The following is a 68333-nucleotide window of genomic DNA, read 5'->3' as shown; positions in this document are numbered from 1 at the left end:
CCAGGTCTGCGTGTGTTGGCCCGTTGATGTCTGACGACATTTATCTCGGTACGGTTGTAGGTGAAGGTGGGAGCAGAGCGGCACATCCTTGCGAAATGATTAATCTTCCCGCAGCGTTGGCATCGTTGTCCGGTGGCTCTGCAAGTGGGCGTACGTGTGGGGTGCAAGGCTGACCCACAGTTGGCACAAGGCGTGCGTGCATCGGCCCCTTGACGTCTGGCCAAATTTATCTCGGCACCGTCGAGGTGGAGTCGTAGGTGAAGGTGGCGTCTGGGAGCGGAGGGTTTGGAGCAACAATCTGTGCCAACGCGGGAGAGTGTGAAGGTGTGGGTGGGTTCACGAACCGAGCCGTTAATTGTGCTGTGTTCTCCAATTGAAACACCATTTCCACAGCCTTCGATAGTGGGAGGTCGTCAGGGGACAATAACAGTTTCTCTCGTAGTTTGGGATCAATCGTGTGCTCGGCGAGTTGATCCCTAATCATTCCCTCCTCCAAGCGGCCGAATTTACAGAGGCCCGCTAAACACCGCAAGTCGGCAACGTAGTGGTGTACCGACTCGCCTGTTCGTTGACGGAAGGCAATCCGCCGGACAATCACGCCCTGAGGTGGGGCGAAATGTCGGGCCAATAAAGTGACACAATCCCCGTATGTCTGTGCGGGTCCAAGAGAGCGAAAAATGCGCTGCCCCTCACTTCCCAAGCTGTGCACTAGCATAGCCGTTAGCCGTGCGTCGCTTGCCTCGTTTAGTCCGATCGCCGTCAGATATGTCGTGAACGAGTCATACCAGCGGGACCACGGGACTGGTGGCTCACCGGGGAGCGCGAGAAACGAGGGGAGGAGGAGCTGTGTAGAAGTCCATCTTCATCGCCAATGTTGTGTCCGGAGGAATGAGAGAGGAGAGTTGTTTTGTCAACGTGTTTATTGTGCCACCATCTTAGTCTACCTGCGGTCGTGACGTCACCGCTGCTTTTCGACCTGTCGCAACATTCTGTAGCAGTGTGACATATGCTACAATGCTCTCCCAATAAAATCCACAAGGAAAAAAATGTGTGTAAACATTGAGGCCATCAGACTGCATAATATACAATCTTCTATGGTTTCTATTTGCAAAGCAAATGTAGAAAAGTGGCAAGATTTTGCCCTTAGCTTCTCCCTGCAGTTACATGCAGGCTGCTGTCACAAATGCAGAATAGTCAGCGTTAAATGAACCGCATTTGCGGATGGCCAGACTGAAGTGAAGTTAATTTGATGTTGGTCAATATTAAAATAACTTGTGTGGAAATGAATCAAAGATAAATAAGCTGATCTAGTTGATGTATGATTTTTAAAAAACTGCACTTTTTTCCATCTCATTTATTTATATGCTTATTGAATAATAATAATAATAAGAAGAAGAAGAAGAAACCCGGAAGTAACATATCGATATGTATCGATACAGAGATATTTCTCTGTGGATCTTCCCTTCCCAAGAGCGACCTTTCTATCCCTCAAGCAATGGATCGATAAGGATTTATACGCTGTATCTAGCACTATACATAGATATCTTTAAAGGATCCATATAGCTCCGTCAAGGCTGAATGCAACGACAGATCGATATCAGATAGCTAGCTTATATATCAGCTATCTACTGTATATATTAACAGGCTAGCTGACATATCAACTAGATAGCCAATATATAGCTAGCTGATAGATGGGTATCAACTAGCTAGCCGATACGTATATCAGCTATCTACTGTATATATCAAGTAGCTAGCTAGCTAGCTAACTAATCATCAAGCTAAATTGCAAATTGCAATTGGTTGCAAATTTCCCCATTGCGGGACGAATAAAGGTATTCTGATTCTGATTCTGATTCTGATAGCCAATATATAGCGAGCTGATAGATGGATAGATATCAGCTAGCAAGCTGATGTATCAGCTATCTCACATCACTGTATATATCACACTGTCTATCAACTTGCTAGCTAGCCAATATATCGCTAGCTGATAGATGGATATCTGGCTAGCAAGATCGCTGATGCATCAGCCATCTACTGTATATATCAACTAGGTCTCAAGCTGACATATCAACTAGCTAGCCAGCCGATGTAAAGCCAGCTGATAGATGGATATCTGGCTAGCTAGCTTATACTAGCTAGCTATATACCATATGAGACACATATGGCAAAACAGAAAATCAGGCAATGGAGAACAGCAAAACAGACCTGCGTGCGGCTGGGTGACGGGGAACTTCGGAGAATACACCGGCAATGACCGAACGGTATGGGTGGCTTTTATAGCCAGAAGGCACAATTAACGGAATGAGGAACAGGTGAGTGAGTCCGTAGAGTAGGGAGGGAAGGGGCCCGCTCCAGGCACAGAGGAGGATGAGACAGGAGGGGAGGGGCACGCTCCTGGAGCAGAGGAGTATCCTCGTGGATGCGAGATAGGGCGTCAGGCTTGGTGTTCTGCAACCCTAGGCAGTAGGTGAGAGTGAAGTTAAATCGCGTGAGGAACAGTGCCCATCGGGCATGACGTGAGTTGAGTCTCTTGGCGGACCGAATGGCGCCACGTTCTTGTGAAGTGAAGGGGTGTTTGGCCCCCTCCAGACAGTGTCTCCATTCCTGCAGCGCCAGGATGACCGCCAGCAGTTCCCGGTTCCCAACGTCGTAGTTGGCTTCTGTGGGGCTGAGCCGGCGGGAGAAGAAAACGCATGGGTGGAGCTTCTGATCAACCGGGGAGCGCTGGGATAGGATCCCCCGGACTCCGATGCGTCGACCTCGAACGCGAGGTCTGGGTCGCGGTGACGTAATACCGGAGGATTTGAGAAGGCATGACGGAGGCGGTTAAACACCCCCTCTGCGTCGGGTGTCCACCTGAAGCGACCCTTGGTGGATGTGAGATTAGTAAGGGGGAGTGCCTTCTGACTATAACCGCGGATAAAGCGGCGGTAGAAGTTGGCAAACCCCAAAAATCGCTGAAGTTGTTTGCGCGTCTTCGGGGTTGGCCACTCCACCACCGCTTTGGTTTTGGCGGGATCGGCCCAGTGTTGCCCCTGCTCCACAACGAACCCCAGAAAAGACAGAGAGCGGACGTGGAACTCACACTTCTCTGCCTTCACGTAGAGCCGGTTTTGCAGGAGCTGCGCCAGGACCCGCCGAACATGCTGCCGGTGTTCTTCTGTGGATTTACAAAAAATGAGGATGTCGTCTATATACACAAATACAAACACATTAAGAAAGTCCCTGAGCACATCGTTGATTGGGTTTTGGAATACGGCGGGAGCGTTGGTGAGTCCGAACGGCATCACCAGGTATTCGAAATGCCCCAAGGGCGTTTTGAATGCGGTCTTCCACTCATCCCCCTCTCTGATGCGAACCAGGTGGTATGCGCTACGCAAGTCCAATTTAGTGAAGATGGTAGCCGATTGGAGAGGCGCGAAGGCCGAATCCATGAGAGGGACAGGGTATTTGTTGCGGATGGTGATGTCGTTCAGACCCCTATAGTCGACACACGGTCGCAGGTGATAGAGTGTTTATGCACATTAGTAAACATATTACGTTATTTCATGTTTATATTAGTAAACATATGTTTTTTCATGTCTAGCTTAGTATATATTATGAATTGTGCACGTTTAATTTCAGTCTAATTTAGTTAAATAAAACTATCAGTCTTATTAGTACAATAGCCGTGGAAGGAAAAAGCAGCGGCTCCAACTTCAATCTAAGACCCGCCCAACACTGAGTTGCTCGTAACCGATTGGACGGGAAAGGTCGACTTGTTCGCAACTGATTGGACAACAGATCGCCACTCTGTACGTTTAAAAACTTGTCAGAGCGGGAGCTCTTGCTCTTGCTCTTGCTTTTCTCTTTGTTCTTTGTGCTCTTGTGCTCATGTCTTCGTCCCACCGAGACGAGAAGTGCTTTCTCTGCCTCATTAGAATAAAGTAGATGTTTGTCCACCATCTATTGTACTTGCTGATATTTTTATCAAGTGAACTCCAGACAATGCGCGAACCAGGAAAGACAAACGAAGTTTTAATCGGACATTAATTGGTGCCAAGAAACCCGTGCTAAGTCAAACCAGTCTTTGCTCGAGGACCACAACCTGGGTGACCAGTCAAAGCGAGACGGGAGCTAAAGAAGCTCTTGGCGATTGACCCGTTTTATGATTTTTCGACGGGAGACCCGCATTGAGATGCGCGTCAAATCTGCGCTTTGATTGGGGCGACCTACGGAAGAAACGAAGTTTTTTTTCGTTCTTCACTAAAGCCTGTTCGCGAAAATCCTCCACGCGAGAGACAGAAGGAATCACAACTTTCTGGTGGCAGTTGTGCTCCTCGCGTTCTGGCTGAAGGACTACACGGCAGCATTCAAAAGTTCACTAAGTAAGTAGCGCGCTAGCTAGCAGCCATTGTTTGAATGCATTGTGAGACCTCCTGGCCAGAGAGTCTCTTTTCCACTTGACTCACGTACGGACCGGTGTGAAGCGATTTTCGTTAGGCAAGGTGGCCAAATGAGAATACGTGTGCCGGTGGAGGAGTGCATATTAAGGTGCACGCAATATCCACACGCCGAAATGTGAATCGGAAGTTTTCCAGCGAAAGAATATTGTTCACAAGGTGGTGATAGCTGGGATTCAGTTTGTGTGGTGGACCGCTTTTAGTCTGAAGAGCGGAAGTGTTTTAGGGCAGCTGCTATTGTACTGAGTCGAGAGGAAAGAAATAAGATCAAAAATACATTCTTAACTTGGTTTGTCTATGCTAGCATCGTGGCACAGAGAAAGTTCTTTGTCTCGGAGAGAAAAAAGGGTGGGGGCGAAGTCATTTGAGCCGTTGGTGTGTGTGTGTGTGTGCGTGTGTGCGTAAGAGCATTCCTTGTGTGTGTGCGTGAACGCGCATCCTGGCTGAGGATTGGCGCGAATCACGCCCTTTGTTCTTGGGTTTGAATCAACATCGCGAGGTGTGCTTCCTTTCTTGTGATAGCTGAAGAAGGAATTTGTTGTTGCAATCGTGAAAATGGGTGCTATTTTTTCTAAAAAGACCCCAATTCATAGGGACGTAGAGTTTATGTCCAAAAAGTTCCCAGGTAGCGAACTTTATTGCAAGAAGTGGATGGACTGTAGTACGTTCTCTGGTTCTTTGCAACTACAGCCTCTGAAGGAAGTTTTGTTTCGATTGAAACTTCAGGAAGCATCCGCGATGAAAAAATCTCTTGGAAAGATACGTGCCGAGATAATTGCCTGCGAAGCTTGGATTGCGCAAGCAAAAATCAGAGAGAGAGAAATGGAAGCCAAACGGATGAAAAAAGAGGAGAAAGCGATAGTTGCAATGTCTTCCAAAGTGAGCTCTGACGATGAAACTGTGGCTTCGTCTGTTGCACATCCCAATGAAAAGTTGGTGGACAATGGAAAGCAGCCATTGTTTCAATCCCCAGGGCTCCCCCACGGGAGGCGAGGGGGAGAGGCGGGGGGCTGCGCTGAGAAGGCGCCACAACCCCCCTCCTCCTTCTACCCATCCTCCGCGGAGCTGAAGAAGGGGGAGGACGCCATTTGTTCAACCCCTGTGGGGCGGGTGGGCCCCCCTGCGTGGGCCCCCCAGGTGATGACTCCAAATGTCTGTTGGGCAGACCAGCAGAATGGAGCGTTTATGACCCCTACTGGAGGAATACGAGGATTACAACCTGAGATGGCAAATCAGATTGCCGCTGATTGTGTCTCTTCGCGTACGAGGAGCAAAGCAAATTGTTCTGGACAATTGTATCCGTTTGAAGAGTTGAATGGAATTGAAATGAATAATGGAAGCGACTGTGACGTTTTGCCACTCATTCAGGTAGCAAATCCTAATTCTTCAAGCATACATGATCAAACTATCTTGGTTTATCAGCCATGGGGCGACAGTGATGTCGCAGAGGCGTGTAAAGGACTAGGTAATGTTGTTGAAAATGCAGAAAGTTGGACTGAGAATTTTGAGGAATTATGTGCTTCTTATCAGTTGAATGGACAAGAAACACTTAAGGTTTTCAGGAGATGCTTGGGACACCATTGGAATCGGGTGAAAGGTGACTTCACTGGGAAAACATCGATGGGAACAAATATGACGTACGAGGAAGCGTCAACCCAACGAAGATTGGTTTGTGAAAACATCCGAACATTATGGAAGAAAACACCAAACTTTGGCTTGATTCAGAATTGTAGACAGTTACGTGGGGAAGATATTAACATTTTTCGGGGACGCTTGGAAAATGTTTTTCGAAACCACTGCTGTATTCCTGAATCTGCTGATGAGAATTCCATATATGTCAACCAATTCAAGCAAACATTTTTGCAGAATTTGACGCCGGAAATTGGAGATTTCATTCGCAAACATTATGTCCAACACCGGACTGGAAGGTTGGTTGATCTCATGGAATGGGCAATACACGCCCAAGAAGTGGTGAGAAAAAAGTGGGGAAATGGTGCAGATTCGCCGATGGAACATGTGATGGCATCTACCATGGGTAACATAATGGAGAACGTGTTATACCAGGATCGGATGAAGAGACGGATGCCGCACAATGATCGATGCTACAGTTGTGGCAGTGTAGGGCATATGGCTCGCCACTGCAAAAAGAAACCTATACCGAAAAGGAAACATGGGAAATCTTACAGACCTCCACCATATAATACGCGATATGGTGAAGGACATAAAACAAAACATTCAGATTGACGTGAGGAACCCCATTTCAACACTGATGACAACAGTCACAACAGTGAGGAATGGGAATCAATAAAACCAGTTGAAATCTTGGATTTGACTAATGTGTTTGCCTTAACTTTACCGGAAAACGAAAAACCTTATTATTGGCTAAAAATCGGGAAAAAGGATGTCAAATTTCTTTGCGATAGTGGTGCATGCAGATCAGTGTTAAGAGACACCATTCCAGGTGTCACTCCGAGTCGACAACAAATTTCTGTGGTATCTGCAGATGGGAAAGTGACATTGTTACCGATTTCTAAACCAATAAAAAATTTAGATGAGGGACTAAGTCCATACAAGGTCACTATGGTCTTGAGTGGAGAGTGTCCTATAAATTTGTTGGGGAGAGACCTGTTACAAAAATTGCAAATAGCTTTAGTACCAACAGAAGAAGGGTATAAACCCAAAAAAGTGAATTTTCTGGAGTCCTTCGTAGTTGACGCTATGGGGGACCCAGTAAAGGTCGATTCACTAGAATTATGACTGATGGCCACTTTAGGGGCGGAGGACTTTCCAGACGTCCCTGCCACCCTTTGGTCATCGGGAAAAACTGATGTGGGCTTACTTAAAACAGCGAAACCAGTTGAAGTATTGCCTAAAACGACTTATCGACCAAGACTTAAACAATATCCATTAAAACAGGACGCTATTATTGGCATCACCCCTGTAATACGGGATATGGTGAAAGCTGGTATTTTGATTGAAGACCCAACTTGTGAATGTAATACACCGATATTTCCTGTTAAAAAAGTGGAATCTGGAGTTTGGAGAATGGTGCATGATTTACGACAGGTAAATAAATCCATACAATCACGTGCTCCGTGTGTGCCAGACCCGCACACATTATTGAACAGTTTAAAACCTGACAAAAAATGGTTTACAGTGATTGATTTGAGCAATGCCTTTTTCTCCATTCCATTACACAAAAATTCACGTCATTGGTTCGGATTTACATTTAATGGGAAAAAATATACATATACAAGATTACCACAAGGGTTTACAGATAGTCCTACAATTTTTTCACAGGAAATGTCTTCGTGTATTGCTGATTTTAAACATCCTGAATCTTCTCAGATTCTTTTGTATGTTGACGACATCTTAATTGCTTCACCGACTGAAGATGAGAACAAGACTGTATCAATAGCTTTGTTCCAATATTTAGCGAATACAGGTAACAAAGCTTCTTTGGATAAATTGCAGTTCTGTCAACAAGAAGTAGTTTTCTTAGGACATCTTTTGTCAAGAAAGGGAAGAGAGTTGACAACTAAGAGAAAACAGACAATTTTGCAGGTTCCTCGACCTAAGACGAAAAAACAGATGATGACGTTTTTGGGACTGTGCAATTATTGCAGAACTTGGATTCCGCATTATGCACAAGTTACCCAACCATTATTGACACTTATATACCAAGACAAAATGGCACTGAAAGACTCTATTCAGTGGACCGAAGAGGGCAGTAAAGCATTTACAGAATTAAAAAAATTGATAGCAAACATTAGCGTCTTAGCTTTACCTGACTATGACAAACCTTTTGTTCAAACAGTTGACTGCAAAGACAAATACATGACTTCAGTCCTGTTACAAAAGCATGGACAAAAGCTGAGACCAGTTGCATTTTATTCTAAAAGAATGAATCAGATCCAGGTGCTTTGTTGGCAAAATGGTTGTGTGAAATGTTGTACAACAACAAAGAGGTCCACAGCACATGTACTGCCGCAGTCCTGTGTTCCCTTTGCAGGAACAGAGAGGCTGCTGGGCTCCCCGAAGGCGCTGATCAAGGTCTGCGCCAAAGTGGGAGGGGCCATTCACCGTGCTGATAACAACGCCAACTGCCATCAAAATCGCCGAGAGGTCCACCTGGGTGCATCAAAGCCACTGCAAAATCGTTCACCAACCAGATCCGGAGCAGGTGGAAGAGAGACGGAGCCAAACCACTCAATAGCCATGGGTTTGGTCCACATCATCTTGCTGTATGAATTAGTGGAGGCAATCCAGATGACGCACGTAAAGCCTCCCATTCCATCAGCCTGCCAAACTCCACCATTGCAACCAACGATGACAGAAAAGTGCCCTAGCATGGCACATCCTGTAGCCTGCTTGCCACTACAAGATGCAGGAATCATCTCATTTCCTCTTAACATCCTCAGGAACGAAGCACGACAAACGGGAAGTGATTACCCTCATGGTTCTTGGTACGCTCGTATCAAGTCAGGGAAGACTTGGACCACTGGTTGGGACTCAGTTGTGGTCCATTCTGAGCCCAAAACAAAATGGGTTCAAAATAGCTGTGCCCAAGAAGCAAAACGAATTGTCAGAAAGATAACTCAAGGGAACTGGTTAGGAACTGGAACTGGCACAATGACAGATATCCAACTCGTTATCGTAACCCACAAGGTTGCGGGATGCATGGACTTGAGACTCTGTCCTGATTTTCGTGAACATCACACTGGTTTTCCTGTAACTATATGCATGTTGTCATCTTTGACAACACCAGTCGTGACATCGCCTTTCCAGCGCAAACCGCACATCAAACCGACAGCCTGGATGGAAACACCTGACAAAAAAGCCCAAAATTCAGATGTCATGGACGCATTATATCAACCATTTGCAGGAGAAAAACATGACTGGAATCCGTTGTTATCAAACACGTGGTATCGTTATGCTACATTAATTGCTAAACAAAATAGGAAAAGTAATTGCTTTGTTTGTTCTTTTATGCCACATTCTGTAACGCAACAAAGAGTGCATTCAAAGGTATTTGGAGATAAAATGGCTCGAGCTGCGTATATGTTAATATCTTCGCATAAACCTGATCAACATTTTCCAGTTCTTCGCAATGCTTCGAGAGGAGAGATTGTTCCAAGTTTGGATACCATTTTGGAAACTGAAAATCAGGTTATGACCGAGAGCGGATTGCGATTACCAGTATGCGTTGCAATGTACGGTACAGGTCAAAATCTAGGTTTTATAGATGAGAATAGATGTTTATACGTGCTACCGTTAAACACCAATGTCACCATTTTACCTGTATCTTCACATCTTTGGTGGTTATGTGGTTGGAAAGTATATTCTTTTATTCCCCCGAAAGCCTACGGTATGTGCGCACCTGTTACTGTGACTGACAATACTTTCATCATTACCAGTCGTCCAGCACACCATCATGTGAAAAGAAGAGTGTCGTTTAAGCCCCACGATTCGATCTGGGGAACTGATGTTCCAGAACAATTCAAACACCATAGCACGGGAAGTAAGGTAATGTTAGCTCTTTTTCCACAAATTGGAGTAGCTAAAAACATGCTACGAATTGAAACAATTGACTACAGGTTTCAAGTGTTTGTAAACGCCAGTTTGGAAGTAGATGAAATGCAAAACACTGAAATTGCAGCAATTAGACAAATGGTGCTGCAAAATAGAATGGTTTTGGACCTTTTGACCGCGCCACAAGGGGGCGTCTGTGCTATGGTGGGTGATACTTGTTGTACGTACATACCCGAAGAAGCGAATTCCATAAACATGACTGATGCTCTGTCTGTTGTCAGGGATCTCAGAGATGCCATGGCCAAAGATCACCGGCCTGATCAACCGTGGATCTTTGACGGGCTCTTTGGGGGCTCTTGGTATAAGACTTTGCTCAGACTGTTTATCCCATTCGCAATTGTGATTGTACTTATTTTCTTAGTCATTGGTTGTATTATTCCATGCTTAAGAACAATGCTAATGAATATGATAACTAATTCTCAGGTGAATTACGCAAAGGTTTTGTATCAACAAATGCGTGAAGGGGACCCAGTGTTGTAGCTAGGGATAGTACACCATGGCCAGAGAGTGGTTGCTCCAAAGAACAAAAGCAAAAAAAGAAAACGGAGAGCCGAGAAGGAGTTTTCCTCATTAAAAACCCCCAAAAAATGGAGAGGTTATATATCACAGCAGCAAAATTGTGATAGAGGTTTTTCGCCTTCTCCATGGTAAGTTAAATAATATTAGACGTTGGATAGATGAGATTAGAATGGTTCCCTGTGCAATTAGTATGACATGCATGCATGAAATCTTTTGGAAATGTATGAACTGATGTTTAAATGTACAACAGGAGGGAATGATAGAGTGTTTATGCACATTAGTAAACATATTACGTTATTTCATGTTTATATTAGTAAACATATGTTTTTTCATGTTTAGCTTAGTATATATTATGAATTGTGCACGGTTAATTTCAGTCTAATTTAGTTAAATAAAACTATCAGTCTTATTAGTACAATAGCCGTGGAAGGAAAAAAGCAGCGGCTCCAACTTCAATCTAAGACCCGCCCAACACTGAGTTGCTCGTAACCGATTGGACGGGAAAGGTCGACTTGTTCGCAACTGATTGGACAACAGATCGCCACTCTGTACGTTTAAAAACTTGTCAGAGCGGGAGCTCTTGCTCTTGCTCTTGCTTTCTCTTGCTTCTTTGTGCTCTTGTGCTCATGTCTTCGTCCCACTCAGACGAGAAGTGCTTTCTCTGCCTCATTAGAATAAAGTAGATGTTTGTCCACCATCTATTGTACTTGCTGATATTTTTATCAAGTGAACTCCAGACAATGCGCGAACCAGGAGAGACAAACGAAGTTTTAATCGGACAGCAGGGATCTATCTTTCTTTTCTATAAAGAAGAACCCTGCGCTGAGCGGGGAAAGCGAGGGTCGGATAAGTCCTGCCGCGAAGGAAGAGTCAATGTATGTGCTCAGGACTTCTTGTTCCGGGTGTGAAATGTGATAGAGTCTGGAATCCGGTAGTGGAGACCCTGGCTACAGTTCGATGGCACAGTCATATGGTCGGTGGGGTGGCAGGGATTGCGCGTTGTCCTTACTGAACGCCTCCCACAGATCATGGTAACAACGCGGCACGCCCTCGAGACAGATCTCTTTGGGAGCGCCGCTGCGGGAGGGGTCTCGCCCTATTGTACCGTAGGCAATTGGCATAGAACTCGAGGGACGACGGGAAGTAGTAAGGGTTGGATCCGAAATACACGGTGTAGACAGTCATTCAATCAGAGGCAAAACAGAAAATCAGGCAAAACTGAAAATTAGGCAATGGAGGAGGACAGCGAAACAGACCTGCGTGCGGCTGGGTGACGGGGAACTTCGGAGAATACACCGGCACTGACCGAACGGTATGGGTGGCTTTTATAGCCAGAAGGCACAATTAACGGAATGAGGAACAGGTGAGTGAGTCCGGAGAGTAGGGAGGGGCCCGCTCCAGGCACAGAGGAGGATGAGACAGGAGGGGAGGGGCACGCTCGTGGAGCAGAGGAAGATGTGACACAGATAAAACATTCCAATGTTCTCAAAATCTTTTCACGTTTCAAATGTCTGTATTTACAGTTCTTTAACTTTTAACTTTCTCAACATAAATAAAATATTGAACATGAACTGTCCTGAACATGGCTTCTCTTGCCTACTTCTTGCTGCTAGAGACCTGGCAGCGCTTCTTTTCACAAAGCCGAGCCACATTTGGCTTGAGGGAGGAGGCAGTTGACACTGTGAGTAGGGCTTGAATATGCTCATCAGTAAGTCTGGACCTGTACTTGGACTTGTTGAAGTTCAAGGTGGAGAAGAGCTTCTCACATAAGTATGTGCTCCCAAGAAGACACATGGTCCGCTTGAACATTCGGGAATGTTCAGGGAAGCTGGCGGTTAACTCTCTCAAACATTGCCCAAGCTTGCCTGCTTCTCCATTCACATCCCTGAACTTGGCTTTGAGTGCAGAGTGGCACTGTAGGTCACATAGCTCCATTTAGAACACAGGAGGGGCATCTTGCACATCAAAAGAGAATGGGTCGGCAAATATTGGAAATGTGGCTTTGTGTGTCTTGAAGTCTGCAAATCTGTGATTAAATTCCCTCTGTACCTCCAAAATGGTGGTTTATTCCATGGTTTGTTCAGCGGTTTGTTCAGCTCCACGCACAAGTTTCATTCTTATCAATCATGCGGGCCGCACTAACATTAATCTTTCATGTCAAGGCGGGCCGCAAAATATTCTTTTCGGGGGCCGCAGCTGGCCCACGGGCCGCGAGTTTGAGACTTCTGATCTAAAGGTATTCACCCTGTTTTTCCTTGGGAATAAATAAACGTCTTAAATTAGGGATATTGTCTCGCTCCACTTTTGTTATTAATGAGAAGAATAATGAAAGCAAGCAAAAATTGTGTAAACAGAGCAGACTCGTGTCAAGTTAAAGCTAATCAGAACCCGTCCATGCGCTGACAAGCCTGTGTGTCGCCAGCATTTACGGAGGCTTAGTGGGTGGTGGGGAAAACACACAATATGTCAAACTGCAATCATTAAATGGAGGTTCCTCTTGGTTACATTTGTCAGAATTACATGATGCATTTATATGCAAATGAGAGTGATTTTCTAAACATTATTTCTCATCATAGTCCAACGGTTTCATTTCGATATCATGGTCCAAGAATTGACAGCATTAATTTCTTTGTCGAAAACTGATCATCCTCAAGAAGTTCCACAGACTGCAGTAATTTTTATTTTATTATTACGTATTTATTTTTTTTAAAGCCAACAGATGATTTCACTTTTACCCATGTCTCGAATGCTATTGCGTCACATCGGCTTTAAACCACCAACATTAATGAGAGGTTTGATTTTTATGCCAAATGCTTTTTGAGAGATGTAAATATACAGTCTTGTAAACGAACAGGGCATTCCGTCCCTTGGACAGCAGTCTGCTGTTGATTTGCTAAGAAAATTATATCCCAGACTGAGTTCAAGAGTCAAGGCATTGCCCGACTACATATTTATTTGAACCTCATTTTTTATCATGGTAAAATAGTTAATTTAAAGGAGTATTTTTAACATTCACACAAATTTTGAGCAGAAAAAAAACAAAACCAAGATCATCACAACGATTCATCGCAACGTTCCAGAGGTGCGTGAAAAAGTTCACCTTGTTCAGCGGGCCCCAACATTTTTTTGTGACACAGACCAGTTGAGACAAGTCCATGCTGTTCGCGGACCAGTAACAGTTATTTCTTCATTTCTCCCAAATGGGCACTTTTAAAGCACTGGTGTTGAGAACAAGACGATTATAGAGTAATTTTACATTTTATCATCATCGATTTTTTCCCTTTCACTACAAACAATGCTGTTTTGTAAAGTTAGAGAAAGGAAAGGAAAGGAAAACATATTGACAAAAAGTTGTATTTTAGTTTATCCCTGGGAGAGGCCACACCATGTATCTATGGCCGGCCAAAAATACATAAAGAAGGGTTTCCCATCAGACCCATTTTTTTGTAGCATTGACTCCTCTACATGCAAGATAGCCAAATATTTAAAAACTATCTTAGCTCCGATGATTGGTAACACAGAATATCACGTAGAGAACACCACAGGGTTTGTAGAGAGTATCAAAGACCTCATATTGGAACCTGAGGAAACATTGGCATCTTACGGTGTGACTTCTCTCAGCAGCAGTCTCAGTGCTGGCGGACGCTTCTCTGTATGAAAGAACCAAAACTTAAACCGGACCACATCTGCCAATTATTGGAAATCTGCCTTAAAGGACAACCGACGTCACTTTTTTGTTTCCTAACTGACATCAGAAAAACGTTTTATAGCATCTAAAATACCCAAAACACGCAGTATGATATTTTTATTCAAATGCAAAACACCAATAAAAATGACATAAAGTGTCCAAAATCTGCAAAAAATTGAGTTGCGAATTGGGCATTTTCAGAAAGTCCCGCCCCCAGTTTGTGACGTCATGCCAAGATGTCTTGCATTGCTGGAGAATCAAAACAATGGCTTCAGATTTGGAGAATATGCTTTCTTGTTACGCATCCAGTTATGAATATGATTCAAATAGTTCTGAAAAGGAAAGCATACATGTTTGCAATCGATTAAAGAATTTATTCCGGGCCATTTTGATGCAACATTGGGGGGAAATGTCTCACCCAAAAAGAGGCAGAAAATGGCCACCGAGCTCCTGTGAGGAATGAATCAGCCCGTTTCCACAGGCTGATAAATTCCTTACATGGAGCTTGGACGCCCTCTTCTGGCTCTTTCTGGTGCAACACGAGTTTTCCAGACCAAACAAGCATTGACGTGATGGAAGGACTGCTACAATGTGTCCTTTTTTTTCGGGAACGCACATTCCACCATGATGTCCCTGATCCACTGGTGGAAAGACGCTTTGATCCTCTCCTCTTTCATCTAGAACTGCTTCATGTCATCACAAAGAGGGTACAGCAAGTCCTGAAGAATGAATGTCTCTCTGTGTCATATTGTCTCTATGCTGTCATATTATTTGTTATTTAGTTTTTTTTTGTTCTTTTGACTCCAAGACGGCACCGCGAGAGTGGCTGCCTTTCCGGCAGCTCATGTATTTTGTTTTTCTACTTTCATTCCTTTCATCACTTTTCTGCTGTGAAATGTAAATTTCTCCACTGTGAGACTAATAAAGGCATATCCAATCCAATCCAATCCAATCCAATCTAGGCCTTCAGTAGTCCTCCGTCTGAATTAATCCAATCAATCCAATTTCCGCTGTAAGGCAAAACTAACGTGAGCTTTTGTGTCAGTTGTTAATTGAGATTACTCCTCGATCAATTCTTATCGACTGAAAGCCTCCATTATTGGCTTGTAAGACACTACTGTTGTACCATTATTCTTGAATCAAACTGCAGCAGAGCAGCGTGAACATAACCCCAGCTGGTACACCATAAGATTCGATGTAGTACTAATCATCCACTGTAATACGTGAGCTTAGGCGCCATCTTGTGCATTTTCGGGGAGCTACATTGGAGTCCAGACGCCTCAAAATGATACGGAAGGACTTCTTTAATCGATTGCAAACATTTATGCTTTCCTCTTCAGAACTATTTGAATCATATTCATAACTGGATGAGTAACAAGAAAGCATCTTCTCCGAATCTGAAGCCATTGTTGTTCTGAGGTCATTTTGAAGTAGTTTTTGGGACACTTTGAAGTCATTTTTATTGGTGTTTTTCATTTGACGAAAAATATCAGCCTGTGTGTTTTGGGTATTTTAGATGCTATAAAACGTTTTTCTGATGTCAACAAAAAAATGGTGTCGGTTGTCCTTTAATGGTCACATTCAATGGACAATGGAACATGGAAATTGTTAATGGACAATTTGGAGCAATGGTGTCACGCTTGTTCTCATAAAGGGTGGAGGTCTACTATTAAAATTTGGTCCGGAATTTTGTTGGACAGCGGTCGACATACAACGATTGGAGTGTTGGGGGCTTACCGGCCATGATTCCTAAAAATGGTGCAGCCAACACAGTTTTCAATACAGTTATATAGTTGTTCAGGGTTAAAAAACATCCCAACATTCATTTGGCTTCTAAAAGAGAGAGGTGTGTTAAAGTTAGTGGTGGCCTGCAAAGCCTTCTCTGCTGGCCTAAAAATATCAAAATCACAAACTGATGTGAATTAAATTTTGTTAATTCTTATGAAATAATTCCAAATCATCTTTAAGCTTCCTTTCATTACTTTTCTCAGTTGCACTGCTTCTAGATGTATTTTTGTATTTAACCATTTAACCAATCACATTTCAGCATTCATTTGTTAGCAGGGTCAAAATTCTACCTGGCCGCCTTCACAATCAGTTCTGCGGACCCGGTTGCATCAGATTTGTCAATCAAGCTGTAGCTCCAACCAATCAGATTTTGAGTTGGTCAACGTCAGAGTTTTCGCAAACTATGATTGGCTAGTCACATGATTGGCAAGCCACTAGCCAATCATAGTATCACAAGCCGCTAGTGACATGGTCATACTGGCCATAGCTAGCACACCGTATCGGCAGAGAGCTGCATAAACAAATATACTTGTTATGATACTCGAGGCAAGGACGCCGGGCTCGAGTGGCGAGGGAAGGAGGGAAAGCTTGGATCCGAAATGCAACGGCGAGACAGAGATCAGGGTAAAGTCTTTTACTGAAACACGCATGCAAAACAACAAACTCATAAAGTGGGGAATGTGCGTAAAGGCAATGGAAGAAATAGCGAACCTGACAGCAAGGTAGTAGTGAGGGTGACTTCCGAAATATTCCGACGGAGACTGGATAGCGCAATCGGTAGATATAGTCAGAAGGCACAATCACGGGAATGACAAACAGCTGTGGGAACCCAGGTGCGTGATGATGGGAGGGGCCGTCTCCAGGGAGCAGCGGAGGAGATGACAGGAGGGGCGGGGCGCGCCCAGGACGGCGACGAGATGTGACAGTGCCCCCCCCTCAACGGACGCCTCTTGGCGGCCCACCAGGTTTGGAAGGGTGAGCCGCATGGAACGCCCGGATGAGAGATGGGTCGAGGATCCAGGCACGTGGGACCCACTGTCGTTCCTCCGGTCCGTAGCCCTCCCAGTCGACCAGGTACTGCACTCCTCTGCCCATGCGCCTGGAGTCCAGTATCTCCCGCACGGTGTAGACCGGTCCGTCGGCCAACATCCGGGGGGGAGGAGGGGGGGTGGGCGTGGGGGCTAAGGAGCTGGTTTCCACTGGCTTGAGGAGGGAAACGTGAAAGACGGGGTGGATCCTCATGGTGGGTGGCAGCCGGAGCCTCACCGAGACCGGGCTGAGGATGGCCTCGATGGGGAAGGGACCCGTAAAGCGTGGGCCCAGCTTGGCTGAAGACCCTGCCAGCCGAAGGTCCCTCGTGGACAGCCACACCTCCTGCCCGACCTGGTAGTTGGGTGCCTGTCTCCGATGACGGTCCGCCAACCGCTGGTTCCGGGATGCGGTGCGTGTCAGGGCGTCCCTGGTCTCCTTCCAGACTCGGTGGGTCCGTCTGAGGTGATGTTCAATAGACGGGACCTCCACCTGGGCCTCCTGTGTGGGGAACAAGGGCGGCTGATAGCCACAGGCGGACATGAATGGGGACCGACCTGTGGCTGCGGAGACCAGGGAGTTGTGGGCGTACTCCACCCAGGGTAGGTGCAGGGCCCACGACGCCGGGTTGTGGAGGCACACGCACCGGAGGGCCGCCTCCAGGTCCTGGTTCTTCCTCTCCGTCTGTCCGTTGGTCTGGGGATGGTATCCAGATGACAGGCTCGCCGACGCCCCGAGGGACCGACAGAAACGCTTCCATACCTTGGACACGAACTGCGGTCCCCGGTCCGACACGATGTCCGTCGGAATCCCGTGGAGACGGACGACGTGGTTAACCAGGAGTTGAGCCGTCTCGATGGCGGACGGCAACCTGGTTAACGGGACGAAGTGGGCCGACTTGGAGAATCGGTCCACAACGGTGAGGACGACCGTCTTGCCACGGGAGGGGGGGAGGCCTGTCACGAAGTCGACGGAGATGTGAGACCAGGGTCTGGACGGCACCGGTAGCGGTTGGAGGAGTCCTGCCGGGGGCTGGTGGGAAGCTTTCCCACAAGCACAGGTCGGGCAGGCTTTCACGAAGCTGGTGATGTCCCTTCGGAACCCCGGCCACCAGAACCGTTGGGCGATGAGTTGGATCGTCCTGTTGACCCCCGGGTGACAGGCAATCTTGGAGGTGTGCCCCCAGACGAGCACCTCCGTGCGAAGAGGGGCGGGGACGAACAGGCGATCCTTAGGACAGCCCCTGGGGATGGGGGTCGTCCCCAGGGCTTGCTGAACTTTTCTCTCAACCTCCCACCTCAGGGCACCCAGGATGCGTTGGGCCGGCAGGATGTTGGTGGTGGTCTCCTCCCTTTCTGCCGGCTCATGGATGCGGGATAGGGCATCGGGCTTGGTGTTCTGTGACCCTGGGCAGTAGGTGAGAGAAAAGTTAAACCGGGTGAGGAAGAGTGACCATCGGGCCTGTCGCGAGTTAAGTCTCTTGGCAGACCGGATGGCCGCCAGGTTCTTGTGATCCGTGTAGACGGTGAAGGGGTGTTTAGCTCCCTCAAGCCAGTGTCTCCATTCCTGCAGGGCCAGGACGACCGCCAGCAGTTCCCGATTGCCGACGTCATAATTGGCCTCGGCGGGGCTGAGCCGGCGGGAGAAGAAGGCGCATGGGCGTAGCTTCTGGTCGGTGGGAGAGCGCTGGGAAAGGACGGCCCCTACTCCGGACTCGGATGCGTCAACCTCGACCGTGAACGGAAGCTCGGGGTCGGGATGACGCAGGACAGGGGGGTTGGTGAAGGCACGACGGAGGCGGTTGAATGCCCCCTCAGCATCGGGAGTCCACCTGAAAGGGAGCTTGGTGGACGTGAGGTTAGTGAGGGGAAGTGCCTTCTGACTATACCCGCGAATGAAGCGGCGGTAGAAGTTGGCAAACCCCAAAAACCGCTGAAGCTGCTTGCGCGTCTTAGGGGTCGGCCATTCCACCACCGCTTTGGTTTTGGCGGGGTCGGCCCTGAGCTGCCCCTGCTCCACGACAAACCCCAGGAACGACAGAGAGCGGACATGGAAGTCGCACTTCTCTGCCTTCACGTAGAGCCGGTTTTGCAGGAGCCGCGCCAGGACCCGTCGGACGTGTTGCCGATGTTCTTCTGCAGAGCGGGAAAAAATAAGAATGTCATCGAGGTAAACAAAAACGAAAACATTGAGGAAGTCCCTGAGCACATCATTTATCAGATTTTGAAAAACGGCGGGCGCGTTCGTGAGCCCGAACGGCATCACCAGGTATTCGAAGTGCCCTAAAGGTGTCTTGAATGCTGTTTTCCATTCATCCCCCTCACGGATACGGACCAAATGGTAGGCGCTGCGAAGGTCTAATTTAGAAAACATGGTGGCGGACTGAAGGGGCGCGAAGGCCGAATCCATGAGGGGGAGAGGGTATCTGTTACGGATGGTGATGTCGTTCAGGCCCCGGTAGTCAACGCATGGGCGCAGGGATCCGTCCTTCTTCTCGATAAAGAAAAACCCTGCGCCCAGCGGGGAACGCGACGGGCGAATGAGTCCCGCCGCTAGAGAGGAGTCTATGTAAGTGCTCAGGGCTTCCCGTTCCGGTTGTGAAATGTGGTAAAGTCTGGAGTCCGGTAATGGAGCCCCTGGCTGCAAGTCAATGGCACAGTCATACGGTCGGTGGGGTGGCAGGGATTGGGCTCTGTCCTTGCTGAACACCTCCCGCAGGTCATGGTAACATTGTGGCACACCCTTGAGGCAGATGGCCTCGGGCGGGCCAACGCGGGAGGGATCTTGCCCTGCCGTAGCCGACCGTAGGCAGTTGGCGTAGCAGTAGGGGCTCCAGCCCTGAATGGTGGGACCCTCCCAGGAGATGGATGGGTCGTGGGTATTGAGCCAGGGAAGACCCAATACCAATGGCGCATTCCGGGAGGGCATGACTAAAAATTGGCGGTGCTCCACATGGTTCCCCGCTACCCGAAGTTTGAGCGGGGCCGTGATGTGCGTGACTCGCGCTAATAGTCCTCCGTCCAGGTCCACGAACTCCTTGGGGGGCAGGAGGTCGATAAGTTGGCACCCCAATGAGTCTGCCAACTCGGGATCGATAATGCACCCGTCGGCCCCCGAGTCCACTAATGCCCGCACTGTTTGGGAGCTGGAAGGCCCAGTCAATTCACTTTCCAGCTCCAATCGCGTTACGGGGGTAGGGGGTTTTGCCTCCCGCGGTCGCCTATGTCGTTTCTTCGACAGGGACTTACATGTGCCGGAGGTCTTTGGTTGGGGGCCTTGGGTGCGGCGAGCCCCGGGTTCGATGCGGTCGTTCCCCCCACCAATCAGCATGGGTTTGGGGGAAATCTCCCGACGTCGCACGCGCTCGCTGCCGGCGTTGGTTCTCAACGACCGGGTTCGTGGCTCGTCGGGCCGCCGACCGCTCAGCTCCCTCCGTCGCTCCTGAAGGCGGTGATCAAGGCCGATGACTATGTCGACCAAGTCGTCGAAGGTGGTGCCAGCGTCGCGTGTAGCCAGTTCGTCCTTGAGATCGGAGTTAAGCCCGCGACGAAACACCCCCCTCAACGCTCGGTCGTCGTAGCCGCTGCCAGCGGCCTGAATCCGGAAGGCGACGGAGTACTCTGCAGCCGAGCGGGACCCCTGGACGCAGTCGAGGAGTCTTCCTTCTACCTCAACTTCCGTGACCGGATGGTGGAATACCCGGCGAATCTCTGCCACGAAGTCCGGGTAGGAGGTGCACAGCTCCGGTCGAGACTCCCGGATGGCCAGCACCCACGTCTCGGCGTCTCCCCTGAGCAGGCTGGTGATAAAAGCTACCTTAGTCTCATCGCTAGCGTAGGCTTGCGGCAGTTGTTCAAACACGAGCGCGCATTGCATGAGAAATTGCGTGCAACGCCCGGTTTCGCCTGCGTAGCGAGAGGGGTTGGGTAGCGGGAGCGGGTGCCCACCCGCGGACGGGGAGGACCGAATTGTGAGGGCTGCCAGACGTTCCTCGACCGTCTCGAATCGTTGAGCCAGCGAGGTGGTGATCTGGCGGAGTTCCGTGATGGCTTGCGCCATCTGGCTCGAACGCTCCGCTTGCATGGAGAGGGCGGTGAGGAATCTGTCTTCGCCGGCGGGATCCATGGGTGGTCGGAATATTATGTTACGATACTCGAGGCAAGGACGCCGGGCTCGAGTGGCGAGGGAAGGAGGGAAGGCTTGGATCCGAAATGCAACGGCGAGACAGAGATCAGGGTAAAGTCTTTTACTGAAACACGCATGCAAAACAACAAACTCATAAAGTGGGGAATGTGCGTAAAGGCAATGGAAGAAATAGCGAACCTGACAGCAAGGTAGTAGTGAGGGTGACTTCCGAAATATTCCGACGGAGACTGGATAGCGCAATCGGTAGATATAGTCAGAAGGCACAATCACGGGAATGACAAACAGCTGTGGGAACCCAGGTGCGTGATGATGGGAGGGGCCGTCTCCAGGGAGCAGCGGAGGAGATGACAGGAGGGGCGGGGCGCGCCCAGGACGGCGACGAGATGTGACAATACTGTGTTGATTTAATAGCAGTTTTTTTCAACTCGCAATGGCTGAAGGAAGAGAAGGATTTGGTTGCAGATATACTGTGCAACCCATTTTCACGACGGACTTTTCAAGAAAAAAAATGGACATCATTAAGCTAATGGGCTAATGGTGTCCTTTGGAGGACTTGTAGTAAATCACACCACACTTTTTTCAGTCTGGATTGTTTCAGACCTAACACTACTGAAGGCCACCACTACTGTTAATTTTGTCGCGTCTTCACTGAGCAAAACAAGACAAAATATTATGTAGAGCAGGTGTCCTTGATTTAAAATGCAAATGGTCCACTTCAGCAAAATGAAAACATTAAATTAACAGTAACTACTACAGAAACGATTATGATCTTGATTGAACAGGTCTACCCCATCAGGTGAAAGATCAAGGCTGACAGCTACAAATTTTCAGTGACCTACCACACGGCATGAATGCTCACTCTGGCGTCTCTGTGAGAATGATATATTTTTTTGATTTTGAAACAAGCACTCTCCTCTTGTCTCAGGTCACTTGTCCTTCATCCCGTTCTGATTGTCAGTACTTCCATGATTAATTCCACCTGTTGCCCCTTACCTTGTCATGAATTGGTCCTTGTCTCCTTGGTCCTGTTGTAGTGTTTTTCGTCCTTGCCTTGTTTCCGCAGCCTAACCTCCTTTGAGTGTTCAACCGTTGATTTTTTTTGGTAGATTCTCATAGATTAATTTCAAAGCTTGTCTGTTTTCTTGACCAGCCCTCAAATAAATGCGTCAGGACCTGAGGTGCAGTCATTTACAGGGGGACATTTCAAACTCAACAGAAAAAAAGGCTATCAATGGATACAATGTTAATAAGTGCAAATATCTGAACTAGCTTGTCTTTCTATCCATCTATTAAAGGTGACAGAGGCCCACGAAGAGTTGGTGGATTGACATCCCTCTGCTGTTTTACTCAATGACCACCAATGCTCCCATCATTCAGTCTAGTGGTTGGGATGTCAAACATTCCATATTCAATGAGTTTTTCGGTGGAGATAATCAGCAAAAGATCTTGTGCTCCCATATAGAGTGATACATCAGCTTACGAACTTAATTGGTACCCACAAAGTGTGTGTAAGGCGAAACGTGTGTCTTCAAACATCGATTTCCCATAGGAAACCATTAAAATTTTGAATAATCAGTTTCTAGGTCCACATAAAACATAATTTTCTACTAAATAAGCCTTGACACTACACAAAATATACCTTATTTTATGTATGTATAATAAATGTGCTATTGTAATTTGCTGAAATAAACTGTACTGTATAATAAAGTCGTTTTATTTACCTTTGTGATGGTCGTTGATGTAGTTGTCTCTTGATGATATCCGAGTGAAGTTGCCATGCTTTCTCGGCACCCCTGCTAGCTGCTTTTCGTTAATCCAAATCAACAGAAGTTTTTCAACCTCTTCTATTGCCTGAGACCGTTACTTAGACAACACAGAAACACCCTTAGCCACACGTAGCAATGGTCGACCTAGCATACAGGTACTGGGACGCTAAGTCACACAAACGGACACCTAATTCGTGTTTTTCGATGATCTCCTTCTTCTGCTCAACCATAATTTTCTTTTGTGTCCTCTTCATTTTAACACTAGCCTGTGGTGGGCTCTTTTTCGGTCCCATAATAGCAAAAGTACTCCACTTAATAGCAAACCACGTCTGCATTCAAAGGGGGTGTGGAAAACTAGTCCGCCAGCGACCATGGCACTGTGTGGTTTGGTTCGTCCGCCGAAATTCGGGAATGGCAGTAAATAAATTCATGGATAACGAGTTTTGAAATTTGAAGTTAAAAATAATTACTGTTATTGTGGTTTAGATGGGACAATTTGAAATTTTGGTTCAAACTTTAGCAAGCATCATGGCACTTGACATGAATGATTTGCTTTCGCAGGCCGAATAAAATGATGTGCCGGGCAAGATTTGGCCCCTGGGCCTTCAGTTTGACATCAGTGTTTTAGCAGGACAAAGAAGCAGCTAAGCGTTGGCTCCAAGCGGGCCTGTCGTGCTTAAAGGTGGTCAGATTTCAATCTCCATATCTGAAAGCAAGCCTTCTATCTATCACAATGCATTCATCCTCCTTGCGGATAAAACACAAATTCATATTAAGTCATACTGCAGTTGACTCATCCATCCGCAGTGAAGGACTTGTTGTGGTCTTTATGGGGAATTTCAATTTGCATTGCTTCTTTCTTATCACACTCACGCAACTTCTTTCTATATCAGGTATGGGCAAACTACGGCCCGCGGGCCACATACGGCCCGTTAGGCTTTTTAATCCGGCCCGCCGAACTTGCCCAAATTATAGTACAGTGTCTAAAACTCATGACAAAAAGTTAGCAAACAACAGGGCAGATAACTGAAAAGTTGCCTGACCCATTTTTCACAACTTAAAGCACAATGAGAAAACTAATCACATTAAAAAACATTGTAACAAAGTATAAAGTTTTTTCTAAAATCAAGAATGCACCTACTACAAATGCTACCTTGCTTAATTTACGGTAAATGTGCATGGCTGTAAATTTTGCTACAGTAGTCGATTGTCATTGTGGTGCACAATGCAACGTTTGCATTGATTCCTACGAGCCACTAAGCCCCTTTCATAAGTCTCACGTACACTTTACAGTCACGGTTTAATGTAAATTTACGTTTTGTAGCGTCACATATGTTGTTAGCTTCTTTTGAATCTTTCTTCTAGTTTGAGGTTCTGTGCATCTATTTTGGAAAATGACATGCAATTGCACGACTTTGTAACGCTTGCGAAAGTCCGGAAGAAAGAAGCAGGCTTCTGATTGGCTGCCGTGCCGAGTATGCAAATTTCAACTGCAGGTAGTCTATGTTTGTGTGCTCGGCGACGGTACACGTGTATTGTTTGCGCGTGTAGGCGAGGGCGTCAGTGAGGAGTTTGTTGAGCGCGCGGTCAGGACAAACCCTCTATGATTTGGCGGAATTTAACACAGGTAGGTATTATTGAGCTTGAATATTTCGTTGTGTAATAATATGTTTTGAATGTTGAAAGTGATTTCATTTTTCAATAAATGTTGATTTCTTTAACTTTGCCCCTTCGATGGAAACTTATTAAAAACAGATGCAATCTTGATAAATCACAGTGCATATGTTATTTTAATCTATTTCCATTTCCTCCTCCAAGTATCTGCAAAATAGTATGTAAACGCCATATTCCTTGAGACAAATTTATTTACTGATCAGGGATATTTTTCACATTTGAAAGACAGTTAATAAATTGGGTTGTAGTGTTCTTACTGTGCTATGAGGTTTGTACATACTACATTTAAAGGACAACCGGCACCATTTTTTTTGTTTCCCACTGACATCAGAAAAAAGTTTTATAGCATCTAAAATACCCAAATCAAGCAGGCTGATATTTTTAGTTAAATGAAAAACACCAATAAAAATGACTTCAAATGAATCCGGAAATGGTCAGTTTCAGAAGGACCCACCCCCCTGTTCGTGACGTCACGCTAAGACGTCTTGCCTTTGATCGAGAATCAAAACAATGGCTTCAGATTCGGAGAAGATGTTTTCTTGTTACTCATCCAGTTATGAATATGATTCAAATAGTTCTAAAGAGGAAAGCATAAATGTTTGCAATTGATTCAAGGAGTCCTCCCATATCAATTCGAGCCGTCAATGACAGCAATGTAGCACCCAGAAAATGCACAAGATTGCGCCCAAGCTCCGTTGGAAATGGGCTGATTTTTCTGCTGGGAATTTGTGTCAGCGAATATCAAATAGTTGTCTTGGTGCAACACACAACGATTCAGCATGGCGTTATTTATGTTTTCATTCTAATTTCACCATCAACAGGGATCAACACGAAGTTTTCAGACCAAACGAAGTACCCAAAATGCATTGTATGTCGCTTTCTCGGTCAGGGGCGGTCCAAACGTGACGTCACATGGGGATCGTCATCACCTCGAAAACAAGACTTCATGAATATTCAGCGCAAGTCTTAAAACGTGAACTATAGCTATATGCTGTGGAATCTTTGTAAAATACACTCAGTCGAAGTCATTTGAAGTGATTTTATAAATTATGGACATAACTTGTTGAGAGTATTTCCGGTCCAAACACTCCCTCCAAATGCTCCTAGCCCGGCCCCTCTGTCAAATTTTAGAACCCATTGCGGCCCGCGAGTCAAAAAGTTTGCCCACCCCTGTTCTATATGGTTATGAAGTGTGTGTGTGTGTGTGTGTGTGTGTGTGTGTGTGTGTGTTTGTGCGTGCGTGTGCATGTGTGTGCGTGTGTGTGTGTGTGTGTGCGTGTGTTTGTGTGTGTGTGTGTGTGTGTGTATGTGTGTCTATTAAAAGGGAAAATCCATTCTGAAACTATATTGATGAACTAAGGAAGGTTAATCATTTGTTCATGTACATGGACTGGATGAAAATGAAAGATGACATTTCATAATCCCTTCACACAGCATTATTTCATATACCCAGAAAAGAGCTTCAGTTCAGAGGAGGAGGTGAACTGAAAATGTTCAAATCGTCTTTTGTGAGACAAGGTGACATATTTGAACGTACAGTACATATTGAGGGGCTGTTTTTCATTCTATGTCTGTATGCAGGTGTGAGGCAGCCATGAGGAATTTAAAGTCATTCCCAAACAGCTGACTCATAAATACATCACCCACCCCTCCACCAATCCTTGAACATCATTACGTTTTGGCAAAAAAATATCGCCATCCGACCCCATGTGAAGGATTATTCATGAGTAACATTTTTGTCCCACATGTCTATGTATGTGTATATGTATGCACACTCTACAGTCAATATATGTTGTATCTTGGGACAAAAAAAATCTGACAACTCTCGATTCTTTTTCAATTTTTGGCCATGATAGTAATTAGGCACTAATCATCTGTTGATGTTCTCCATCCGTCTCCAAATGAGAAAATAATTCACCACTATCACTCCATCCATCCATCCATTTTCCGTACCGCTTATTCCTCATTAGGGTCGCGGGGGGTGCATTAGCCAATCCCAGCTGTCTTCGGGCACAAGGTGGGGGACACCCTGAATTGGTTGCCAGCCAATCGCAGGGCACACAAAGACATACAACAATCACTCTCACACTCACACCTAGGGACAATTTGGAGTGGTCAATCTGCCTGCCATGCATGTTTTTGAAATGTGGGAGGAAACCGGAGGACCCGGAGAAAACCCACACGGGCCCGGGGAGAACATGCCAACTCCACACAGGGTGGCCGGACCGGGACGCGAATCGGCGACCTCTGCACAGTGAAGCCGGTCTCTAAATGAGAAAATAATTCACCACTATCACTCCATCCATCCATCCATCCATCCATCCATCCATTTTCCGTACCGCTTATTCCTCATTAGGGTCGCGGGTGGTGCTGGAGCCAATCCCAGCTGTCTTCGGGCACGAGGCAGGGGACACCCTGAATTGGTTTCCAGCCAATCGCAGGGCACACAAAGAAAAACAACAGTCACTCTCACACTCACACCTCAGGCCAATTTGGAGTCTTCAATCTGCCTGCCATGCATGTTTTTGAAATGTGGGAGGAAACCGGAGGACCCGGAGAAAACCCACGCAGGCCCGTGGAGAACATGCCAACTCCACACAGGGTGGCCGTACCGGGACGCGAATTGGTGACCTCTGCACTGTGAAGCCGGTGTGCTAACCACTTGACTACCGGGCCGCCCACCACTATCACTCACCAATGATTATTTTGTGAATAATGTATTAAGGCTGCGAGGAAAATAAATATTTCACCGAGCTTCAATTTCAAAATGAAAAATGAAATCTGCTGTGATCGAAGAGTGTTGTTTTTTGAATACAAACAGGGGTTTAACTTCTTATCCAAGAGGCTTCCTCAGTGAACTAAAATTTGCTGGTAGCTCTGGCCCTTGTAGTTTTTCAGAAAAAGGTTTTTTTTCTGAAAAAGGGTCCTTTGGCAACACAAAATTCCGATGTATTTCAGACCGATAAACACTTTAAGACGAAGATTTGTGCATCCAAAAGATAGGCTGCCACATGAAAAACAAAGTAATGTAAAAATGAACATTGTAAAGACCAATACATTGGGGAGACTAAACACATTGGGCAGACTAAACACATTCTCAAAAAAAGACTTAATCAACATTACAGGGATAATACTAGTGGCCCTCGATGTGCAGTACATATGCACCTAAAAGCTAGCAACCACTCATTTGATGACAATGAAGTTAAAATCTTAGCGAAAGAAAATTGTTGGTTAGAAAGGGGAGTAAACTAAGCTATTTCATAAAACAGCAAAACCCTTAACTAAATCACCATGATGGTGTGAGGTTTAATTTCGATGTCTGTTGAAAGACCCGAAACACCCAGTGATTCTAGGAATCAACACTGATGATGTGTCCAAGTTTGTGCATCAGCAGACGTATTGTTAACTGAAACTTCTGGGAGTACCAGTGACAACCAGGAATAGGCTGGTTGACGACCACGAAAGGGTGGTGACATCTGGAGAGACAGAGGACAGCCGGAGAGACGGCAACCCGGGGAGGGGAGGGTTGGCAGCCCAAACCTTATCTTCCGTGAGGAGGAACCCGAAACAAGCTACAGACATGAATAAAGAAAAACATCCCCAGGGGCAACCGAGAGGGTGGCAGTATGAGCACCCCAACAGGACGGATCTAAGAATGACGAATCCGGACAACGGATTAACGACGACGACAGTACAGTGCATCTGCGGTAAAACCTGCAAGAACCAGAAGGGTTTGAAAATCCATCAAGGCAGGATGAAATGTTTGTCCGCGGCAGTGACGACACAACGCACAGAAGTTACTTCTGGTCAGACGGAGGAGGAGCCAGGCCCGGAGGCAACCCACAGTGCCCGAAGCCTCCAAGTGTCATCAACACCCGCTGCCAACAGTTCGCATGCCACCCCAAGCCCCCAAGAGACTGCATCACCTCCCAACAACCTACAAAGCCTTCAAAGCCAGCAAGCTTCAACAGTACCAACTGGCGGAGCGCCTTCGGCCCAACCAAGGATCCAGTGGCCTCAATCCTCGAAGAGAACTGATTGGAAGCAGTTTGATGAGGATGTGGACAAGGTTCTGGAAGCGACATCCAAGGGGGATGTGGACCAGCGGCTGAGAACTATGACCACCCTCATAGTGAACATCGCGGCTGAGCGATTTGGAACTGAGGCACCAAAGCCCAGGCCAACGGCCTATGCTCCATGCCGCAGAGCAAGGAAAATCCAGAGCCTGAGGGAAGAGTTGAAGCTGTTGAAGAGGCAGTATAAGATTGCAGGGGAAGTTGAGAGAGCTGGCCTAGCGGACCTGAGAGCAATCCTCAGGAAACAACTCTTGACCTCGAGGAGGGCAGAGTTCCAGAGAAGAAGGCGGAAAGAGAGAGCCAGAAAGAGAACAGCTTTTCTGGCCAATCCCTTCAAGTTGACCAGGCAGCTTCTTGGTCAGAAGAGGGCTGGTCACCTTACCTGCTCTAAGGAGGCCATCAACAACCACCTCAAGGCCACGTACAGTGACCCTAGCAGAGAACAACCGCTAGGTCCATGCGATACACTGACAACACCACCAGAGCCTACATCAGACTTCAACCTCAAGGAGCCTTGCCTAAGTGAAGTGGTGGAAGTGGTGCGGAGAGCAAGGTCGAGCTCAGCACCAGGCCCAAGCGGAGTACCGTACAAGTTATATAACAACTGCCCAAAGCTCTTACATCGGCTTTGGAGGGCCCTGAAGGTGGTCTGGAGGAGAGGAAAGATCCCCCAGACATGGAGGTATGCGGAGGAAGTATACATACCCAAAGACGAGAGGTCTGAGAACATCGACCAGTTTCGTGTCATCTCCCTGCTGAGTGTGGAGAGCAAGACCTTCTTCAGCATTGTAGCCAGAAGAGTCTCCAGCTTCCTCTTGAGCAACAAGTACATCGACACGTCAGTGCAGAAGGGAGGAGTACCGGGCGTTCCTGGTTGCCTGGAGCACACAGGCGTGGTAACCCAGCTCATCAGAGAGGCAAGAGAAAGTAGAGGTGACCTGGCAGTATTATGGCTGGACCTTACCAATGCCTATGGCTCCATACCCCACAAACTGGTGGAGGTTGCACTGGTGACCTCATCCTGGATTATTACAGCAAGTTCAGCTTGAGAGTCTCCACGAGCCAGCTGACATCTGACTGGCACCAGCTGGAAGTAGGCCTAATCACTGGGTGCACCATCTCAGTCATCCTATTCGCACTGGCTATGGGCATGCTGGTCAAGGCAGCTGAACCAGAATGCAGTCGCCCTCTTAGCAAGTCTGGAGTAAGGCAACCTCCCATCAGAGCCTTTATGGACGACCTCACAGTGACAACAACAGCTGTACCAGGAGCCAGGTGGATCCTCCAAGGGTTGGAGCGTATCATGGCGTGGGCACGCATGAGCTTCAAACCTGCAAAGTCCAGGTCCTTGGTTCTAAAGAGGGGGAAAGTCACAGACAAGTTCCGTTTCAGGCTGGGACAACACCAGATCCCCTCATTGTCTGAGAAGCCAGTGAAGAGCCTTGGCAAGGTCTTCAACTGCAGCCTGAATGACAGCGAGTCCATCAAAGCAACCAGCGCTGAACTGGAGGGATGGTTAAAAACAGTGGACAAGTCTGGGCTCCCGGGAAGATTCAAGGCCTGGGTCTCGCAGCATGGGATCCTCCCAAGAATTCTCTGGCCGCTGCTAATCTACGAGGTCCCCATGACCATGGTGGAAGGTTTTGAGCAAAGAGTGAGCAGCTATCTGCGCAGATGGCTGGGACTGCCCCGCAGCCTAAGTAGCATTGGGCTGTACGGGAAAACCAACAAGCTCATGCTCCCCTTCAGCTCAGTCAGGGAGGAATTCATCGTAGCACGGGCATGGGAACATCTGCAGTACTCTGTATCCAGAGATGCCAAAGTGTCCGGGGCAGGGATCGTTGTGAGGACTGGCAGGAAATGGAGGGCAGCCGAGGCAGTTGAGCGTGCAGAAACTCGACTGAGGCACAGGACCATTGTTGGAGCAGTGGCGCAAGGTACAGCTGGACTGGGGAGCCGAACAGCGACCCGCTATGACTCTGCCAGCGCAAGGGAGAGGCAGAGGCTGGTGCAGGAGGAGGTACGAGATGCAGTCGAGGAAGAACGAACCAGCAGAGCAGTGGCCATGCGGCAGCAGGGTGCCTGAATGAAGTGGGAGCAGGCGATGGAGCGCCGCGTCACCTGGAAGGACATCTGGTCATGGAACCCACAGAGGATCAAGTTCTTGATTCAGGGGGTGTACGATGTCCTTCCAAGCCCATCTAATCTGTGCACTTGGGGCACCACAGAAACACCAGCATGCCCCCTGTGTTCCAAGGTTGGGACTCTGGAACACATCTTGAGCAGCTGCCCCAAGGCACTGGGTGAGGGTCGGTATCGGTGGAGGCACGACCAGGTCCTCAAATCCATCGCTGAAGCAATCAGCAAGGAGATTGCGGCAAGCCGTTACACCCGAGCCACTGCGAAGACCATTCACTTTGTCAAAGAAGGACAAAGGTTGAATACATCAAGCAACCGCTCTGCTGGTTTGCTCTCCACGACCCGAGACTGGGTGATGACAGTTGACCTGGAAAGGCAACTGAAGTTTCCAGCACACATCACCCAGACCAGGTTGAGACCTGACATCATCTTGGTCTCTGAGGCCACAAAGCAACTCTTCTTGCTGGAGCTGACGGTTCCCTGGGAGGAGAGGATAGAGGAGGCTCAGGAAAGGAAGAGGGAGCAGTACCAGGAGCTGGTGGAGGAATGTCGGAGGAACGGGTGGAGGTCGAGGTGTATGCCGGTGGAGGTGGGCAGTCGGAGATTTGCCAGCCACTCCTTGAGCAAAGCCTATGGCACACTGGGCATAACATGTGCAAACCGCAGTAGAGCCATAGGCAACAACGTGGAGGCAGCAGAAAGAGCCACCAGATGGCTCTGGTTGAGGAGGGGAGATTCGTGGGGGCAGTGGAGCAGTAGCATGCCACTTGGACACAGGCCCGGGCCTTGCAAACCCCGGTCGGGTCACCTGGAGGAGGGTGTCTGTTGAAAGACCCGAAACACCCAGTGATTCTAGGAATCAACACTGATGATGTGTCCAAGTTTCTGCATCAGCAGATGTATTGTTAACTAACTGAAACACACTGCTGAGAGCGTTACCACACAAGCTTAGTTATGCTGATGAGGTGATACCAGAGCAAATGGGGCAATCAGGCCAGTCTTAGTCCCCATAATCAGTCAGGACAATACAGTGAGACCTCAACTTACAAACACCTTATCTTACAAACTTTTCGTCTTACAAACGTCAAATTTATGAAAATTAAACCTTATAATAAGCACTATTTTCATAATACACACACACACCGCGGCTGGCAGTGATCTTCGGCGGAAGCACACGACCGAACAGCACCAGAGGTTAAGTTACCAACAGTCCTTATGGAAGGTGACTCTCCTTCCATAAGCCATCAACGACCATCAAAAAGGTAAATAAAACTTTATTTTACAGCACAGTTTATTTCTTTAATTACAGTCCTCAAGTAATGCGCCTCTTTCCAAACAGCAATTCCCTTTGACCTTTGACCTCCAACGGCATTCCATCAAGCCATAAATGATGTAAATAAAGTGACTTTATGATACAATGCAGTGTATTTCTTTCATTACAATACAATTGCACATTTATTATACATAGAATAAGGTATGTTGTGTGTAGTTTTAAGGCTTATTTAGTTTAAAAGTATTTTTCATGGAAACCCGGGAACAGATTATTCCCATTTTAATGGTTTCCTATGGGAATTTTTTTTTGAGATACACACTTTTCACCTTACACACTCTGTCTGGGAACCAATTAAGTTCGTAAGTTGAGGTCTCACTGTAGAAGTAATCAGTGTAGCCTCAGGAAATAGTGCTCTGCTCCCCCCAACCGTAGAGCAGAGACCTATCATAGCAGAGGTCTTGCACCGCTACCTGTGGAGAGTAGGGATATCGGGCCAGAGTAGGGATATCGGGCCAGAGCTACCAGCAAATTTTAGTTCGCTGACGTAGCCTCTTGGATAAGAAGCGAAACGTCCGACACCTTCAAAAAAGTACAGATGACGGCTGAAGAAACCTTTTCATCGGTGTAGTAAATCAAAACACACTCGCAGCTGTGGATTGATTCGGACATAGCACTACTGAAGGCCTAGGGCACGGCCCGCCACTGGTGAAATAATGTGCTTGTGCCAACGCCCCTACCCACCCCCACCCCCAACAACAACTGTGTTTTGGTCTTCTCTATGTCTGTGTGTCGCATTGATACAGGCAGCAGATAGTAGAATAACTGAGAAAAACACCAAAAGGTCAAGGAGATGTGACATTTTAAAAACACACAGCAAGTCACAAGGCGTTATAGTGAGTTGATTCCCCAGACAGACGCTCGTCCTGAGAGTACTGCGTGCTTCCGATGAAACGATCAACAGAATAGACCTAAGATGACTTTTAGAGCGAGCAGCTGTAGTGCAGGTGTAACAGTGGGGGGGAAGAAAGCAAACTGATTTGGCTTCTGATGTGTGCTCCTCCAGCGCCACAGGTGGTTACTTTGTAAAGAAACACAGTGTGGATCCCGGTCCCCCTCCCCACTCAACTAACGTTGCTGTAGAACTAAAAATATTTCAGAACTGGAATGAGCACGAGGGTTGAACAGTTTTCAATGATCATGGTGCACTCTATTAAAGTCTTGGACACTTTTTTAAAGACATTTATCTTCATTCACTGCCAGATGATGTGCAAATATGTGTCCACTCCAGTGCTCGGGTTTTGGTCATTTTCACTCAAATTAAAGGATCCACATAATATGGAGTTTTAGGACTACATAAACATTCAATACAGTGTAAGAACCCTTATACTATCTTCTTTCATCAGAAAACAAAATCTTATTTCAAGTTTACTACATTGTAGAATAATCTGCATTGAAAGTGGGGGCGCCTGTATAAAAGGTAAATGCTGCTTCTCGTGGGAGGGAAAAACATTGTCAGAGGTCTGCCAGAAGCTTTAAACCCACCCCCCTCGCAAGAAAAAAACAAAACCCGAACAAATTCGGGAATGGCGGTCTATGTCATGCTTTTCAAATCCCGACTAAATTTGGGAATGGCAGTGAATGAGTTAATAATGTTTAAAACTGTCACGCTCCGAGCGAGGATGACGGTAGCTGACTCGTCGGAGCGTAGGGGAATGTGGGATCCGAATGCAGACGACAGAAACGGACGATCTTGGAGGATGTTAAGCAGATTCCTTACTTACAGACAGTGTATTGTCGGTGTTCAAATACCTGACATGTTTCGGCGACTACTTCCGCCTTCGTCAGAGTGTCACGGATGTTGCTGTGTGTTAGTACAACGATCTTGATCTTGGAGGATGTTTTATTTTTGAACAAAAGGTGCTGGTCCGATAAACACGCGGACCAGGGATATAACAAACGAAAGAAATCTAAAAACACAGCGAGTAGGGAGATAGGGGGTGATCCGATCCACCTACTGCGCTTAAAAAGCAAATGGCACACGCGGGTTCAATCCCGGAAGATAAAGATACTTTACGAGATGCGGGTAAACACCTCGGACTGGCAAATTCACGCAACGTAGAAAATAGTCCAGGATACTGTCGAGATACAAGGTCAGCAGTGACGTGCGGTGAGGTTCATGGCTGGTTAGGCACTGACGTCATCACAGTCAGATTTACAAACATATGAACTCCAAAGAGGAGCTTATTCACCATTTGATTGGCAACAGTTAACATGTTTTGTTTAAAATGTCATGTCAGCATTCTTTATATACTCTATACAAACTGTAGCATAGAAAAAAAACATAAAAAACATTATCGTGTTACCTTTACTTATAAATGAAGTCCAAGTCTCTCTGTCTCAATGGAGATCACTGCCAGTGAAGAAAGTCTTCCTTGATCAGTCCTCTTCCGACTGTATATTTTCAGTTTTTTGTGCTGAGAATTACCGCTCCACTGATGCTGTAGTCGATGGAACAGTGAGCATGAGCTGGAACAACTTTGTCGCTTCAGCAATAGTTTCAATGAGATCCTTCTTGGCCAAAAAGCTGAAAAGCTGTCCAGGAGATTTCTATTCATCCCTCACCGTTTGTGAGCTATATTGTCCGGTGTTGGTCTTCCTTTAATTATTATCTCCTGCTTTGATTGAAAGTCCAGTTTAGAAAATTATTTCAATTTAGTTATGTAATCCTCCATTCTGAAAATAAGATCAAGCAACACGAAGAAAATGACTGGATGGTTGCACTTAACTTGCTGTTTACTGTAGCTTGCTGTCACTAATTCTATTATTCTGCAGCCGAGGAGTCGCAAGAAGAATCTGTAATCACCAGCGCCCCCTGGAGAACTGTGTGCTTCACCTATACACACAGTTTTGATAAAAATAAAATAAAATAACACTGTAGTACCGTGTTTATAATGTACAGTGACTGTACATTATATACACCGCCAGCTGGTGCCTCACCGCTTGTCTCTACTTAGTATTTGAACAGTAAATGTGAAAATTCAGCGATTTTGAAAAAAAATCCAAAAATGGTGAAGTTAAATGGAAAAGAACGTTATAGTACAAATCACTAAATAAATACAGCTGATTATTTTATTTTGTCATTTGATATTTCCATGATGACAGGTGAAGCACGGCCTCACCTGCCTCCCATGACTGCACGTCACTGGAGGTCAATTAATAATCCGGTACTAGCGAGGGGAACGCGACCCGTATAAATGCCCCGTGTCCGTGATTAGAGATTTGACAGCAGGTGGAGGGCGGCAGGGAGAGGCAGCCCCACCCCCCGCTGTCAACTCGCATGTGACAAAAACACCTTTGTTTCTTTATCATACCAGTTTAATAACAAACAAAATAAAAATCATAAAATGAAAAGAGAGAGAGAGAGAGAGAGAGAGAGAGAGAGAGAGAGAGAGAGAGAGAGAGAGAGAGAGAGAGAGAGAGAGAGAGAGAGAGAGGCATAGACAAACGGAGGGGCTTCTGAAAATTCACTACTTTGGAGGTACAATCAAACCTCAGTTTTCGAACATCTCAGTTCTTGACCAATTTGGTTTTCGACCAAAAATGTTGGGTATTTTATGCCTTGGTTTACAACCGAAAATCAGTTCTCGCCCAGACTGAGCGCACCTGAATGCAACGCTCAAGTCCCCGCTTCCTTCTATGTCAAGGGTCCCCAAACTTTTTCCTGTGAGGGCCACATAAGTTTTCCCTTCTGTGATGGGGGGCCGGTGTCAGTTTGTAACAGAAAAAGTACGACGATTGTAGGGGAGCCTAAAAAATGTATTGTTGTCCAGAAAGCCACACATAACCAAATAACCCTTTCCGGGTTCTTTACAGAAAACAGTCAGGAAAGAAATAATAACACTATTAATGAAATAAATAATCACTAAATAACTCTCTTTGAGTTCTTCATAGAAAAAAAAAGTCATGGAACATTAACTTTCTGTTGTGCCATGCACAATCAGATAAAAGTTCAACTCAGTTGTCAGAGCAGAATCTCTCTGACACATATGAGCAGTCTCTTAAAGTTCTTGTGTTCCTTCCTTATAATCCTTTTGTAGGTTCCAGTAGGCTTGTAGACACCGCTGTTTGCAGCTCTCTCTCATCAACTTCCCTGTGAAAACCACAAAGGAAGCAGGTTGAGAAAGTGAACTAAGTGATACAGCACCTACACAGCACAATACATTTCACTAACAGTATGGCTGTAAAGATGGATTTTATCCTGGTGGATTTTATTATGATTCTATTTGTTCATCAGAATGACTCATTGAAGTCAGAAAAGTGAGCTTACCTATGTATGTTCATCAGTGTGAACTGTGGGTCTGCATCTGGTTGGTGAGAAGTTGAATATCAGGTTCCATTCTAGTTACAGCCATTCTCAAGCACTGATACAAATGTTCATCTGTCAATCTTGATCTCATCGGAGTTTTCAGCAGTTTCATGCCAGAAAAGCTTTTCTCGCAGATATACGTGCTGCCAAAAACTGTTGACATTTTCATTGCATGTTTTTTGATGTTTGGATATGTGTCATTTGGGAGGGCGGCTTAGAAGTCAATGAGACTGTTGGGCCTGAATGCGTCTTTCAGAACATCACAGTTCTGTAACTCAGGTCCAACTTCTCCATGGTTTGGTACACTTGGTCAAAAATATCATTTCCCGTTGTAGTACCTTTGAGACTTTGGAGGGCTGCCAGCTCCTCGCATATCTCAGTTTGTGCTAACTCCACGAATACAAATGAGCAGCTGCGCTGTGTGTTGCACATCCATGCTCTTGTCCAGTGCTAATGAAAAAAAAAAGTCAAATTCTTTCGTCTTCTGCTGCAGCTAGGCATATACATTCATCCCGATTTCTTCACCACGTCTGGTGATTGTACTCGCCGACAGACCTACGGCATTATATGCATCTTTCTTCTCGGGACACAACTACTCCGCGACAGCATCCATACGTTCCTTAACAAACTCTCCGTCCTTGAAAGGCTTACCGCTGCTTGCTATCAGCTTAGCAACCCGAAAGCTGGCCCGAATGGATGAACAGCTCAGCTTGGCATACAAATGTATTCTGCTGAAATAGTACTCCACTTTTTAGCTTTGAGAGTTGTCTGCTCGTATTTGGCCTTGCAAGTTATCGTACTTGTCTTCGTGACGGGATTCATAGTGTCGGCGAAGATTGTATTCTTTGAATACCGCCACCGCCTCTTGACAAATGAGACAAACAGCCTTTTCTTTGCATTGAACAAAAAAAATAATTGTTTGTCCACTGCAGGTTAAATACCCTGCATTCTGCATCAATTTTTCTCTTACCGCACCTTTTCGCCATTATTCCGTTCTCTCTTTGATAGGAAGGTTTACAAGAGAAAACGGGTTTGGGACCAAACTGAGAGCCAAACTGAGCGCACCTGAATGTACCACCGGACTCCCCTGCACTTCCTCATACGTCAATTTCTTGTGTCGTGTCGCATTATAACCGACTCCTTTCGCGTTCTATTGTGAGCAGGCGTGTTTGTATTGTTCAATCACGATGATAAACAACATACATTGATGACATTGATTAAAATAGGAACAGATAAGGATCGAAAACCAACGTTTGACTTGTAAAAGGATTTTTTTTCTGGAGGCCAAATAAGAAAAAAATCTGATAGCATCTCTGGGATTGTTCAGGGAGCCAGGCCAAATGTGCTGACGGGTCGGATACGGCCCGCAGGCCGTAGTTTGGTGACTTTGTGAGCAGGCTTGTTTGTATTGTTCAATCATAATAATAAACAAACGAATAAATAAATAAATAAATAGAACAAACATTGATTACATGGAATATAATTGGAAATGTTTTGTTTTTTTGACCAAATTGGTTTTCGAACATGTTTCTGGAACGGAGTATGGTTGAAAACCGCGTTTAGATTGGACAAGGTTTCGGCTTGAGGCATTCTACACATTGCTCGTACCCTCTAAAAAGGACTTATGTTATTGTAATTTACTACCTCACTTAGAGTAGTTGTGAAACTTGTATTTATCGCTCAGGAGCCACAATCAATTAATAAACATGTTATTCTTTTGTTTTGTCTTTTGGATAGCGATGCCGGAGGACACGAATGGCATTTCCATACGCACATTGTTATTATAACGACTTCCACTCATATTTCAAGGCACCATTTATATGGAATTGGAAAGAAAGCTTTCTTTACACCCGAAATGTATTTCATTTTTCTACTTTCATTCCTTTCATCACTTTGCTGCTGTGAAATGTAAATTTCTCCACTGTGAGACTAATAAAGGCATATCCAATCCAATCCAATCCAAATGACTTCTCACTGTGAGTTTGTCAATACTTCTGACTCCGATTTTTCAAATCAATGCATGGTCCAGCAAAAACAGTTTTGTGTCAAATAGAATACTTAGATACATTTTTACCCAGTATTGTGTAATAAAAAAGACAAATGGCTGTATTTAATCATGTAATTTAGGGGCCAGGAGGTTTGAGCAACGAAATTTGATGGAACAGGAGAGCAGATACATAAATAAATAAATAAATAAATAAATAAATAAATAAATAAATAAATAAATGCACATAATCTATTAACAAGTAGAATGCTCAATTGGCTGCTACATTAGAGTAAACTACAAAGAATGGCTATAATTTTGTCATTGACATACAGGAGCTATTTTCATGTCAGATTTCCTTTCCTTTAGGCTACGGGCATTCAGGCTTACTACTCCATTTTCAGGCCAAGATGAATAATAATGTGCGTATGCTCGTGTAGAAGAGGAAAAAAATGTGAATTTGTTTGATATCACATTTCAAGACAGCTGTTTTAGTCAGATAATAGATCAACTCCCAACGAGAGCAAATTTCACTTTGCAATAAAATCGAACATACAGACATAATGGATAATAGCCCCGATAACAGGCCTTTACATGGATGATGCTTCATAAATTCTCTGCCGACCATCCCGCAGTTGAATGAGCAAGTTTAAATTGCTCGGAGTTTAATGATGAAAATGGATTGACTCGGAATCTACCAATGGAGCTGAGGGACAAAAGGTATTGTATTTTCCGGTGTATTAGGTGCATCCAAATGCCTTAATTTTCTTCAAAAGATGACCCTGCGCCTTATATGCAGGTGCGCTTTATGTGTGAAGTAATATTGGGCCACAACAGGTCTTGCAACGACTGTCAGCAGCCACCGACTCCATTTCCCACCGTAGAAGTTACCCCAGCCTCTACTGTAGTGCCTTATAATGGGGTTTGCCTTATATTTGGAAAACTTTAATACATATGTATTTAGATATTCTATTTGGAAAACATTTTTTCCATTCATTGGTGGGTGTGCCTTATGGTCCTCTGCGCCTTATATATGAAAAATGTTTGAAAATACACCATTTATTGGGGTTGCACCGTTTACTCCAGCCTAATAAGTTGGAAAATATGGTACTTTGGTTTCAGCAGTTTTCATCCTTAATGTGTTGCATGACACCACGGCAGCGTCCATGTTGGGTGGTCACGGTGAAAATAGGTTAAAAAAACACTACATATACAGCAAGGGTGTCAAACTCATTTTTTGCCACGGCCCACAATGTAGTTATGGTTTGTTCTCGAAGGGCATTATGAATTGAGGGAAGCCATTACAATATTTTATGCCCTCCACATATTACATATAGAGTAGACAACAAATTATTGAATAACTAGTTTTCAGGACGAGATAGTGTGACATGTCCTACGTGTCAGGGCACTGGAAGGATACCGAGAGGTAACCCTTTATGTTACTTCCAGGTTGAGTGAACGCTGTATTATTATTATTATTATTATTATTATTATTATTATTATTATTATTATTATTATTATCCGCCTCGTGCCCGAAGAGAGCTGAGATAGGCTCCAGCAACCCCCGCGACCCTAATGAGGAATAAGCGGTACGGAAAAAATGAGATCAGATAAGATTATTATTATTATTATTATTATTATTATTATTATTATTGATGAGAAGGTTTCTTCAGCCGTCATCTGTACTTTTTGAAGGTGTCGGACGTTTCGCCTCCTATCCAAGAGGCTTCGTCAGCGAACTAAAGTCTGACTGGTCGTATCGGCCCTATTTATATATCCCTAATATCCATACATGGTGGCGCCGGACACAGCTATGATAGTTCCCTACTCTCAGGTTGGGGGGAGCAGAGGACCACTCCCTGTGGCCCCACTGAAATCAGAAATTCTCAAGATACAAAAAGGAGAGGAGTAGCAGTACCTTACATTGCAGGAGTTTCTGAAAAATTACAAAGAGTCCTTTGGCAACACAAAATTCCTACTTATTTCAAACCGATAAACACGTTAAGGCAAAAATTAGTGCATCCAAAAGATAGGCTACCAAATGAAAAACAAAGTAATGTAGTTTATTCAATACATTGTAAGAATGAAAATTGTAAAGAGCAGTACATTGGGGAGACTCAACAAATTCTCAAAAAAATACTTTATCAACATCGCAGGGATAATACGAGTGGGCCTCAATCGGCAGTATATTTGCACCTAAAAGCTAGCAACCACTCATTTGACGACAATGAGGTTAAAATCTTAGCGAAAGAACATATATGTTTTGAAAGGCGGGTAAAAGAAGCGATTCTCATAAAACAACTAAATCCTTCATTAAACCGGTCTGGTGGGGTGAGGTTCAATTTGGATCGTTCATACAATAGCCTGCTTAGGCAACACAGGTTAGGCAACATTCGTAATGCTGATGAGGTGATACCGGTGGGAATGGGGCAAATAGTCAGTCATTAGTCAGGAATGAAGGAACAATTAGTGGTTCCACAGGGAGTGGTCCTCTGCTCCCCCCAACCCGAGAGTAGAGACCTATCATAGCTGTGTCCGGCGTCGCCATGTCTGGACATTAGGGATATATAAATAGGGCCGATACGACCAGTCAGACTTTAGTTCGCTGACGAAGCCTCTTGGATAGTAGGCGAAACGTCCGACACCTTCAAAAAGTACAGATGACGGCTGAAGAAACCTGTCAACCACTCCTGTACGACTGAGAGCTTACACAGACGTATTATTATTATTATTATTTCAAATTTGAAGCACAAAATAATGACTGTTGTTGTGGTTGACATGAGACTTTAGCAAGCATAATGGAATTTCACAAGTTTGATTTGCTTTCGCGGGCCGAATAAAATGATGTGACCGCCCAGATTTGGCCCCCGGGCCTTGACTTTGACACATTTATATACAGTAATTTGTGTCCTTGTTATTAATATGTCTATGGTAGTGTACCCTGCACTCTAAACATCTTCTCAGTTTCACTTTCACCAAAAAAAATGAAAAACATAAAATAATCTTAACGAAAGAGATTACCTTTAACCTACGAAAGTTGTTCGCAATCAGCAGTCTGCACTTGCATAACAGCTGTTGCCTTATATAGGTTTTTATATTCATTATTATATAACCTGGAGGACGGGGAGAAACATTTCCAATTCGTGAGCTACGTGATTTACGCTGCTGCACCGAAGACACTTACCGAAGTGCGTCCCAGTCTCGACTACGGGAGGCATTGATTCCCCTTTACAAACTCACAAGCCTTTATCAGGGAATTTTGCGCCGGCGGATTTCCGACTTTTTCAGACCAAAATGACCAGCTAAAAGCAAATATGTATTCTCGCTGTTTGGCTGCTCATTTCCTGTTTCGGCTTGTGTTAGCTCAAAGCGCAATTTTGATTGGATGATACTGACGCTAGTTGGCGGAAAGCGCCATTTTGATTGGATGATCTTGATTTAGGTGCTGTTGATGTGTCGAAACAGGTAAACACCCACTATTGAATGAGCGGACGAGTAAAAAAAAAAAAAACAGGTTGAATGAAGTGAAGGATTTGCCTTTGTGGAGAGAACAGGTTCTAATTTGATAGATTGATTTGATAGAATTTGCAATGAAACAATACCATCGATGAAAAAGTTGAATGTCAGTGGCACTATGGATTGGATTGCATATGCCTTTATTAGTCTCACAGTGGAGAAATTTACATTTCACAGCAGCAAAGTGATGACAAGCCCAATGCTAACGTTAGAATCAATGTGAAGTGGGGAGTTGGCTAGTGAACTTAATTGGTTCCCAGACAGAGTGTGTAAGGCGAAGAGTGTGTATCCCAAAAATTAATTTCCAATAGGAAACCATTAAAATGAGAAGAATAAGTTCCCAGGTCTCCATAAAATATAATCTTCAACTAAATAAGCCTTAAAACTACACACAACATACCTTATTCTATGTATAATAATAATATATATATAATTGTATTGTAATGAAAGAAATACACTGCACTGTATACCATAGAAAAAAAACTGGGAAAGGTTACTGGGAAAAAAAACTCATTATCGTGTTAGCTTTACTTATAAATGAAGTCCATGCGCCGCTCCCAAAGAAAGCCATAAATAACTTCTTTGTTTGAATCCTTCCTTATCTTTCTTCAGTTTTAAAATCTCTCTGTCTCAATGGAGATCACTGCCAGTGAAGAAAGGCGTCCTTGATCAGTCCTGCTCTGACTGTATGTTTTCCGTCTTTTCAGTGCTGAGAATGACCGCTCCTACTGATGCCGTAGTAGCTGGAAGAGCAAGAGCTAGAGCAACTTTGTCGCAGTAATAGTTTCAATGAGATCCTTCTCTGCCAAAAAGCTGTGAAGCTGTCCAGGAGATTTACATCCATCCATCACCGTTTGTGAGCTATACAGTCCGGTGTTGGTGTCTTCCTTTAATTATTATCTCCTGCTTTGATTGAAAGTCCAGTTTAGAAAATTCTTTCAATTTAGATATGTAATCCTCCATTCTGAAAATAAGGCCAAACAACACGAAAAAAAATGACTTGATGGTTGCACTTAACTTTCTAACTGTTTACTGTAGCTTGCTGTCACTAATTTTATTATTGTGCAGCCGAGGAGTCACAAGAAGAATCTCTGGAATCACCAGCGCCCCCTATCATGTGGCAGGAGAACTGTGTGCCTCACCTATGCACACAGTTTTGATAAAAATAAAATAAAATAACATAAACATTGTAGTACAGTATTTATAATGTACACTGACTGTACATTATATACACCAGCTAAACTGTAGAAATTTCGTTCATATACTAAAAGTGTTTGAACACTTTAATAGTGATATGCAGAGGGACAGCAATGCGGTCTCACTGCAGAGCACAGTTAACATAGTCATTGCGCAATCCATGGTGAGGCTGAGCCGGCTGCTGCCTCACCGCTAGTCTCTGCTTAGTATTTGAATGGTAAATGTGAAAATTCAGCGATTTTCGAAAAAAAATCAAAAAATTGTCAAGTTAAATGGGAAAGAACTTGAAAGTACAAATCACTAAATAAATATAACGGTTTAATTTATTGTTTCATTTGATATTTCCATGATGACAGGTGAGATACGGCCTCAACTGCCTCCCCTGAATGCACGTCACTGCATGTTATATATAAAGCCAGAAGCAGCTCACTTTTTTCCCAATTGATGCACCACATTAACACTCTATTGGATTGCGTTAGTTAGAGCCATTCAACTGAGGCTGGAAAAGATTGATATGCATTGATTAACATGAATTAAGCTCGGGTGAATCTAGCAGAACAAGGGCCGGAAAGTTGAAGCGACGTCACTTGACTCACTTGATGGCCGCCATTCTATTTCCTTCTTTTTTTGGGGGGCGGGGGGGCTTTTCTTGTCAGTACAGTGAGCTGGCATGCGCCTAATTCTTTAACTGACTGAACGAATTCCCTTATAAATTATGAATGCCAAAAATCACCTGTGGAATAACAGATGGGACACATCTGACAAGGCTTTGTTTCTGAAAGTGAACATTCAATAGAAAATACTTTCAAGATAAAGAGTACTACTTGACATTAATTCCATTTTATTTTATCAATCTGAAAAGTTCCTGTTTATGTAAATATAACATCACATTAACCATGATTGCAATTGAAACATTTAAAGCCGAGGATGTAGCCAACAAATCACTGGTTGGCTACATCCTAGCTCAGGACTCCTTCTAACTGTTTTGACATATAAACATATAAATCAGGTGTAAATGAGTGAAAATTAAATTTTTTAGTCACTTTTTTTGATGAACGTGTGGCAGCAATTACAGCCCCAAAATATTTTTGAATATGATGCCCTAAATGTTGGCACCAATTCTCTGTAGCAATGACGCTGAGTGCACAGCATCACTGCACTTCCATTTTCAGATCTCTTCAGAGATATTTAATCAGATTCAAGCCCTCAAGCCATTTTTTGATACTTGGGCTACGTGCCGGAAGGCATTGTCTTGCTTCAAGATGAAGAGCGCTGTGTAAACAGGTTTTCATTAAGGATCTGTCTGTAGCAGGGCTGAAATATTTCAGGAAAAGATGGAATTGCAATTTTTCTGACAGATATTTGCAATTTCAATTTGTTTCCCTTTTTTAAACAAGCTTCTGGCCGATTTTCACCCTATACTGTAACATTTACACATGTGGAAGAAAATACATCACAGCATCAAAATCAAAGCTCTTACTTAATATAAGGACATGAAATTGGATATACATGATAAAAAATCTTTTTTCTTTTTTTCATTTTTGTTAGAATAATTTAATTCAAATGGAGACTGGGGGACATGGCACAGAATTCAAATGAAAGTATAAATCGAATCCCTTCACAGGGTAAGATAGAGTGAGCCACCGCCATACTGCTTTCTCAAAAAGCTAGCAGGATGGCGAAGCTTTTTTTTTAAATCCGCATTATGTCAATTTCACTTTCGGGATTGTATTGTCCAGGTAATTAGTGGAGCTCTTTCTCATTGAAACATGCAATCTGCTGCTTGGAGGTCAATTCCTTTGTGCTGGATTTGTGGGGTAACATGCACTGTCAACTAGATCAAATAAGCACAGTGTATGGTTTTCCAAATTGAGCCCAATTAACTGGATTACAATAAGTGAACTCCAGTTAAGCCGCTGAAGCGTCTCAAGGAAAATCACCAGGAATGTGCACTCGAGCCTTTTTTTCTGAAAATGAGGTGCTGTGTAAAGGTCAAAGTGAACTTGATTTTTCAACATGGTTGGAACATAGAAAAAACTTGCATACACTTTAGATGGCACTATATCTATAATTGCAAAAAAATGAGCTAATTGGTTCCAATTGGCAGATGGCCGATTGACTGTGGGCTCGCCGCACCACAGTCTCTGATTCAGTACAACACTGCCAGCGATTTCAAGCAATCTTCTTTCTGTCTGGTTGAGGCTGACATGTTCTGTCCAAGAGAAGCCATTGTAGCAATCATTGCCCCCCTGCATGACACAAAATTACATCCTGCCACGGCAACCACAACTTTAGCATGAGGAATGCTGCCTATGGCTCAATGACAAAGATGAGCCAACGTGAGCATTCTCTCATGGAAGGCAGGACCTAATTATCGGTGTAGCTTGGAATAACAATGGGTTTCACATAGGCGTTGGGCTGGGGGGTTGTAATCAGCGTTTCTAACTCGACACTCTTTTAGAGTTCAGCAGATCAGACTGTCGGTGTGAGTAGGGTGTACTTTTACTGATGCAGTTGTTTGGTTGTTAACTTTAAATACCGGGATGTAGAAGAAGAAATAAGGACTCCTGTCACTGATGCGTTTCTGCTTCTTTTTTTCAAGAACATCCCACTGACACTGAATGTCAGAATATCAAACTGTTTTTCTGTCTTCCAGAAAGCCCACACGATGTTCTTTTCAGCCAATGGAAATATGGTACAGTTAGTCTAAAGAAGGCAAGGTAACGATTCACTCTCCGCCCTGGCGATTTGCATGTTTTCTCCTTCCCACCGTGGGTTTTATCCGGGTACTCTGGTGTCCCAAAACCTGCATGGCATGCTGATTGAACACTCAAAATTGTCCCTAGGTATGAGGTTGAGTGTGAGTGGTTGTTCGTCTCTGTGGGTCCTGTGATCGGCTGGTTGCAGGTGTTCCCCACCTACTGCCCGTAGACAGCTGGGATAGGCTCCAACAGCCCTCTGCGGGCCTTATAAGGCGGATGGATGGATGGATGGATGGATGGATGGATGGATGGATGGATGGATGGATGGACATTCATTCAGACTGTAATGGCACACTTTCAGAAAACAAATGGCAAATATCACCAAAGGCAATGTTAACTGTATATAAATTAACTCGTCGATTGCCAGATGATGTGCAAAAATGTGTCCACTCCAGTGCCAGGGTTTTTGTCATTTTCACTCAAATTGGAGGATCCACAGAATATTGAGTTTCAGGACTACATCAAAATTTCAATACACAGCGTAAGACACATTAGACTGTCTTCTTCCATCAGAAAATAGAGTTAATTCCAAAATGATATGGGTCCGGAGTTCTTTGCGCTTGAAATGAGGGCAGCTGTCCGAAATACAATGCAATACATACAGTACATATTAGTTTATATAGCACTTTAACAACAGATGAAGCTGGAACAAAGCGCTAACATGGAAAAAAGGGGAGGGGAAAAAACATCGCCAGAGGTCTGACCAACGCTTTATCGACAGCCTCCACAAGAAAAAACAAAACCCGAACGAATTCGGGAATGACTTTTAAATTCCCAAACAAATTTGGGAATGGCAGCAAATGAGTTAACATAGTCACCATCTTAACCCTTTTCATGCACTCTGTAACCTGATAACATAAGAAGATGTCCACTGTCGTAAACACTGTCCCTTAAAGGGTTAAGTACAGTATGTCAACACCACAACTGTGTTGGTGGGGCAATGTCAGGTCAAGTTTTACTTTGAAATATGCTCTGTGTGCAACAGAAAGCACCGAAACAAATAACTTTCCTCTCAACCACAGTGCAAACAAACATGTAGTGCATTGAAACACACACAGCTAAAAATAACTGAACTGAATGAATAGATAGCCATAAATATAATGTATAATATATGTAAATATAAACATAGATGGGGCCTAGTTCTCTTGGTCCTCGGGTTATCATCATGCCAGAAGTCATCAGATTCAGATTAAAATATTTCTTTTGATTGTCTGATGCCATGTAGCTTCGAACGGGCCACTCAGTTCAACGCTGCAGCAATTAAAAGAAAAAAATGGGAGAACATTTTTCATGTACGAAGTCCCAAATGGTTTGTGGCTTGTGTGATTTCTTGTATGAAACTGATTCGACGGGCTCTTTCATTACAAACTAAGGCAAATTTAAAATAAATACTAATCATCGGTCAATCACATTGTTTACACAGCTTGATAATGATTAACAAAAGTATGCAAACCTTTAAACACATGGAATGTCCCCACCATGTGAGCTTCGCGAATCAAAACATGGCAAAATCAGCACCAACTAGCTTGAAGGCAGATGTTCGCTGTCCCGGAAACGCATTAGGGTATCCCTGTACGAGCGGGATAAAGTGGCTGAGAAAATGTTTGGGCTTCATTGCTTGAGCTGCTGCATCCTGACCAGGGAAAAACAAAAGTAAATACTGCAGATGGCAAATAGATGAATTCACCTAATATGCAGTTGTTTAGAGCGTGAGAGGAAATGAATACAGGGGAAACTGTACGACAGTGTTTATTTTATTTTTATCAAAACTGTGTGATTAGGTGAGGCACACAGTTCTCCTGCCTCATGACGGGGGGCGCTGGTGATTACAGATTCTTCTTGCGTCTCCTCGGCTGCAGAATAATAAGAATTAGTGAGAGCAAGCTACAGTAAACAGTTAGCAAGTTAGGTTAAGTCCAGTCATTTTTTTCGTGTCGTTTGGCCTTATTTTCAGAATGGAGGATTACATATCTAAATTGAAAGAAATAGAGAAACTTGTAAAACTGAAGAAAGTTTTTTTAAATTCTTTTTTCTGTGATACAGTTTATATAAAGAATGCTGACATGACATTTAAAATAAAACATGTTAACTGTTGCCAATCAAGTGGTGAATAAGCTACTCTGTATAGGTCATGTTTGTAAATCTGACTCTGATGACGTCAGTGCCTCACCAGCCATGAACCTCACCGCACGTCACTGCCAAGGAAGCACAGTAAGGTACAGCTGTGACAAAAAAATTCAGCCTATGGCTGTATACATTTCTTAGTTCAACCTGAGAAAATACTCAAGCCTGTCAACAGAGTGATGCCACTGTCTAATGTGTCTTTTTGATTGGGTGCAGGTGAGGCGCTTGCTAAACTTGTACCTCTTTAACTTGTATCTGGGGCACTGCTGTGTTATCTTTTCGTATAAGGATACCATTCAGCACGCTGCAAAAGTCACCTTGGTGGTATAAAAGATTCAAACGCTCCATAGAAACATGTGCCGCTTCAGAGAGTGGAGCTCCTTTGGCATAAGACTTTTTTTTTCGGAAACAAAAGAAAACTTTCCTCTTGTGTGAAAAGTCATCCAGCTTCATCATCGTTTTCTTTCACTTTAGTATCATATGGCGAGCTCACCATCTGCATTTTTTTCAGTCTACCTATACAGTAATTAAATCTGTGCACGCTGAATCTTTATATAGTAGCATGTGGTATGATGCTTCAAGATTGTCACGGTTTGCAAGGTGGTGATGGCAGATGTGGATCCCAAAAAGCAGGCATGAGGGAGCAGCAGGTTGTGGTTGAGAAATTGTATTAAAATAAAATAAACAGGAACAAAACAGAAAACATCAAAGTCATTCAAACAGAAAAAAATACAAAGTATCAAAATAAAGACCAAGAGTAAAAGTCTGCCAAGATTAAACAAACACATGCACAGCATACAATGCATACACAGTGCATACAATTGCATAAAATGACCCGACGCTGAATGATCGTGCCGGGAGTCCTCTTAACTGTCACTGATTGGGAACAACCAGCACCTGCGAGGAGGCAGGCAGGGCTGACAGCGCTACCCGTTGGTCGCCCATCCGAACGTGGCAGTCCGCCACTGATCGGGATGACCAGCACCTGTGCAGGTGCAGGCAGGGTCGACAGCGCCACCCGTTGGTCGCCAACTAGATCATGACAAAGATAAACCAACACGTGTGAGGGGAAACATGAAATGGACAATTCTTAGTTGGGTCATTTGAAAAGAATGTGGACAAATTCACTTGAAGACAGATTCATTTCTTTGTAACTATTGCTGCTGCTGGTTGGTGGTGGTTTCTCTACTGGGCCCTCATAGGGTACTTTCATTACCCAATCCACCTCTTCATACCGGCACTCTGATGTCGCATTTGTAGAATATATCCAAAACAACGGCTATATAAATATGCATATTGTTACAAAGAGATGACAACATACATCCTACTTTTCTTTTCTGCTCAGTGCGAGCTAATTCATGGTGTAGTTGGAGCTAACAAGTTGTTACACGCACACATGGTACTCACGGGGCACACAATGGTTAAAATAAGCCGGCCAATGACAATGGTGGCCAATTTACAACATCTTCATAATATGGCATTTTACCCGGAAAACTGCCTTTAAATCCAATGTTTTGTAATGTCCAATAGTATCGCACAAATTCAGTAAAAAACTATTCAGTAGTTGGAAAGATTCCAGAGTGTCACTCTCATCTTAGGCAAAGGCCATTTTTTGTGAATGTGCTTGGTTGAAATAACCTGGCCCTGAACAGGTAAAATTGACAATTTACTATAGAAGCTGAAATTGAATAATAATAATAATAATAATAATAATAATAATAATAATATTATTATTAATTAATTATTATTATTATTATTATTATTATTATTATTATTATTATTATTATTATTATACATGTCATTTGTCATTGTTTTTATCTGATGTGTGTTTTTTTTCCATTGGGTGTAAATGTTTCCCAAACAGTGATGCACGTACAATGGAAACATTAAACAGTTTATTTCGCAGACAGACGCACAGCCACCCCAAATCACAACAAGCTGAATAGTGGATTTAAATACACAGTACAAGGATTTCACAGGGGCCATTTTGCGCAGGATTGTTTTGGGTGGTTTCTAGCTTGATTGCTGTTCCACAATAGTTGAGCAATTAAGAAAGATTCCAAACAGCATGTGCAGTTTATCGGATTGTCCAGCAACATCCACATTAGGCATCTATCCATCATAAGCAAACAGTTTATCCCACCATCGAATATTTATAAGGCTGTGTTGTGACTCAGCAAGACACCAACGCGCCTATCTGCTTCTCGGGTAACAAGTCACCACCATGCTTCAGTATCTGCCGCTCATGTTTTTTGTTTCCCGGGTTTCTAAATGCAGAAGATTCACTCAGTACATGTGTTCATGAGAATGCATAGTTCCCCTTGCAATGCTAATTTCATCCATCCATTTTATAATCTGTTTGTCCTTTTGAGGGTTTTGGGCATGTCGGAACCGATTTCGGGTGTTTTTGGGCAGTTGGCGCTGGTGTAAACCTTGAACTGGTTGCCAGTCAATCGCAAGGCACACATTGAATAACAACCATCCACGATCACAAACGCACTTCGGGACAATTTTGAGAGTTCCATGAACCTACCATGCATGTTTTTGGAATGTGGAAGAATACCGGTGCAGCCGGGAAAGCCCAAGACAGGCACTGGGAGAACATGCCAACTGAAAATAAGAAGACCAGAGGGCAATGCTAATCTGAAACGTTATTTTGTATGCATCCAATTAATCAAATACATCTTGTGCTGCTGAAAATTGAAGTTTCCAATCGATCGTTGCACACTTTAGTAAGGCTCATTGAGCAGCACAGAGGGAATACTGTATCCTTCAACTCTAAAATGATAAAGGCTTATTCCAGTAACATCATTATGCATTGACCCATTGGGGAGAAGTTCTTGAATGCACCAACAAATGTATTGATTACATCAAGTCCCTTTTAATTTCGAGAATTCCAACAACCTATCAACACTGTGCTGAGTATTGGCAGAGGGAGACAAGGATGAATATCACCCCATTTGTTTTTTTCTCTTGCGTAATCACTGATAACACCTTGCCAATGTCACTTCACACATCCTGGTCAAGCTGCCGATTGATTCCATAGACAGTGATACATGCTTCTGAAACTAATGGGAATAATTAATAAAAAGCAAAAGTATTCAAAGGCTGATTTATGTTCAAAGGAGGTGATGGCTTTGCGTAAGTCCCAATTACTCGACAGATGAGAGGTGCAATGTACAGAACGAATTGCAGATTGACTTGCACTTAGCTGGATAAAATGATCCAATAACCTCTTATGCCAAAGGGACAATGTCCCCTGGGTACACATCCAAGGTGAAAGTCATAGTCTGAGTTTTAATAAAGTCACGATGACTCGGGTTCTTAGCAGAACGGTACATGACCTTGGTACATGAGCTTGTTATTGCCGGTGTACATTGAATACACAATGTGAAATGATAGCGGCTCACTTTTCACTTGCATTTTTAACTCTCCCGCATTGGTAACTAGATATTAACCTCACGTAGTACAAGATTGTGAAAACGTTAATTCTGATGATTCTAATTGTGTGACCAGCGCCAGTCAAAGAGCAATCAAACTGTATTCATGGACTATTCTTTCTTTGGTATGTTCATAGTAGGTAGTGTTTGCGTGCCATACTTTCTGGTGTATAAGGTGCACAGGAGTATAAGGGGCATCCGCAATGAATGGTGTATTTTCCAACTTTTTCCACAAATAAGGTACACCGGACTATAAGGCACAACTTCAATGAATGAAAAACATTCTCCAAATACAGTATAATATAGAAATAGTTTCCAAATATAATGCACACCACATTATTAGGCGCTACAGTCATGCTCATGGAGCATTCTGCTCCATGAGCTGTCAAAGCCAGTGTGTTGGATTTTATTCTGCGTTGTTTGCAGTGTTGTTTCTTTTACTTTGTTTGTTTGCAGATTTGCATGCCATTAATAAAAAAAAAAAAAAACATAAAAAGTTTTTCCCCCTGAAAAAAAAATGCGATGCACTGAAGCCGCCATAAGTGAACCGCGAAAGTAGCGTACAGTACTTCTTCCACGGAAGGTGGGAGGTGGAGTCGGTGACTGCTGACATTAGTTATTGTGGCTCAATATTACTTCACATATAAGGCGCACCTGCATAATAGGCGCCGGGTCATCTTTTGAAGAAAAACAAGAATGAATGAAAAAAGGTTTTCCAAATATAACATATATGAAGATGAAATGTTTCTGTTCAGTTCAAATTCTTGTTTCTCATCTGGTTCGGTGTTCAATTAAGTTCTGTGATAAAAATTTCATCGAGGACGATAGATGGTGAACAAAAAAACTACTTTATTCTAGTGAAACCAAAATAAGCACATCTCTCGTTGGAGCGAAGGAAGCCAGGTGCACACAGAACAAAGAGCACAAAGATAGAGACAGGACCTCCCGCTCGGACTAGTTTTGAACGCACACAGCAGCGATCTGTTGTCCAATCAGCTACGGACAAGTATAGGAAGTCACACAGCAGCGATCTGTTGTCCAATCAGCTACGGACAAGTATGTTGGGGGAACATTTAGACTGAAACGTTACATCCTGCTTTCAAAACTATTCAACTAATAATCAACTAACAATCCATGTAGACTAAACTAAACATGCAATAAAATTATATGTTTAATAATCTAAGCATGAAATAACGTAATATGTTTACTAATGTGCATAAGCACTCTATCAGTTTCCAAATATAAAGCATGACACATTATAAGGCCCTATAAGATGCGTCTTCAATGAATGAAAATAGTTTTCCAAATATAAAATATAAATATTTTTTCCTGTGATATCATGAGAGGCTGGCTCTCATCGGGACAGGACAAGAAGTGCAATGGACGACAGGTTTGGATACAAACAAAGGTTTTAATCAAAGGTTTCAGGGGGGATTAACAAGCAACAAAGGTTTGAATAGTGTCTCTTCCAATACTTAAATCAAAGTAAAGTCTCTTCTGAGGTAAAACTGAAGACGGAGTTCTTTTCCAAGAGTCTCTAGGCCTCACCCCTCTTGACGTCCTCCTCATGTAGCCGAGCCACCTTAGCAAGGTCCAAATCCAGTGCCCTGTCGTGTGGTCCCAACTGGCAATAAGTTCCACGCAGCAATCAACTTCTTCACAGAGCACAGCAATCGAGCTTGTCTTTCCCCAAGCTCCACACTCAGAGGCTCTCTGCCTTAAGAGCCTTGCCTGCCAATCCCGCGCCCTGATCAGCTGCAGGTGTGTGGTTTTAATTGCTGCCTTCCAGGGGGATGTATTTGCCCTCCAGGACACAGCCTCTCGTGACATCACATTCCACAAATATAAGGCACACCAAATTATAAGGCACTATAGTAGAGCCTGGGGTTACGCATTACTTCTTTGATAGGGTGAAATGGAGTCATGGCTGCTGACAGTAGTTGCGAGACATGTTGTGGCTCAATATTACTTCACATATAAGGCTCACCTGCGTATAAGGCGCAGGGTCATCTTTTGAAGAAAATCAAGAATTTTGGTGCGCTTTATACACCGGAAAATATTGGATGGATATGCCTTTATTAGTCTCACAGTGGAGAAATTTACATTTCACAGCAGCAAAGTGATGAAATGAATGAAAGTAGAAAAACAAAATACATGAGCTGCTGGAAAGGCAGCCACTCTCGCGGCGCCGTCTTGAAGTCAAAATAACAAAAAAAAACTAAATAACAAATAATATGACAGCATAGAGACAATATGACAAAACAAAGACACAGAGAGACATTCATTCTTCAGGACTTGCTGTACCCTCTTTGTGATGACATGAAGCAGTTCTAGATGAAAGAGGAGAGGATCAAAGCGTCTTTCCACCAGTGGATCAGGGACATCATGGTGGAATGTGCACGTCGACTACAAGCTAAATGTTGAAAGCAAACACGCAGCTGTAGCATCCATTGACGAAAAGAGATATGGTAAATGAAAACAAACTGGGTGTTGAACAGAAAACACCAATGTAATATACAAAGGACATTTGAACATATTTTAAATAAAAGATTCATTTGGTCCTTGAACTTGCATACATAATGTATAGGCCACCAGAAAACGGCACCTTATTTTTTACTTCCCTTTTTAATCAATAGCATATTCTGTTTAATGGTAAAAATGTCATTTTTGGTTGATAAATAAACATAGTCCTCTGAAGTCTAAAGCTCTGTTCTCTGTGAAGTCTCTCTGAAAACTATCCCAGACGAAATAATCTGCGAGAGGATCAGACTGTCCCCCTCATGAAACCTTTATAAATTAGAGCTTTACCCATTAGATCCACAACTCAAAAATCTTGCTTGAAGTCCGGAACGACAACCATTCGAACAGGTTTTTGAGCAATTTCAGTCAATCCTGGTGAAAATGTCAGACAAGTATTTGACTCTTGATGTTCTACTGTAATGACGTTACAAACCAAATAAAATCCACCCATAATCTTAAATGCTTACCCTCAAACAAGGGTGGAGGCTATTTCAGGTCTCTTTGTGGGGGACCAAATCCAACCAATCATATACATTCACCAGCTTCAAATTTAAAACACCTTGCGACAGGGAAGAAAGGAAAAATCCAGAAATTAGAGAAAAGCCTTATAATAACTTGCTTTCGTCAACATCAGAGAGTCGGATTTGCTAACCTTTTCGGAGAAAATAAAAAAAGAAAGTCTATTGTGATGATTTGATGACTTTTAATCCAAACCTCTTTTGGGTCTTAATGTCAACGATTGGAGCAATCAGAGGGTCTGGAATGATTGTTACAATGAAAGTGTGATTTAAAGTACTACACATTAGGGATCCTATTGCGTTTTGTATGAGGCATCACTTTAAGTGCACTTGGGAAATGATTGCATAAAAGAGACCTGCGATGTTCAAATTAAGACTAATCATAAATGGTAGAGCTTTGTCCAGTTCTCTGTATTCAAGTCTCACAAAAAAAAAAAAAAAAAAAAAAAAAAAAAACAGTGGAGACCTGACATGTCCTCACTCCCGGCAGTGCATTAATCAGTAGCCCATGGTGGATGTCATTGTATTTAATTCATAAATACGTCAACGCTGTGTACTGAATTCTTGTAGGTCTACATTTATATGCATGATTATCATCATCAATATCTTGATTTATTTACTGTATATTCCGGTGTATAAGGCACACCAAAAAGCCAGAATTTTCTGTGAATTCTGTGAGTATGTGAAGTAATGTTGAGCCACAACAGGTCTCACAACTCCGGCCAGCAGCCATCAACTCAATTTCCCCCAGCTGAAGAAGTCGTGCGTAACCCCAGGCACCAGAAAAAAAAAAAAAAAAAAAAAATAAGATTCATGTTTCACCTATATTACATTATGTATGCAGCAACGTGTCAATTGCCATTAGGGGATTTTGAGACCTCCTCATTTCACACTCATACAAAAAAAAACTTTTGACAGTGCCGATTGTAAAGTGACCTTGAGAGTTTTGAAAGGCGCTTAAAAATTAAATGTATTATTATGATCCTGTTCAGTGTTATGTGTTTGCTGGCGCTTATCTCAGCCAACTTTGGATGAGATGTAAACTACACCCAGGATTGGTTGCGAGTCATTCTCAAGGCACACACGTTGACTGGCAACTTGTTATTTTCACTTGACATTTTCCATTTTAACTTGATATCCACCGTATTGGTGGATGATGCAGTTAGACCACGTTGACTTGCCTGAAGTCATTATTCAGACAGGCCAAATGTTCGGTGGGATTTCACTTTGATTTGCTTATGTATTTGAAATGCTTCACGTAATTCCACATTTCAACATTAAGGGTTTCTTTTGTTGTTGTTGTTGTTGTTGTTAGATACACTCAACATCAGCATCATCAAATGTGTGGCTTTTCTTTGAGTGATGCGACAGCGAAAATCTAAACTCCAAATGCACTCTGTGAAGCTTGAAATGTTTAATGGCCTGTTGTGGAGCCTTTTAAATCTCACCAGCAAGATACCGTTTTTCATTTGATTTACTTCATGTTTCATGTAGATACATGGATCTTTTTTTTTAAAAAAATATTTCTGTCATAGAGGAAGTACTGCAGTAACCTTTCTGCGTATCGTGATTTTGAACTGGCTGACATTTATTAAAAGGACCTTCCCTGTAGGCCAATTTCATCGAGAATTCACTATTTGGTAGAGATGGAAAATATTCTTTTTTCAAATATGCTCTTAACTGTGTGAGACAGCGCAAGCGCCTACTAAATGAGGGTGTAATCAGTACATAAGTGCTTTCATGTTCTGTATTTGTTTACACTGAGTCAAACATAAAAGAAAACAAATTTCAGAGAATCAAACGGTACCATTGTGGCGGGCACTAGGACCAGACATCTCACCCAGCAGGTGTACGGGAGGGGGCGGGTTTATATCACATACATTTCACTGCAGTTTCCATTTTGTCTCCCTTTTCTACTTGTTAGCAGTTGGAATAAAGACGTACTCCAATCGACCGTGTGTTCTCATTCCTCAACTGCTACACTGGTGACCCCGACGTTCGAAATGTTCATGGCAGCAGACGAAGAGATATCTTCCACGGCCATGCCGCCACGACCAGCGCCTCAGCTCGCAGCTGCCGCCTACGCCGCGAAGCTGCGCGAGTTTTGGAATAGCGACCCGGCTTCGTGGTTCCAACATGTGGAAGCGCTTTTCCACCGACGAGGCGTCACGACAGATGAGCCGAAATATTATCTGGTCGTGGCGTCTCTCAACGAACAGACGACTCGTCGTGTGCTGCCTCTCTTGCGTGCACCTCCACCGAGCGAAAAATACGCAGCGCTCAAACACCTGCTGCTCCGACGATTCACGTTATCGGCCTCTGAGAGAGCAGACAGGCTTCTTTCTCTTCCCGGACTCGGCGACGGAACAGCAGTGGACCTGATGGACAAAATGTTGTCGCTACTAGGTTCGGATGACGGCGGATTCCTGTTCCCCCATGTGTTCCGTCGCCAGCTACCGGCCTCTGTCCGCGCCGTGCTAGCCAACTCGACGTGCCTAGCCACCGGCGACTACCGAGGTTTGGCTGAAGAAGCGGACCGGCTGCTTCTGGCGACACGGAGGTTCGCCGTGCAAGGCGTGACGGCCGAACCCCTCGGCGGAGCGGCAGCGAACATCGACCCGACCCTAGTAGCCGGTGGTCACGCGGAAGCGACACGAAAAAGCCCTCTGTTTTTTTCCACCAGTGGTTTGGCGCCAAGGCCCGACGCTGCACACCACCCTGCACCTACGAGGCTCCGGGAAACGCCAGCGCCGGCACCCAATAGCGGCCGTGGGTGCCGGCAACGAAAGCGAGCTGCTTTTTATCACAGACTCCTCGTCAGGTAGACGTTTTCTGGTGGACAGCGGGGCACAAGTAAGCCTGCTGACGCCCACGGCCTCGGACAAGACGGCAGGTGGATGTGGGCCTCCCCTGCGCGCAGCTAACGGCTCGCCCATCGCCAGCTTTGGCACCAGGTCGGTAACTGTGTGTTTCCACGAACGAAAATTCGAGTGGGACTTTATTGTGGCCTCGATTAAAGTTGCGATAATCGGCGCGGATTTTTTATGCGCTCATGGACTGCTTGTGGACATTGCTAACCGTCGTTTGATCGACGCCATCTCTTTCGCCACTTTCCCATGTGAGGCTGGAGGGCTTGGAGCGTTGACGCACGCAAATTATTTAACGTCAGGTAACGTTTATGAACGCCTGCTGACCGATTATCCGTCGCGAACCACACCCGCCTTTTCCAATGCCGATACAAAACACGGGGTACAACATTTCATTCCCACGGTTAGCCCGCCAGTTTTTGCCCGCGCTCGTCGCCTCGACGCGGCAAAATTGGCAATGGCGAAAGGGGAGTTCGGGACGATGGAGCGTTTGGGCATCGTGAGGCGTTCCAACAGCCCGTGGGCCTCACCATTACACATGGTGCCCAAAAGTGACAGTTCTTGGCGGCCGTGCAGTGATTTTCGTCGGCTTAATAATGTAACCACACACGACCGTTACCCAATTCCGCACATCCAGGACTTTTCCGCACGTTTGGCCGGAGCCGTGATCTTTTCCAAAGTTGATCTGGTTCGCGGTTATCACCAGGTTCCGGTACGGGCAGAAGATGTGCCAAAAACTGCAGTAATAACCCCTTTTGGCCTCTTTGAATTCCTCCGTATGCCTTTTGGCCTGAAGGGGGCGGCACAGACCTTTCAGAGACTGATGGACTCAGTCTTGCGAGGCCGAGATTTTGTGTTCGTCTACCTCGACTACATTCTTGTGGCCAGCCCTTCACCAGAGGAACACCTGTCGCACTTAAGGATGGTTTTCAAGCGTCTTGATGCGCATGGCCTTATCGTTAACCCTGTGAAGTGCCAATTTGGTTTGCCCAAGATCGATTTCTTGGGGCACCGCATTTCTCCACAGGGTGCCATCCCCTTACCCGCCAAAGTGCAGGCTGTGGTGAATTTCCCCCGCCCAGCCACAGTTAAAGCTTTGCAGGAGTTTTTGGGCATGATAAATTTTTACAACCGTTTTCTTCCTCACGCAGCCGACCTCCTACAACCCCTCTACGGCGCCTTGAGAAAAAAGAAGGCTAATGAACCCGTCGAGTGGGCCCCGCAACGAGTGCAGTCCTTTGAACGAGCCAAGGAAGCTCTTGCGGGTGCAACTCTTCTGGTCCACCCGATCTCAACCGCACAGGTGGCCTTGACTACCGACGCGTCTGATGTTGCCGTAGGGGCGGTGGTTGAGCAGCTTGTGGAGAACGAATGGCAGCCCCTTGCATTTTTCAGTCGGAAGCTGCAAGATAACGAACGCAAGTATAGTGTTTTCGACAGAGAGTTGTTAGCAATGCGCCATTTTCGTTTCCTCCTCGAGGGGCGCCGGTTCACTGCCTACGTAGATCATAAACCCCTTACATTCGCCATGTCCAAGGTGACCGAATCGTGGTCGGCCCGACAGCAACGGCATCTAGCGGCTATTTCCGAATTCACAACAGACATTCGGCATGTGGCCGGCAAATGTAACTCTGTGGCCGATTGCCTGTCACGCACGATCGTTTGTCCAGTCCAGCTCGGGGTGGATTTTTCAGAGATGGCCACGGCCCAATCTGAGGATCCGGACATCCACGAACTCAAGGTAGCAGGCACGGCCCTGAAACTGGAGGAGGTGGCAGTGTGTGAAGGGGGTCCCGCTCTCCTCTGCGAAGTGTCTACGGGTCGCACTCGTCCCGTGGTTCCGCAGGAGTGGCGTCGGCGAATTTTTGATTCAATTCATTCCCTTTCACACCCTGGCGTCCGGGCGTCAGTCAAACTACTTGGGGCCAAGTTTGTCTGGCCTGGGTTAAGAAAGGACGTCAGGAAGTGGGCAGCTGCATGCGTGGCATGTCAGCGCGCCAAAGTCCACAGGCACACCCGGGCGAACCTAGAAACTTTTCCGATTCCGGCCAGGAGATTTGACCACGTCCATGTGGACCTGGTCGGGCCCCTCCCTCCTTCGCAGGGTTGCACACATCTCCTCACTATGGTCGATCGGACCACTAGGTGGCCGGAAGCTGTCCCCCTGTCCTCCACAACCTCGACAGACATTGCCCGCGCATTTCTGTCATCCTGGGTCGCACGTTTCGGCACGCCGTCCGATATCACTTCGGACAGAGGCCCCCAGTTTGTGTCCGAGCTCTGGTCGGCCATGGCGCAGTCGTTGGGTGTGCAGGTACCCCGCACTATGGCCTACCACCCACAGGCTAACGGGATGTGTGAACGTTTCCACCGGTCACTTAAAGCCGCGCTAGGGGCCGCACTATCGGACGGTAACTGGGTTGACCGGCTTCCGTGGGTCCTGCTCGGGTTACGTTCAACTCCTAAAGAAGACCTTAACGCCTCTCCGGCAGAGTTAGTACTCGGTCAGCCACTCCGCATCCCTGGTGAATTTCTGCCTGAAGCTTCGGGTGCACCTTCTTTCCCCCTTTTGCCAGGGGAGCCCCTGGCTCCAGCACCATTTCACCACGGCGTCCCCAAAATATTCGTTCCGTCTGCTCTTAGGTCAGCCCGTTTCGTCTTCGTGCGTCATGATGCCCACCGCTCTCCCCTCCGGCCGCCGTATGATGGCCCGTTTAGAGTGCTCGAACACGGGGAAAAGAGTTTTGTGCTCGATATGGGTGGGAGAAGGGAGGGCATTTCAATAGACAGACTCAAGCCGGCTCACATAATTGCAGGCGAGGATGTTTCGCCGGCCCAGGTCCCACGTCGCGGACGCCCTCCAAAACCTCCAGCCTCTCCGCGGCATGCCAGGGTTGAGTGTCGTTCCCCCACTCAGTTCTCACCCGGATCACCTGCCCGAGCAATTTCACCTTCACCACCGAACGACGGACTGCATAGTCGTTGTGGCAGGCTGGTCAAGCCCCCTGCAAGATTTTCGCCTTGACTGTCCTTCTGGGTGTTCTGGGGGGGGGGCTGTGTGGCGGGCACTAGGACCAGACATCTCACCCAGCAGGTGTACGGGAGGTTGCGGGTTTATATCACATATATTTCACTGCAGTTTCCGTTTTGTCTCCCTTTTCTACTTGTTAGCAGTTGGAATAAAGACGTACTCCAATCGACCGTGTGTTCTCATTCCTCAACTGCTACACCATAGCTTAATCATTACCTCCAAAACCTTTTTTTTCAGGAAACCAAAATATTTAACTTGTCTGATCTGCCGTTACACAAGGCTGAGTGGATATATCTGCAGTCTCTTTCACTTTATCCTGATCACAGGGATTCACTGAATAGCAACACGACTGCCAAGTCAGGTCCACGGAAAAGCTCGACGAATAAGTCACAAAGCAGCAGAATTGACAAGATGTGTTAGACAAAATCCACTGCTGCCATTTGAAGGATGAGCCATCTTCAGCCCATCTCATTTAACAGAAATCATTTCTTCCTGACCCGAGGGCATTTCCCAGGGTGCTTAGTATTGTGCATGTAAATACAATATGTCTGTCTGCCTCTAGGGGTGTGGCAACATGTCTTCATTTTTCTTCCCTTTCTTACTCACCTCAATGTCTGCACATCTTGTCTCCAGTGGTCACAGTGCTTTATGTCCTTCTGTGTGTTTTGGGAAATATATTAAAAAAAAAAACACCTCAAACAGGGCATCTTAGATTAACATCTGTGTAAACTCTCAGTTGTACAGGAGTGGTCCATCGATGAAAAGGTTTCTTTAGCCGTCATCTGTAATTCTTTGAAGTTGTCGGACGTTTCGCTTCTTATCCAAGAAACTTCGTCAGCAAACTAAAGTCTTACTGGTAGTTTAGGCCCTATATAAAATAAAATAAAAAATCCTCGTCTCACCCACCATGGGTGGTGTCTGTCCCCATTTCAGCTCGGGTCCTCTACCAGAGGCCAGGAAGCTTGAGGGTTCTGCGCAGTATCCATGCTGTTCCCAGCACTGCGCTTTTCTGGACCGAGATATCCGATGTTGTTCCCGGGATCTGTTGCAACCACTCGTCGAGTTTGGGGGTCACTGCCCCAAGTGCTCCGACCACCACAGGCACGACTGTCACCTTTACCTTCCAGGCTCTCTCCAGCTCCTCTCTGAGCCCTTGGTATTTCTCGATTTTCTCATGTTCCTTCTTTCTGATGTTCCCATCACCCGGGACCGCTACATCCACGACAACGGCTTTCCTTTCCCCTTTATCTATGACCACGATATCTGGTTGGTTGGCCATTACCATCTTGTCAGTCTGTATCTGGAAGTCCCACAGGATTTTTGCTCGGTCATTCTCCACCACCTTGGGAGGTGTTTCCCATTTTGACCTTGGGGTTTCCAGTCCATACTCCGCACAGATGTTTCGGTAGACTATGCCAGCCACCTGGTTATGGCGCTCCATGTAGGCTTTCCCTGCCAGCATCTTACACCCTGCAGTTACGTGTTGGATTGTCTCAGGTGCCTCTTTGCACAACCTACACCTTGGGTCTTGTCTGGTGTGGTATATCCCTGCCTCTATGGCTCTGGTGTTCAGGGCCTGCTCTTGGGCAGCCAGGATGAGTGCCTCTGTGCTGTCCTTTAGGCCAGCCCTCTCTAGCCACTGATAGGACTTCTTGAGATCAGCCACTTCTGCTATGGTTCGGTGGTACATCCCGTGTAGGGGCTTTTCCTCCCATGATTGTCCCTCTTCCAGCACCTCATCCTCTGTTCCCCATTGACTGAGACATTCTCTGAGTACATCATCCGTTGGAGCCTTCTCTTTGATGTATTCATGGAGCTTGGATGTTTCATCCTGGACAGTGGCTCTCACACTCACTAGTCCCCGGCCTCCTTCCTTACGGCTTGTGTACAGTCTCAGGGTGCTGGACTTGGGATGGAACCCTCCGTGCATGGTGAGGAGTTTTCGGGTCTTAACATCCGTGGTCTGAATCTCTTCCTTTGGCCACCTTATTATTCCTGCAGGGTATCTGATCACTGGCAGGGCATAGCTGTTTATTGCCCGGGTCTTGTTCTTGCCATTGAGCTGGCTTCTGAGGACTTGCCTCACCCGCTGGAGGTATTTGGTCGTAGCCGCTTTCCTTGTTGCTAATTCGAGGTTGCCATTGGCCTGTGGTATACCGAGGTACTTGTAGCTGTTTTCAATGTCTGCTATTGTTCCTTCAGGGAGTGAGACCCCTTCAGTGTGAACTACCTTGCCCCTCTTAGTCACCATCCGACTACATTTCTCCAGCCCGAATGACATTCCGATATCACTGCTGTAGATCCTGGTTGTGTGGATCAGGGAGTCTATGTCCCTTTCGCTCTTAGCATACAGCTTGATGTCATCCATGTAGAGGAGGTGACTGATCGTAGCTCCATTTCTGAGGCGGTATCCAGAGCCTGTCTTGGCGATTATCTGGCTGAGGGGGTTCAGTCCTATGCAGAACAGCAGTGGGGAGAGTGCATCACCTTGGTATATGCCACATTTGATGGACACTTGCGTTAGTGGCTTGCCATTGGCTTCAAGTGTGGTTTTCCACATCCTCATCGAGTTTGCAACGAAGGCTCTCAGGGTCCTGTTGACCTTATACAACTCCAAGCATTCATCTGTGTAAACTCTCAGTTGTACAGGAGTGGTCCATCGATGAAAAGGTTTCTTTAGCCGTCATCTGTAATTCTTTGAAGTTGTCGGACGTTTCGCTTCTTATCCAAGAAACTTCGTCAGCAAACTAAAGTCTTACTGGTAGTTTAGGCCCTATATATATATATATATATATATATATATATATATATATATATATATATATATATATATATATATATATATATATATATCGCTACTGTCGAGACATGGAGGTGCCGGACTCTGCTATTATAGGTCCCTGCTCTCAGGGAGTGGGGAGCAGAGGACTACTCCCTGCAGCTCCACTGATTGTTCCTATTGTTCTGACTAACGACTGGCCATATTGCCGCACTTCCACCGGTATCACCTCATCAGTATTACTAATCCTAGGTCGCCAGGCTATTGTATGAACAATCCAAATTGAACATCACCCCACCATATCGGTTTAATGAAGGATTTCGTTGTTTCATGAAAATCGTTTCTTTTACTCCCCTTTCAAACCATCTATGTTCGTTCGCTAAGATTTTAACCTCATTGTCGTCAAATGAGTGGTTGCTAGCTTTTAGGTGCATATGTACTGCCGAATGAGGCCCACTAGAATTATCCCTGCGATGTTCTGTGTAAAGTCTGCGTAAAGTATTGTTTTAAGACTATCACTGAGCATAAACATTCAATGCAGCGTAAGAAACATTAGACACTCTTCTTTCATCAGAAAAAAAACGGTTAATTCCCATGTTATATGGGTCTGGAGTCACATGAGGTGCAAGTGCAAGTGGGGGCAACTGTCTGAAAGGCAAATGCTGCCCCCTCGTGGAAGGGAAAAATGTCTGAAGGTGGATATAGGTCTGACCAGCGCTTTTTCGGCATCCCCCCTGCAAGAAAAACCAAAACCCTCACAAATTCGGGAATTGCGCTCCATGTCATATTTTCAATTCGCGAATACATTTGGGAATGGCAGTGAATGAGTTAATTGTGGTCAAATGAAGGTGCAGTGACGTGCAAAATGATTTTTTAATGGTTAACACGTGCAGTGGCGATCACATGCCAGCTGATCCCGATTTTATTTGTATTCATTTTTTGGTATGAGCGAAAGGCTTGATGCTCATATTTGCCAATTTGGCAGACCAGTCTTCACCAAGGTGTTCGTGATGCCGGTGGAGTGAAAAAGTGTGAGCAAAAAGTTTATCTAACATTCAGTCAGGCCATGTCTCGGTTGGACTGCTGGTCGATTTTGGTCAATTTGATCCGAGGGCTTGCAGACAGATTCCACGAACAGTAGCAGACGTGCTTACTGTGAGCAACTATGAAAGAAAAATCAGCTTTGACATAAGAACAATGGGTCCCCTGGAATGGAACGTTTTGGCCAACGGGTTTCGTACACGGGTTTTGTACAAAGTCTCCAAAAAATATTCTCTATCCGCCAAATAGTGATCCAAATGTAACCTCTTGCTTTTTGAATTGCTCATTATAGAGTGTGCTGGGGTGTTCAATACTTGAGCCTTATTGGGCGCTTAATAGCATTTCAACATTGTCAGTATTCATAGAAAATTGTCTTTAAGTAGAAAGTTATGATCAGAACTTCGACAGACCCGAAGGAAATTAGCTGTTCATTGAAGCTGGATTATTTATGCGTATAAATACTGCTTCCTCTGCATGTCACTCATTTAAGAGTGCACTTCAATAAGAGGGGCTAATAAGTATTTATCATGTTTATGTTTTTAACCCCCCTGCCCCTACCCTCTCTCTCACTGTCACATAAAGTATTTCTGGCCTTGCATATGCACACAGATGAAATTCTGTGCCTGTGCCATTACTCCCTTTTTAATTCATGATGTGGTTTGATTGAATAATAATAATTAAATGAGCCTGCTTTGAAGTGTGGGAGAGTCGTTATCTCCCCACACTTATCTTATTCTGAAGACACATGGAGCCAATCTGCTGTTTAGGGACAACCGACACCATTTTGTGTTTCCTAACTGACATCAGAAAAACCTTTAGAGCATCTAAAATACCCAAAACACGCAGGCTGATATTTTTAGTCAAATACAAAACACCAATAAAAATGACTCAAAGTGTCCCAAAACTGCCACAAATGAGCTTGAAACTGGGGAGATTCAGAATGACCCGCCCCCTTGTTCGACACGTCACTTTGGATCACAAACTGCCTTGCTCCAGAATCAAAACAATGGCTTTAAAGAGTTCAGATTCGGAGAAGATGCTTACTTGTTACTCATCCACTTATGAAAATGATTGAAATAGTTCTGAAGAGGAAAGCATAAATATTTGCAATCAATTGAAGAAGTCCTTCCATATCAATTTGAGCCGTCTGCAAGCGATGAAACCGGTGAAGATTGGATAAAATCCGTGGTAGAAGACACAGGGGTGGGCTTTACGCACACACACAAAGGAGACCGCCACAATTCGAACAAGCTCACGAACATCAGAGATGTTGAGACGAGAGAGAAAGCTCTGACAGCGCTACAGAGTAAAAAATGACACGGGGGAAAGTGGATGTTTGTCCGATCGGTTTGCTCCACTAATATGGTGATTGCTCTCTTTCACCAGGTGAGCTCACAGTTAGCATGCAGTGTAACTAAATAAGTATCAAAGCGCCGAATCGCTAACTCTGGTTAGCTTTTTCGTTCACCTCTGCTGGTGCTTGACTGCTCTGCTCTGTTGGAAATGGACTGATTTGTCCGCTGGGAATTTGTGTAAACTTACACCTTCTTTATGCATGTTACCGCAATTGGCTGCGACATGTAGTTATCTTATGTAATTTTCCTTCTATTTTCGCAAACAACACTGTGTTTTCAGACGAAAAGAAACTACCCAAAATGCATTGTGTATCGCCTTCTTGGTCAGGGGCGTTCCGAATGTCACGTCACTTCCGGCATCGTCATCAACTCGAAAACAATACTTAATGAATATTCAGCGCGAGTCTTAAAATGTAAAATATAGCTATGTGGTAGAATCTTTGTAAAATGCGCTCAGTCGACCTCATTTGAAGTGATTTTACAAATTATGGACGCAACTTGTCCAGAGGTGTCGATTGTATTGGGAAAAAAAATTAATGCAGGATGACACTTAGATAAGAAATTAATCATTCACCATTGATTCTTCTTGTATGTATTTTATTATATTTTAGAGCGGGTAACAGAAGGTTTTAGTCAAGACGAGTCAAAAGCGATCTTCAATAATAATGACAACAAGAATAGAAGAGACAGCCAAAAAGGAAGGAAGGAAAGAAACGTGATCCAAAGCATACCATATCATATGTCATAAACAGTATAGGCAGTGTTATGGCACATGTATTAGAGGCTGCTTAGAGATGAACAAACCACACTTCAATTGAATACAACTAAATTGAAATCACAAATCAAGATAATTACTATTTGTCCTTATCAAAGTAAGATTCTGGCACTATGCAGTTGTCAATCCTCGCTTAAAAAATGAGATCCACATTTAATTCATTGGAAATATCTTGTTCCTTACACATCAAAGTTAGCAATAAAATGCTTCATAAATTAGGCGGTGTTGCTGTCTGCTTTTTAATAGGCACCCCTGTTTAATTATGAAATAACAAAAACATCAGACGGAGTTTTGCTCCCCTGCCCCTGGCTTTTGAACGGCTTCAAACACCAACCGAGAAGAGTAGAAAAGGGTATTTTAGTAGAAGGTGTGTTAATAGTGCCTTTTTTCATTCAAATGTCAACACAGGATAGTTGAGCAAAACACGTTGTTCTGTGGTCCTGAAACGCTTTTAAATATGTTTTAAAAGCAACGTTTCACAACATTAATTGAGCCTGTGCTCATATTTTATTTTCAAATGTCGGGCACATCACACAATGTAAATGTCACAACAATTGGGCCTAAATAATGATGTCTCATTGTTTCCCCTAATTGTACTTAACAAACACAACAATGATGGATGGATGGATGGATGGATGGATGGATGGATGGATGGATGGATGGATGGATGGATGGATGGATGGGTGCATGGATGGATATCAGAATCAGAATCATCTTTATTGCCAAGTATGTAGAACACACAAGGAATTTGTTTCCGGTAGAACACGCTGCACTGGTATCGTCAAAAAAAAAACTGCTAAGTGGCACTATACAGTTCCATTTTGGCTACTGTTGAAAGAGTTCAAAGAGTTAATGGCTTGGGGGAAGAAGCTGTTTAAATGTCTGCTGGATTTGGTGCGCATGGATCGGTAGCGCCTGCCTGAGGGGAGTAGCTGGAAAAGGTGGTGGGCGGGGTGCGGAGGGTCCAGTACGATTTTCCGCGCCCTAGTTTGGATTCTTGCAGTGTGCAAGTCCTCGAGAGTGGGTAGGGCGGTGCCAATGATTTTTTCCGCCATCCTAACTGTCCGTTGAAGTCGGATTTTGTCCATTTTTGTGGATGGATTCGATGACAGCCGTGTAGAAAGGTTGCAGCACCTCCTGTGGCAGGCCATGCTTCTTTAGCAGCCTCAGGAAGTACATTCTCTGTTGGGCCTTTTTCAGGATAGAGTTGGTGTTGACCTCCCACTTCATGTCCTGGGAGACTGTGATTCCCAGGAACTTGAAGGTCTCAACGGTTGACACCAGGCAGTTGGATAGTGTGAGGGGTAGCTGTGGTGATGGATGTTTCCTGAAGTCCACGATCATCTCAACTGTCTTGAGCGTGTTCAGCTCCAGGTTGTGACGGCTGCACCAGAGCTCCAGCTGCTCCACTTGTTGTCGGTACGCAGACTCGTCGCCGTCTTTAATGAGACCGATGACCGTGGTGTCGTCTGCGAACTTTATGAATTTGACAGCTGGGTGCGTTGAGGTGCAGTCGTTCGTGTAGAGAGAGAAGAGCAATGGAGAGAGGACGCATCCCTGCGGGGCTCCAGTGCTCGTGGTTCGTGTTGTGGATGATATATTTCCCAGTCTGACCTGTTGTGTCCGTCCTGTCAGGAAGCTGAGGGTCCACTGGCAGATCGTGGGGGACACACCAAGCTGGAGAAGTTTGGGGATGAGGAGTTCTGGGATGATGGTATTGAACGCAGAGCTGTAGTCCACAAACAGGATCCTTGCGTCGGTTCCTGTGTTGTCAAGGTGGTCGAGGATGTGGTGCAGTCCGATGTTGACTGCATCCTCCACAGACCTGTTTGCCCGGTAGGCAAACTGAAGAGGATCTAGCAGAGGTCCGGTGATGTTCTTTAGGTGGTTCAGCACGAGGCGTTCAAAGGACTTCATGACCACAGA

General features: G+C 44.9%; 1 pseudogene; it reads left to right on the top strand.

The window, feature by feature from the left end:
* Window positions 1-28746: 28746 nt before the first annotated feature.
* LOC148896463 (uncharacterized) lies at window positions 28747-46126 on the top strand (annotated as a pseudogene).
* The last annotated feature ends 22207 nt before the right edge of the window (window positions 46127-68333 follow it).

The sequence above is a fragment of the Hippocampus bargibanti genome, linkage group LG06, assembly GCF_051943395.1.
Source record: "Hippocampus bargibanti isolate YZ-2025 linkage group LG06, ASM5194339v1, whole genome shotgun sequence".
Lineage (NCBI taxonomy): Eukaryota > Metazoa > Chordata > Actinopteri > Syngnathiformes > Syngnathidae > Hippocampus > Hippocampus bargibanti.
This window is presented reverse-complemented; position numbering and strand designations above follow the sequence as displayed.